At 31.1% G+C, this 60,201-nt stretch overlaps 2 protein-coding genes across 2 annotated transcripts; one reads left to right on the top strand and one right to left on the bottom strand.

Moving 5' to 3' along the window:
- The first annotated feature begins 604 nt into the window (after positions 1–604).
- LOC131844680 (uncharacterized) lies at positions 605–4,110 on the top strand. Its single transcript, XM_059193620.1, has 4 exons — positions 605–775; positions 869–1,112; positions 1,530–1,616; positions 2,749–4,110. Exons 2-4 carry the CDS (start codon positions 869–871, stop codon positions 3,975–3,977), a joined length of 1,560 nt encoding a protein of 519 aa, XP_059049603.1. The 5' UTR covers positions 605–775; the 3' UTR covers positions 3,978–4,110.
- Positions 4,111–5,730: 1,620 nt separating this feature from the next.
- On the bottom strand, positions 5,731–51,911 carry LOC131844664 (ATP-binding cassette subfamily G member 4). Its single transcript, XM_059193600.1, has 11 exons — positions 51,614–51,911; positions 24,015–24,185; positions 18,463–18,599; positions 12,040–12,185; positions 11,561–11,799; positions 11,035–11,285; positions 9,876–10,044; positions 8,864–8,964; positions 8,311–8,466; positions 7,412–7,617; positions 5,731–6,376 (listed from the first exon to the last, which is right to left on the bottom strand). Exons 1-11 carry the CDS (start codon positions 51,819–51,821, stop codon positions 6,235–6,237), a joined length of 1,926 nt encoding a protein of 641 aa, XP_059049583.1. The 5' UTR covers positions 51,822–51,911; the 3' UTR covers positions 5,731–6,234.
- Between the last annotated feature and the right edge of the window lie 8,290 nt (positions 51,912–60,201).

Below are 60,201 nucleotides of genomic sequence, written 5' to 3'. Positions count from 1 at the left end.
TAGCTATCCGCCATATTTTCTGATACAGCCATATCAATTTCTATTCTAAATAGGATTAACATCACAAACTGATTCTATATTGGACATGATACCTGCATGATTTATTAAACTAGGTAATCTAGGTAGAATTACTTTTGTGATACAAAAAATATCGATATTAGCACATAATGAGCGATTATAATTGACAAACAAGGATTTAAATATAATATCTACATTATTATTTAAGAAAAAAGAGTTTATTATTATTATATTCCGTTAGTAACAATTGTATTTCTAACGGAAGTTAGTAACAATTGTAAATTGTCACAAATTAAAATAATTTAAATAATTGACATGTGATCATGTGACAGTAAGAAAGATAGAAGCTAATTTGTACACTTTACAATTTAAATTATGAAATGATCCGTAAAAATTGTAGCAAGTCTATAATCTGTTTCAAACGAAAATTTTTAGTGACAACATTATTTATTTAAGCTTCAAATTTGAATTACAATTTATAACATATCGTATTTGCTTGATAAAGCTGCTAGATCGCCTACAGACCTTTATTATTGCTGTGGTCTGTGACGTAAATTCTATAAATACTCAGTTAGTGTTCTCTCGTCTTGGTTAAAGCGCGCGTATTGTTATATGAAATTCTGCTGCAAATTGTTATCAAAACAATGTATTTTGTAGGGTTATAACAAAATTGTTACAGTTCAGTTGAGTATCTATGATTTAATATTGCTACTAACAGTTCGTTTGGTTTGCCGAAACGTAAAAACTGGAATAAATAGTAAGATATTTTAAAAATATTGTTTTTGAGTTTTATTTATAATAACATTCTTGATTAGTGCCATATATACTTTGATTTGATTTAACATTTCAGATGACTCAAATGAACGAAAACATGTTTTATGTGATTGAGTTAGTAGATTTTCATCCGTTTATAAAATTCCATAAATATGTTTGCATACCAAGTTGCTGGATAATGCTGCGTGAAATATCAGACGATGCAGCCATCGTTAAATTTCCAACGGAAAAATGGTCCATTACGAAAAAACGTGTAAAGAAACAGGAAACATATTTAAGAGACTGGATGATTTTCAACGCCAATATTAAATACTGTACAGGTAGTTTTGTTTTGATTGTGGTACCTATAGGTTTAATTTTTATTATATTTATTAACTAACCATAAATTATTTTATAATTTTTTTACAAGTGACAATGAAAGATTTTCAGATTGAGAAAAAATTTAACACTGATCGCCAAGTGATCGAAATTCGAGCATAAATGATTTAACATTTAGTTCATTTAAGATTATAGACAAATAATATAAATTAATGTTATTCTCTATTTGACCACAAATTTAACAATAAACAAAAGAGTATGTAGGTATGCATAATCTAAAAGAATATTATTAGTATTCTGCACACCTTCTCTACGAGTATATAAACTGTAAGTGTGCGAAATATCATACTCATCCGTTCGCGCAATATTCGTAAAAGAGGTACAACATTTTTCTTCTAGTTTTGCAATTTGGTTTACAGATTCTTATAAAGATGCCAAAGAATACATCAAACTACTTAAAAAAATAACAATTCAAGAAAAAGGATATACTGAAAATACTGAAAAGGGTACGTAAAAAGAACTACGGTTTTTTAATATGTCATTTTCTAAGTGACTCTAACATACTCTCTTCTGTCTTTACATACTTTAAATACACTTTGTACAATAAAAAGCAATGTGTTCTAGAAAAAAAGGGCCTTGGGCGAAAGTTAGTACTAATCTTGACTATCTAAATGGTGTAGAAGTTTAGCACAATACCTCACTCTCCGATGATCGCAGTTCCCCCGTATAAAATAAGGCTGCGACACATGAAACATGTGCGTTTTATAAATTTACATACCATTTAAACGTTGTTATTATCAAATAACAGTTAAATGTTCCTTAGACCGAGGATTTTAAGGAACTTACTTGAGACACTTCGGTGTATGAACCGTACTTACCCTGAAGACGGCTTCTTAAGTAAACAGACTAAGTTCATCGAATTTCCGTTATATTTTATTGAAAATTTATTTAGATTTATTGAAATAATATTTAAAAATTAAGTTTGATTCAAGATTTTATATTTATATTTATATGACTTTAGAATTTATACCTACATGTTTTTGTTTCTAAGAAGAAAATTTTGTCATTTAAATTTAGATGAAAATAACTAATAAGAATGCCATAAAATTTGTGGAAAATCGTTTTAGGCTCGCTTAGGAAAAGAAAATACTAATAGAAAAGCTGAATAGAAAAAATATGTTTATTGCAAAAATTTCTAAATATCTAATTGACATAAAAAAATACGACATTTAAGACTCTCTTTTTAAAATATTGACATAAAAAAGAATTGTACATAAAACCTCAACAAAATTATACTCAAAAATTCAAAATTTATGATAATCTATGAATTATAGTCGCGTTACTTCCGATATCGCGGTTACGATTCCTCGCACGGTACAAACATTTATTTTCATCAGTATAACTGTATGTATTGGTCTGGTTCTTTTATATGTAAACTATAATATACATGTATTTATTTAAAAATAGTAGTAATAAAGAAAGGTTTCTAGGCACATTTAAGAAATATAAATATTTATTCCATTTAAAGCTACTTTAAGTTTCAAGGGATTTTTTTATACTACTATTGATGTTTACAATATTATCAATACATTCAGGCTTCTATTCCTAATTATATTAACTTAATTATGTCTTTTCCAGACTTAACATCTACACCTGACGAAGAACAAAAATCGCAATCTGATTCAGAAGATGATGAACTTATGGAATCTCTAACTGTGACACAAGATGGACCGATTCCAGCCGTTGTTAATTCACAAAATGAACAATATTTATTAAACAACAATAATAAGCAGTTACAAGAGATTGAGAGTTCTGATCAAGAACGCAATAAATATTTCACCAGGTATTCTGCACAACACTCTTCACTAGCAGCCAAAGTTAATTTAATGGAGCAAGCTGTACCGAAGATGGTGATAATGGTAAAAAAATTAAAAAATGGATTTGACGAGAGCATTAATGCTGATGATAACGAAAAAGAAAACATGTCATCATTGAATAATATTCCCAAGTTTCAGAATCAATTACAACCCTCGTTGATTTTACAAACACTATTTAGTAGTGAGTTTAGGCAATTATTAAACGACTTGTATTCTGAATGTGAAAAAAATAAATTCATGATTGAAGCCCTGTATCATGCGTATTCTAAGCACTGTATGGCGATAAAGACATTTCTTGACATGCTAGATAAATTTCAGAATATTATTAATACATCTGATGTTCCAGCAATAAAAAAAATAGAAGAGAATTCTGGTAACAGAATTGACAATAAAAATAAAGAATTGAACCAAAAAGAAGTCCATGGGCATAAAGAAAAATTAGATTCTCGTGATGCAAAGGAGGAAGGCAGAAATATGAATAAAAAAGACAAGACAGATGATAACAATACTGACCACGCTCCGAGCAAAATTGAACGTCGAGATCGATCATTCACATTGCCACCAGAGTATGACGAAAATGACTCGAAATGGACAATAAGGCATCGCAATAAAAAGAAGGGACTCGTTGAACTCATGCCTCATTCAGGTGTATACATCAATGCCATGAAACTAAACAATAGTAAAAGACATTCAAATGATACTAGGAGTTTTGCTCGAAAATTGTTACCGGAAATTTTTACTGAGAACGCATTGAGAACGTGTTCTTTAACTGGCAAAAAAGCCTGCGTATTTGATCCTGATGGCATACATGTAAGGCCTGGACTGGATAATCATGCAAGAATGGTCCTATTGGATTATGTACAAAAATATTCACGTAAAAGAAACTGGATTATACTGGACAGGCAGTTACTTCATACATGTCTTCGTAACAAAATTCATAATATTAGAAGCAAGTATAATAATACACAAGTTGGAAATAATTGCACTTAGTAATAACAGTACACATAGGAAAGAAGGAGTTTGCCACTTATTTTAATTATATGATTACATAATTATTAATTGATAGTAATTTTAAGAATGTACTTTTAATTCTTGCGGATTCCAAATATCATCGCTTCATCTATTCTCTGTCAATTGATTAAATTCTCACCAAATGATTATGTTACAATTTTTTGTCTTTCGTTAATTAAAATATTTTTATAAACAGAAATCTGTCTACTATAGCATCCAAAATATAAATTATCCTACTTTCGTGAAAATATCAAATAACAGGTAAAAATAACTATTTACCTATGATAACAAGGGGATTAATAACACCATGGCTAGCAATGTACCAAGTCAGGTTAACTTATACGTGGCTACCCATGGAAACGATTGTGATAAATTCTTGGTGAATATACCACTATAGATTAACTAACCTGAATTCATGCTCATTTTATCATCCTCCACTGATGCCCCACCAGCGTAAACCGTTAGTGCAGAAATCCACAAGACATCCACAAGAACAGCTTACCTATGTTTCTTATATTTTTATTTTGTGTCTAGTTAACTGGTGTTTCTTGCAATTGTTGTGGATGTTATATACTGTCCATGAATAATAATAAAAAATCTTACTATTTATCACCTCATAAAATTTTGGTCATAATCAGTTGTCGTTTTGTAAATAGTAATGAGAATAAATAATATAAGCATATCGGAAAAACTTTATTTATTTATTAAGTTACAAAACTTATTGTCACCAAAAGATACAATTTTATTTTAATTAAGTCTTACATTTTATTTCTTATTTATAAATTATGAAACTACCTAACTTAAACTTATAGTATAAAGATAAAGTCAGGTAATTGAATAAATAAGCATTTAGTAACAGCAAACTGTCAAAAATATGAGATTTCAATTCTCGTTTAAGTATCCACCTACAATTAATGAATGTCTAAATAGTAATTTACTTTATCTGTCCTTTGATGTTGAAAAATATTTATTGTTAATTTGCTATTACTAAACGTCTGCACAATTATTTATGTACATTTCCTACGTTGTATGTAGGTACCATTTTATGTAAACCATAATAATAAATAGAATTATATAGTAGTATATAATTATAAGTAAAAAAATTATGTGTTCATACGCCACATTAACAATTTTAACGTCTTTCAACGTCAGGAACTTAATTTTGAGCACTCCTAATATCTCATACAATAATCTTTAATAATTTCAAGAGAATCCTTATTTACCTACTAATTTTAGATTTAGCAATATTTGTTTTATTTTATATCAATAAATATTATTAAAATATACAAATGATTTCCTAATATTTATTACGTATATAAAAAACATTTGTAATAATAAATTTGTCATGTGTTAAATCATAAATAAAATAAATATTATTTCTGTATTTTGTCTATATATTTAATCAACAATGGTAATACAAAAATACGTATATATGTACAAACAACAATAACTACATATGTTTTTAACGTACTGCATATTTTGTTTGAACAGTGTATTATATCTACAGAAGTATTCCCTTGCTAAAATAAGCTACCTACAGATCAACTATAAAAAAATAAATCACACTATATCACACTGTTTTTAGAACTTATCCGCACTATAAATTTATAATCACTCATTTTTTCTAAATATTTATTTTGTTTCAGCATCTTGCAGTTTCGTAGTTTAGTTCTATTTTTTTAAATAGTTTTTGTATATAGTCGCGCATTTTTTATTTGTATATACAACAAATAAAAAATGCGCGATTAAAATTTGTAGTGCAGATTAATCTTATTCCTACATAAGTTGAATCTATATAGATTCCTCTCTTAATTATATGGAAATGTTTGACAATTCTGGGTGTACATTTATTAAAAACACTTTGTTCATTATTACTACATAAAAGTTTTGTTCCATAAAGAATGTAAATGCATCACACACCACCGTATATACAATTTTTCACATACTCAGGTAAATAATTATTTTAATGGAATTTAATATACTTATCACATTTTAATTCACATAAAGTACACTTTTAGATAATAGTTGCTTTAATTTATTATTATATATTTACCATCTAATTTCATTGAGCAACAATATGGTCCATATTTTTTTATAGCTAAGTAATAAGTCTCAATTGATCATTTTAAAAACATAATTACCTATTTATTATAACCAATCAGTACTTGTTCGATTAATTTCATATTAAATTAAAAATAAGAATGACAAAGGATGTTTGGTAGAGAGCAGGTGCTGTTTACCGGACAGCAGTGAGTTTCCATTTCAGAAGAATGAACGCAGCTGTCCGGAGCACGACGAGGAAGATCGTCAGCGCCATCACATCCCACCAGAACATGTTGGGGACCATTGCGATGTCTTTGAGGAACGTCTCAGGAAGTCTATAATAATAATTCATTTATTTGTTACAGTACAACAAAAGTAGTCATATATGAAAACATGGCCCTTACAAAATCTGCTTATATGAAGCGTACAAATATTTATCCCGTATTTTATTCAAATTAAATATATGTTATTGATCTATCGTATAATATCAGCCTTATTTGGTTGCCCACTCTCGAAAGGACTAACCTGGGAGAATTTTACATTTATTTTGTTTTCGAGCAGCATCTGCAGCATCAGCATCACGACTATTACTTCTCACTGTTATCATCATCTTCATTATTATATTGCAATATTTTTTAATTAAATTAATTTATTTAATTTAGCTTAATTTGATTATGGACAGATGCAGGACAATAAGATTTATATTAACAGTAATATTTATTATCCTATTATACTTATTTGTAAAATTACTTCTTCTATCTATTAAATAAAATTATCAGTGTTAGTTGCCATAATTTCCGAAACAGCTTAACCGATTTTGATGATATTTTATATGATCGTTTCATATACTCGATGAGTCGGAAAATAGGTTATCTATTTCTAAACCACTAAGTTAATAACCACTAAATAAACTTCCACTTTAACTGACCTTTAAAAATATTTTTTAGATTTGTACAATTCTTTTATGATGAGGCATTCAAAATACATACACTCCTATATTTTCGTCCTTCTACCGTCAACCTATATTTTTAAATAGCGATATTAATTTATATGGCAAAACAATGTTTTCTAGCTCAAGCTAGTTTTTTTTAAAGATACTAGCTAGATAGATAGCGGATCCGCACACCTTCGTCACTTATCATTATATTTCGTCCAATTTACATAATATCTTTTTAAATTATAGCTTATGTGTTATTCTGATGTTAGCTATATTACTGTATCATTAAAATTTCATTCAGTGCATTCATGCATGAAAGAGTAACAAACATTTATCCATCCATACACGTAACCTTAAATTTTTTTATAACTTAACATAACATTACAACAACATTAACATTAACTTACAATATTAGTAAAGTAAGATTACGTACCTGTAATGGCAATATAGTGCCTCTTCACATTCTAACTTTTCCCGGTCATTCCCATAGATAGCATCAATGAAGCCTTCAAGTCCGTACCTAAGGTACGACACGTAAGAGCCCCAATACAAATATGAAGGTAGATCTCGCAGCGTCACTCCGAAACCGGCAAACATCATCATCGGCACAGAGAAGGTAGGACCCAGGAATGTGCCATTCTGAAGACAATATATTTTTTAAAGTATAGGGGCAAGCGAGCTTGCGGCTCGCCTGATGGTAAGTGATTACCGCCATTAGTGAACACCCGCAATTGCAAGTACGTTGCCGGCCTTTTAAGAAGAAATAATCTCTTTTTTTAATATCGTATCGGTTTGGGAATACCATTGCTGGAAGGGAATTCACCAAACGTACTATTTTAAACTATACCGTGTAAAATTACGTCAAAATCCGTTTTTCATGAAAGAGTAACAAACATGCATGCATAATTACAAACTTTCGCATTTATTACTAGCAGTAATAAATGCGAAAATAGTTAAATTACTATAAAAAACTAGCTGTCCCGGCAAACGTTGTTTTGCCTTAAAATAAAATAAAAAAATAGGCGTGGACTACCCCTAACATTTAGGGTGATGAAAAATAGATGTTGGCCGATTCTCAGACCTACTCAATACGCTCACAAAATTTCATGAGAATCGGTCAAGCCGTTTCGGAGGAGTATGGGAACGAAAACTGTGACTCGAGAATTTTATATATAAGATATATCCTATATGTTATTCTGATGTATAAGGTATTTTACTGTAAAATTTCATCAAAATCCGTTTAGTAGTTTTTACGTGAAAGAGTAACAAACATCCATACTTACAAACTTTATAATATTATTAAGATAGTCAGATATAAAAGTGAGTACTTACAACAACATTGAAGGCCGCGCCGATCATAAGACCGAAGCTCTGTGCTACAAGTACTGTGTACAAAGATATGACGAAGAACATTAAGAACCGGTTCATGTCCAGTGGTTGTCCTGACATAGTGTACACTATCACACTAAATAGAGCACACGACACTACCTGGAATACATAATTAATTACATTTTTTACATAATGTCTCACGACAAGAGGGGAAGGGTATTATTAGTGATGTGGATTAATAACGCCTGTACTGTATTGTACTAAGTCAGATTGACCTTGTTTACAGGGGGACCCCTCCTGGAAACTATCGTGATAAATTGCTGCAGAATTTGTTACGATGGGCTAAGTGACTTGACCTCATGTTCATCTTATCATTCTCCACTGGTACCCCGCTAGCGTAAACCGTTAGCGTAGGCAGGTGCACCATTCCAATATCATCCATTTCAAAAAAATAATAGATATAAAAAATATATAATCATCAGGACAAAACGCAAAAGTATCCGATATTTGTTCAAAAATTAAAAAAAAAATCAATACACTGAATAAAAATACTCACAGAAATTGGCAGATCCACTATAGTTATAGATACATAATAAGACCCTAGCGAATACCATCTATTGAAATGTTCTTTGGATAATATAGACATCTCTGCAGGGACTGGAACATAAATAAATAATTAATATGATATTTCATCGTACATTTCTAAAATTAAATTACATTACAATAAATGCTGCACATTATTATATTTTATAGACATTATTTTTGCCACCCCTATTGTCTCAGACTACGGTAGCCAGTTACCATCAGGTCGGCCGTCTGCCTGTTTACCACCAATATAGTACAAAAAAAAAGAAAATATACAACAAATTTATTGAATATCTACAATATAAAAAAGAAACATGAAAGTTACAAAATAAAACATGCATTGACATTATATTAAAACAAGCGGTTGGGCTTCTAAATAAAGGACAAAATCAATATCGAGAGGTGTTAATTTGAATGCCAATACAAGGTGGAACACATATTTATTTAGGTATTTTGTTTTTTGAAACTGTAAGATGTACTTCAAGGATTAAGTGCAGGTTTATTAACAACGTTGTCAACAATAGTCCTAATTGGTACATGGTTTTATTAAAAAAATATGTACACTAATATTTCTTTAACTAAAAACTTCGAAATAAAACTATATGTAAAATTTGTAGCAGTAGTAAGTAAAAGAAATAAGAATTTAAATAAAATTAGTAATGCAAAGAAATAGTGGCACGTAGAAAAAACAAATACTTTGTCATTTGACTTAATCTATGACAAACACATACAATACTGTATACTACGTTGATTTAAAAAAATTACATAAGTTTGTGCTGTTAAGAAGTAAAAAAATGTTAGTTTAAAATTGGGGAAAAGAAGAATAAATTTATAAATAATTTCATTCATTAAGAAATATAAATACGAAAACGCAGTGAAATTATCGATTCAACAGTTCAAGATCAAGATCAAGTACTCAGTTGCCAATAATATTATTACCCGAAATTGTTACTTTAACCATTTTAAAAGTAGATAATACTTACATGTTAAAATAGTTAACATCATCGGAGACATCATGTGGTGCATTAATATGGCAAACAGCAGATTATAATTGTCGAGAACTCTGGAGCCTTCGTTACCAGCATTAATGAATAGCACTCCTAACATAAGACCCACTACTATGTTTACCATAACGCGGAGATGAGTCATAGTCTGAAATATAGAAAGTAACCTTTTATTATATTTTACTTAGTAATTGTAATTCAATTGGAACTGCTGGTGAAAATGACAATGAAGTCATTATAGTTGTTGCCCAGATATATTAATAAAATGTAGTGGTCCCCCAGTGGTCAAAATTCAGCCACAATTAATTTATATTACAAGTTTGAATATTATTAAGATTCTATTGTCAAAGATTATAGATAAATAATGTTAAATACAAACAATATTAATATATTCTCAATTAACCACACACTTTCAAAACAGCATATAAAGTATTACTTAAAAAAAAGTCTATCTAAACTATAACGATACTTGCGCTAACGGATGAGCATGATATTTCGCACATATCATACTCCTTCGTTAGCGCAATTTTCGCAAAAAGTGGTATAAATATTGGCTTCACGTATTATATACGTATATATTAATAATCCAGAAGAATTCACACTAATTATACTTAATGAGTTATTTATCTTAGTGAATGAGCGATCAACATGAAAACGTTAAGTTAAAAAGTTTTCTAAAATATCCCAATTTTCTGACTTTTTTTTCTTAAACTTTTCGTTCTGCAAGAACCTTCTATGAAGTATTCGAAATCATAATAATATGAGTAAATCAGTTTAGTCGGTCTGAACTTATTGCGTCATTAATTTATATTTACTATATATATTCATAGGATATTCTTCTTTGTTGGAAATATCAATCTATGCTTTCATGCTAAGTTACTTGGGGATTAAGTAGAGACTTTACTAAGTATTCCATTTGAAAATGAATACATTATAACAAAAATTAACTTTATTCAAATAAACATAATTTAACCACTTTTGAATAGACATATTTTTTTTTATTCTATCACTCAATCGAAACACAGATTCATCACAAAAAGAAAAACCAAGCAATGCAAGAACAATGAGCAAGTAAATAATGAATTAAGACATACTCAAAAATTTTTAATTATTAAAATGAGAATATGGCTTAACTTACCGAATCACGTTTCGCTTTCAGGAATCCTCGTCTGATAAGTACGGATCCTTGGTTCCATTGTGAGGTTTCTTCCACCGAAGAACCTGGGTCCAGGTTTCTGAGTTCACACAGAGGGTGTAGTTTCCTGAGGGCTTCCATACTCGGTATAGTGTCTGGTTCATCGAGCCATTCCAATGATCTACCATTGTCAGTCTTGGACTTTAGATATTTTATTTTGTCTTCACCATATTCGCCTGATGCCAGCTCGATTACTGCAAACAAACATTGTGTATGTGAGAAAGAGAAGGTAGTATTATGTCGTCTTTAGCTCACACTGCTGGAGTCATAAGGCCATTACAAACATGTGTATTTATGAGTATGATTGATTGTATCAGTCTGGGTATTTACTACGTATGTTATGTATTTATTTACAAAAAAGGGTCAATATTTATATCAGCTGTCTAGTAACCATAACATAAGTTCTGTTTACTTTGGAACTAAAAGGAATTATATGAATTGTATAAATATAAAAAACATAAAACTTTACCATAATCAGCAGGGTTGTGGTATATTGGGCAAGGTATCCGGGCATTCTCCAGGTAAGGTACCAATTTTTCTGTGGTGCCTTGATAGAGGCATTGGCCAGCTGCCAATACGTATACGTGGTCAAAAACTCTGAACAGTGAGGCGGATGGCTGGTGGACCGTACATACAATGGTGCGTCCCTGATGAGCTAGCTTCTGGCAAAGTTGTACCACTTGTGTACAAGATGAACTGTCAAGTCCACTGGAAATATAAAAAATAAATTTACTCGAAATACCGTATCCACAGATTATAATACAAGTAGTGTATGTTCCATCCTAGACTTTGGCAAAATTATTATAAAAAAAAATATTAGAAATATATTATGGTAACATTTTCGAAATCCGGAATGGCAATACATGTGTATATGTGGGTATTACGAGTGTCACGTGATTTATGATCACGTGATATCCGTGGTAATGTTTAAGTATATAGGTTACTTACGTGGTTGGTTCATCGAGGAACATTATGAGCGGATTGTTGATGAGCTCCAATGCAATGGACAGCCTCTTCTTCTGCCCTCCGGACAATTGAGAACCTCGTGTATTTATATGTTCATATAATCCAAGGTTCGATAATATGTTTTCAATCTGAAATAGTAATATTATTCTTCAAATACAATTATATCTACATATTTATACTTTTAACTGAAACGGTTGGGGGTAGTGGGATTGTTAGTAATGTGGACTGATGACCCCATAGCTAGCAATATACTATGTAAGGTTGACCTCCACGCGTCCACCAGGAAGCTATCGTCATAAATTCCTGGTATATTTGTCACGATATTTGAGCTATATGACTTGACCTCAAGGTCATCTTATCATCCACCTCTGGAGCCCCACCAGCATAAACCGTTAGCGCAGACGGGTGCACCATTCCCATCCAAAAAAAAAACTGAGATGGTTCCTTTGACCTGCTACAGGGTCATAAAATTTTCCCGTGTTTAATTATGATACAAAAATAAACTAACTATAAATATATATATAGTATAGAAATATTTTTTACTATTAATAAATTATTTAAAAAAATATATCAATAAAAGAAATAATAATTGTTTATTCGCTTCTATATACTCATATAAACATAAACATGACATTGAGACTAGTTAAAACTAGGACAAAAAATACGGTGTTCATGAATTGATTAACTTCTTGTAATACCTGTTGAGTAACTGATAAAAATGTAATACAACCGATTTTCATTAATTATTCATAGATTGAGATTAAAAGAACTGATTTATAGATTGTTATTGTTACAATTTTGGGTCTTTTTAGATATTTATATACGTAATAAAAAGGAAGAAAACATTTGAATAACGAACATCTACTAAAGTGTCAAGATGGAGAGAAAACAAAATTGTACACAACTGGACTCTATAAATTTGAGCTTAAACATAATTATTCAGAATCATTTCTATGAAAATGGATTGGTATTATTTAAAAGATATACTATTATCTCATAAAAAACAGACGAACTTTCGGATATTTTATAATTAATATATTATTAGAGAAGTACTTTAAAGTAATAAGGAGTAAAAATATAGACTTCTTTTGACAAAATAAAATTACAAAGTTACAAGTAATAGCTAGTACTAATATTATAAATAAGTGTATCTGTCTGTTTTTTACCGTACCTCATGAAATGGTTGAATAGGCTAAATTTGAGGCTGATAAAGTAGAGTGTATTATGAGAACGGAAATAAGCTATTATATCACAAAAAAGCAGGCAAATTTCTCGACGTTTTATAATTCCTTTATTGTTAAAGAAATAATAAGACATATTTTTTTTATTATACCACTCATTCGGAAAGCAGTCTCATCACAAGACGAATGAGAGCAAGAAACTTACTTGTTATTCAGATAGACAAATGTGATTCAGAATTACATTTTTAAGAATTTTGTATGAATACCAACTGCAAAATCGCAAGTTAATAGTTACTGAGGTAACAAAATAAATCAGTCATAGTTATCAGAGCAGAGCAGTCCCTACAAGGAGCACACATTCACGAGTAGGTGCCGATATAAGGCAATACAATTATAGGTAGGTAGCATTAGGCATGTTTGGACTTTGATAAATTAGTCACCAGCTGTTTTAATGAGAATATTAATATGTAGATAAACAATTACAAGCCCTAAGCGACTGTTTATCAATTTCAATATCATTAAATGACATTGTTGAGAAAATATTCCTTATTATCATTACTCTGTGATTGACATCGTTGTTAAAATGTGAACAGTTGATTAACAAAGTACTTACAGTAAAGTATCTATGGTACCTACAGCAATAGATAGTATAATTCAGTCACACTTGAGTGTCGTGTTAGTAATTTATATTGTATACCAGTATTATCCGCGATTTTATCTCATTTGTTAGTTAAAAAATCTCTAAGTATATAGATATCGATCCTGTGATATAATCTATCTTCCATCAAATTTCCTTAACATTCCTCCATTTAAATAGAATAGAATAGAATAGAAAATCATTTATTCAAATAAACTTACATTGAAGCACTTTTGAATAGTCATTACATTTTTTTTTAATCTACCGCTCGTTCGGAAAGCTGTCTCATCACAAGAAGAACGAGCAAGAAACTTGCGTGTTGCTCTTTTAAATAATTTTATTATTACTTTACATTTTTAAGTTTAAGTGTGTGAATACAAACCACCAATTAGCACTAATTCAATTAAATATTCAAAAAGAAAAAATATTGAATACATAACCAACTGGTTAAACAATTAATAAGAGGAAATCAGTCATAGTGATTAGAGCAGACCAGTCCCTACAAGCAGCACCCGTTCACGAGTATGACGGATGAGCCAGCCATCACTGCGCTCGACCATATTTTAGGGAGCCCAATGACCCGGCCCACCACGCCGCCACAAGTCTGGACATTTTAGTGAGCATGACTACTCAAAACACTAGACCACGTCAAAGCTACTCACAATTGCCATCTGATAGTTATAGTATTCACGTTTTACATAAGAATGCATGCGGCAATTAATACAAAAACCGCTACGCTTTCATATTTCTAAAATCAATCAATTAAATCAAGAAAGCAATGAGAAAATAAATTATAACGTTGTATGCTAATAAACTAATTATTTACTTGATATATTGTCATCTATGAATTCGTCTATCCTGTAATAGGCTTTCTTACATAAAAATTGTTTAATGTAAGATTTGAATTGCTTCTCTGTCAGATTTAATGCAGATTCTGGCAGTTTATTATAAAATCTTATGCAATTACCATAGAATGAATTACTGATTTTGTGCAGACGGCATTTAGGTAAAATAAGCTTATTTATATTGCGTAAGTTTCTACTTGTACAGTCTTTGAGTTTTTTAAAACTCTCTAAGTTTTTCCGTGTATACATAATATTTTCATAAATGTATTGTGAAGTAACTGTGAGGATATTTGAGTCTTTAAAGCACTGACGTAATGACTCTCTTGAACCCATACCATAAATAGAACGTATGGCTCTCTTTTGTAAAACAAATATAGTATTTATATCGGCTGCTTTACCCCACAGCAGTATGCCATAAGACATTATGCTATGGAAATAACTAAAATATACAAGTTTAGCCGTCGCCACGTCTGTTAATTGCCTAATTCTTCTAATTGCATATGCAGCAGAACTGAGTCTACTGGCCAATTTTGAAATATGGGGCCCCCATTGTAATTTCGAGTCTACTGTAATACCTAAAAAAACTGTATCATTAACAAAATTTACTATTTCGTCATTAAGCAATAACTGTGTATTTATTAGTCTTACATTAGGAAGTGTAAATTTTATACACTTCGTTTTGCTGGAATTTAATAATAGGTTATTACATGTAAACCAATTTAATATTGCAGACATAGCACAATTTACATCGTCTAATTGATTACTTTGGCGTCCAATTTTAAACACTAACGAAGTATCATCCGCAAACAGCACTATATCTGCAATTTTCTCTACCATAAAGGGAAGGTCATTTATGTAGATTAAAAAGAGAAAGGGGCCTAAGATTGACCCTTGTGGAACGCCCATCTTAATATTAGCTCCCTTAGATTTTACACCGTCAATATCTACAGTTTGGACCCTATCCTCTAAATAAGTTCTCATTAATTTTAGATCATTATCTCTTATACCATAATGTTCGAGCTTGTACAAAAGCGTTTTATGATCCACACAATCAAATGCCTTTGATAGGTCACAAAAAACTCCGAGTGCATCCTGTGACTTCTCCCAAGATTCGAAAATATGTGTCATTAGCGCAACACCTGCGTCAGTGGTAGACTTGCCGGCGGTGAAACCATATTGCTGACTGTGAAGCAGTCCGTTAACCCTGAAGTGTTGTAACATTTGATTTAACATTATCTTTTCAAACACCTTACTTAGAACTGGCAAAATAGATATAGGTCTATAGTTCCCTGGCTCAAATTTATCTCCTGATTTAAATAGTGGGATTAATTTACTAAATTTCATTAAATGTGGAAAAACGCCATTATCAATACATTTATTAAAAATAGTGGCTAGATATGGAGCAACAATATCTATGAAAGAACTAACTACTTTTACAGACATGCCCCAAAGGTCTTCCGTATTTTTTAAATTTAGCTGTTTGAATATTTTTATGATATGAAAGGGGCTAACATGTGAAAATTTAAATCTTAAAGAACAACAACCGATATTAGTCTCTAGTAATTTTTTTGCTCGAGATTGAGATGAGTCCAGAGAAGATGTAATATCAATCGGAATATTAACAAAAAAATCTTCAAAAATATTAACTACATCTTTTGTTGTTGTTATTAATTTATTATCATAATTTAATGTAAATTGATTACAGGCTATTTTAGATCTTCCAGTTTCTTTATTTATAATGCTCCAGATGGTTTTAATTTTGTCAGAAGACTGCTTAATTTGTTTATTAAAAAAATTAGACTTAGCCATAATACAAACTTTTTTAAAAATTTTAGAATAATTTTTCACATAAGTGGTGAATTTGTCATCAAATCGATATTTTTTTTGATCGTATAAATCAAACAAAATATTTCTACTTTTAAGTATTCCTACTGTTGCCCATTCCGTGAATTTAGATTTAACATGAACTTCTTTTTTCTTGAAAAATTGTTCATATTCTCCGGATAAAATATTAATTAGCTTGGTGTAAAGATAATCAGGATTATTACTAGATTGTAACAGCAAATCCAATTTATTTTTAATCGCGCTTTTGTATTTATTAATATTGTAAACATTTATTTGTCTTTTTGATTTTTTATTATTGTTGATTTTATTGATTTGACTGCTAAACTTAACAACTTGACCACAGTGATCTGAAGGAAGTTTATTTATTATGAATTTTTCTGTATACTCGCAGTTACAAAAAACATTGTCAAGACAAGTAGCAGACGTGGCAGTTACACGAGTGGGTTCATGAAAGACATGACATAAATCAAACGACTGAAATAAACTAATAAATTTTGTACATGTGGGTGTGTTACAAAGAATATCAACGTTAAAATCTCCACATACAATAACTTTTTTAATACTATTAAATACTTTTTTTAAAATATCCTCCATCACCCCTTCAAAAACATTGTAATCACTATTAGGAGGCCTGTACACACATATAAGGATATAATTTTCTAGTTCTATACAAGATAATTCTATACAACACTCAATAGAAAGTCTAACAATGTCAGCACGTTCCTTTACTTTAATATTATTTCTTGCAATTATCATAGACCCGCCTCTGTTAACTGACTTTCTATTGAAGCAGCTGACAACGTTATAATTATTTAAATTGAACATCATATTGCTCTCTTTAAGCCAATGTTCTGTGAAACAGACAATATCAATATTATACTTTTCTAAAAATAATTGTATAATTAACTCGCTGCCGGGAAAACTTTGTATGTTCTGATGAACAATTATTAATTCTGATTGCTTTCCCTTTGTCTTTGTGAGCAGTTTAAATCTGCAGTCATAGTACTTATGTCACAAATATTAATAGAATTATTTGTTATGTCAGTATTTTTATGTTTAAGTTTACCATGTAAACTGTTCATGTAGTCAATATTATAAGCCACTAAAGTGGCTATTTTATTTTTAGATGATTTAGAAAGATACATTGTATCTTTTGTCAAATAAAAATCACTAATAAAACTATTAGTATCAAAAAATGTAAAAATGTCACTATGACGACATGTCAATGTATGTAATAAGTTATTCAGGTAATGTACCTTACTGTTAATTTTTTTATGAAGATGTCTATTTGTGTAAGGAAAAGCGCACAATACAATCTTATACACATTTAATTGTAATAAATATTCAATTCCTTTAATTACATCCTGCCTATTTAATTGAATACTATTACCAAAAAATAACACAATTGTGGTCATATTGTTCATTTTCGTAGACTTAATTTTATTTATTATTTGTGTAAATGATGCTTCTGGCATGCAGTAGTTTAATAAATGTGAAAAGGTAATAACAAAAAGACGAACACACCTTTGAATTAATAATAAGTAACAAGTAACTTTCAATATCATATTTATTTATACTTAACAGCCTAAAAATAAGTTTTAAACAATTACGATATATCCTACACTCTTAATTTACAAGTACCTTGTCTTCCTTTTCAATCCCTATATTCAAATTAAAAAGTAGTCTATGTCCTTTCTCAGGATCTAGACTCTGTGTGCCGAATTTAATTTAAATCAGTAGTTTTGGCGCGAAAGCACGACAGACAGAATTGCTTTCGCATTTACAATATTAGTAAGTATAAGGATCAATATATTCGTAATATATAATTATTATATAATATTCTAATTTCGGCGAAGGACCGGGGCAGATGGTTTACTTTAGGGAATATTGTACTCACCACTTCTCCTTTGTCGTATACATCCATAGTGGTGGGTAGTTTGAGGTCGGCTGCCAGTGCCATGTTCTCACCCACTGTCAGCAAACCCTGTAGACGGTCATCTTGCTGGATGTAGCATGACATCTTTTTGAAGTTTTCTGTAAACACATTTTACATAATATTTATAGAGCTGTGTCGAATATCGAATATTATATGAAAGAGACTGCTTAATATTAAAATTAAAATTACATATACATGCAGTTTTGTGCGTCTGTTTTGTCACTTTTCATAAAGTATGGAAACGAGGATCCAGAGAAATGGTAACATCTAAGGAGTTCTTTTTTAAAATGTTTTTACTGCGAAGCTACTACTTTTGTCATGATAAAAAAACAATCAGTCTATGCATATATTCTTCATTTCTGTACAATAAATATGTAAAATCACAATTTGTCATAAGGTTTACTTAAGAGAACTGATGCGTAACATGAATTCCATCGACTTATATAAAGTAAACTATATTCCATTGCTAACTAATGTGTCAAGTAAACATTAGAATTTGGCGTCAAATTTGTCACGATTACTTTGAACGGTCTATGCACGATACTAACGTAAATATAAATCGGAGGCAATATGGGAAAGTGTTGGTGAAGGAAAATCAGATGGAGTGGATATACTCTATTTTTTTTAAATTACAATGTACAATACTAATGGTAAGAAGAAACCGTCGCCTATATACTTGAACAGCATTGTGGCATCACGTTATTAGGCGACACCATTCATTAGGTGAAGCCATTCATGCATTGCCATTCCAAAGGATTAAAATATAGCTTAAAATCCTGTAATTTTACTGCCTAATCTGCACCCTACAACCAAAAAACAACTTACAAAGTAAATTGCTTACTAGCTTAAATAGGTGAGACTTAGGTATAGAGTCTAACGTTTGGTCAAGGTTTCGCTACACGAAGTCATCTGCGAAACAAGAGTTGTGTGTAGAACAATTATATTCTGGTGTTGATTAACATCACTGTGACATACATATAGCTACATAATACATGTACTACCTAAGTATTAATCTATTCCTAAGCACAAACTCTTATAGATTAGGTAAAAAAAATTTTGTTGTGTTTTTTTACAAGAAATTGAGCTTTTCAAATTACATTTAATTAATCTTGTACACGGAAACCAAAATACAGATTCATATTTAAATTAAACTCCAGAGAATGTAGCGACCACCAGCACATGCTATTCCATTTTAGTCAAAAGGAAATCATTTAATCAGTAGCCATAAACGAACAGATGAGACCCCACAAGCAGTTCCCCCATTTAGATATTACCAAATGCTGATGGATGTATATCCGCGTGGTGACGAAGTATCAATATCATTTGTCACCATTTATTCTAATCACAAGGATATGTGATGACTCAGAGAACAAAGTGCAAATACTCGCTATAGTTGTACTTTGACCTGTTAATCGCCTCTGTATGTCAGAGAAGGAAGCCTCGCAAGTGTAGTATTGATAATTGAAAGTAATGCTATTCATCAATGTACCCGTAGATGTACGTAGACTTTTATTTTGGAATATACATATCCTTAGTTACGGAGTATATATATATATACATATATTTACTCCATATTTAAGGATTTCTACTAGATTACTCTTTTCTCTCTGTCAGGTAAACACACAGACATACTATCGCATTTTCCATATTAGTATGGACTAGTATGGTTGTTATGTAATTTTACATTCATAAATTCGATACAATGCTTTAACAACTGTCCCTGCAAAAATCTCAAGGCTTGTCTCAGAAATCTATCTACATATAAAAAAATGTAACTAATCTCTGTCAATACATAAAAGACATATGAGAAAGTAATTGTTAGGGGACCTTCTTAACATAATAAAAACACAAACTACAAATTTCAAACGGCTTAACATATTAGGGTGCAATTTTCAGTAATATATTGTGGTAAACTTCAATTGAAATTTGGTGGTTAGTTTATTCCAATGGGTTTGAAAACATAAGAGCTATGTTCAGCTAGTTAATTTATATAAATAATATTTTACATACTTATCAATCTTTATCTTTATAGATATACCTAATCAACACAGTTGGCCTTTACCTAATCCTAAAAATAAGTACACTAATAAATTTTTGATTAAACTCGAATAATGTAATATAATTTATTTATACTGTTCCCATACAGAAATTAGTCATTTATATGTCCTGTTAAATATAGATAATTTATATTAACAACTACATCACGTTTCGTCATATACAATTTTAATGTCAGCTACGTATATGAAGATTATTCATATATAATTATTATAAATAAGTGTGACTATTATCAAAGATAATAAAGATACAGCATTGAAAACAATAAATTTAGATAATATGATCTGTTTTTAAGAATTGCATTACGTGTCACATCATTTAAATATAATATACTGCATTTGAAGATTCTCTATTAAAAAATAATTGTCAAATTATTGTATAGCCACTATTTTACTTATGTGTGGAATAGGATAACCTTTTATTCTATATGTTTATTCTAATTCGATATTTAAATTTCAAACTGGTTATAGAAGGTATAGTAAAAAAAGTAAAAATCTATTTTTCTGAGTGACACTGAGTAAGTAACCACTACGTTTTACTAAATAATACAATGGTATAGTTAAGTAAGTAGTATTACAATAGTAGAGTTAAGTAGAGTACCACATGAATTTCAGCAAAGTGTGCAAGTTTTGAATTTTCTTATTAAGAAACTTCCAATTTTCAAATATTGTTATAAACCAAATAAATTAATGAAAAACTACTTTCGTTTTAATGTAAAGTTAAAACAACCTACATATTATTAAAATATATGAGGTTAGGTATTACCTATTTACCTACTTTTCTACCCTTCAGAGAATAACGTGACATTGTTAAAGTCCGGGACCTTAAACGATATTATTATCATTTTAATGTGACGGCATATATTACATACTCGACGTTAATTACATTAATGATGTACTTCAGTATAAATAGAAGTGCGAAAGTAGGTATTATAGATATTCATTTATTTTGTCTAATAGCCTCGGTATGAGAAAGTCTACATTCTTGCATATAAAACTTAATTCTATACTTCAGATATTAACATTGATAATAATCAATCTCTCCTATAAATGTAAAGTTTCACCAATTAAAGTTACACCGAGGCTATTAGATAAAACAAAATAATATCTGTAAAACCTATTTTCCATTAGTATACAGCATACCCAGTAATAGCAGCATACCCATAGTAATTTTCTTTTTATAGATTCCTATAAAAAGAAAATTACTATGGGTAACTTTTTTGTATGATTATGAGATAGGATAGTGCACTCGCAGGCGCTAACGGTATACACTCGCGGGGTACTAATAGAATATGAAGAGATGAATCATCTTCAGGAGCCAGGACAGTTATCTCATTTATAGTGGATAAAATAAGGATAATTTTCAGTGAATTCGTGAATTCTGACCTGTCTCCATCCACATTCTATCATCTTATATTAGTGCCCCTATGACATATGAATAAAGTTAGCGCAGGGGGTGCATTTTGCATAGGTATTTATTAAAAATATATCCTTTATAGCTTAGTGGTTTAACACCCAGACTATAAGATCTCACTTCTGAGTTTGAATTTGATCGACACCAAACAATATGAGTAATAATTTAAATGTCTAACGATAACAAATTAATCTAAGACTTGGCGGTACAAACTATGAACGTACCGTGCTTATCAAATTATATTGTGTGTGAATTTAGAACATAGATAGCTATCTATATTTATTTCTATATCTATATACATATACGGAACTACATTCTTGCAAAAATCTAATCAACTGTATCAGATAAATTGATCCTTGAACTGTGTCCGGGTGAGGATTTCCTCATTAGTTACTAATAATAATAATAAATGCTTATTATTGACACCGATATGATGTGGAATCTACTCCACTTGGATTTCAATCTACTCTGTGTAAACACGATGTAGCAAAATAACCGTGCATCAAATAATTCATTCAGAAAAACAATATGCTAGGGTTTAGGCCACTATCTTCTATTAAAGTAATTTAGTTTCAAACCTATTACTTTTAACCTTATTCTAATATTTTACCACGTGTTTTCGAAAGGATTAATTTATACTAAATTAATAATTATACTAAATTCAACTAAAATTTTAGTGTACGAAGCAATATCTTTATAAATTCTACATATTGTCTTTTTGGAATATAACTGGCTTTAAGTAAGTAGATATGTGGTTTTGCGAATTAGAATGGTTTTGAAAATTATAATTCTGTATATCGAGAATTCTATTCTTGTATGGTATAATACCAGCATTTATTAGTAGGTATGATGAAAAGTAACATAAATATGTTACTTTTAATGTATTTACAAGAAAAACCTATTTACATCAGTAATTACAAACAATATCTACTCAATTAAAGAGTTTTCTGAGTGAATAATGGGGTTTGCCAGTAGTGGTGGCACACGTTCACATATCGTTTCAAATGCAATCTGTTGTTTGTTGTAAAACAAAGTATACTTGACACTGATTAATTATTGCACCGAATGTAATGTTTATCAGCAGATGGCCTTAAGTTCAATAACTGAGGGCAGTGGCGTGCCTAAGACGCGAAAACAAGTCTAGGCCGACACATGTATCAAGTACTCTATCATAGAGTCAAAAAATACAATTATACTAATTGACATACACATACGGTTGAAAATACACCAAACACACATTTATTTTTATTTTTATTATGACGGAATGATTCATAGGATCTCCAATTACTTATGCAATTCGATATTCAATAAAAATATTTACGCAATAAACTTTTAATATCTAGGTACTTATAATATAACAGTTATTCTCAGGTTATCGTTATTGTAACTTACAGCTATAATTATATTGCAATGTACAAATTATTATGGCAATTAAATATAAAACAAAACGATTTTAAGAATACTAGTTGATGCCCGCCACTTCGTCTACATAGAATTAATAATTCGAGAGTTATATTTTTAAGATATGTTATATATCCCTTCGTCTGTTATTGTTTTCCTAGTATTGTAGTAACTGCTACCGATTAATCTATTCATAGTTATCCATTAAACTAAACAGTTTAAATATCTAATTTACTTGAAAAAGAGAAAAACATACGAGTGGTGTAAGAGAGTCATTTTCTTCTTTACACTCGTGCAAAGCCGGGGCGGGCTGGTTATTTAATAAAGGGAATGTATTATGTCATTAAATTTAAAACAATTAGTTTATATTGGTCATAACAACATTTTAAATAGTATATACATATATTAGTTACTAGTGGCCTTATTCGCCTGGAATGTCATATTTTTATGAGTTTTCTGTGTATTAACATAATATGTATATCATAATATGTAACTCATGGGCGGCAATAATCACTTAATATCATGTGAGCCACAAACTCGTTTGGGGACAATGCCTACCCTAAAAAGTGATTCTAAAAATTAGTTTCATCACAATAAAATCCATTCTTTCTTTCTCTATCTTTATAATATTACTATAGACTTACTCATAATTCGTCCTCTGCCGTTTATGTACACAGCACCGCCGACGCCGCTGATGCGGTACCCTGAGAGGACGTCCAGCAGGGTAGACTTGCCGGCGCCTGAGGGTCCCATGATGGCGATCAGCTTGCGCGGTCGAAAACGTCCATTCACACTGTGCAGGATTTGTTTCGACCCTGTAAAGTAATTTTATTTATGATATAACTTCAATTTTTATATTATTTTATACATAGGTACATTGTAGTTTTAATTTTTTTGCAAGATAAACTGAGTACGGAGGCATGATCTTAGTCTTTCAAGAAATGGTAAGGCATGTGGGATACCACAGGCTTCACTTAAACGCGATATCTTAGTAATATAAATTCATAATAGGCGACACGACGGTTGCCAGTTACCATCAGGTAGGTTATTAGTTTGTTTGTTAGTTATTAAAAATTAGGTATTTACTTTTTCTTTTTATAGTGGCTATTGTTGTAGTAGATGTTTTCAGGGTTCAAGGTAATTTTATTTTTAAATTACTTATAATAATTACTGTTTTGTTGATCCAACAGCAAAGACATACGAAATGTGCTCATACTGAAATGTAGTTATGTCTGTTGATGTTTTTTGTATTTTTCAGTTCATTATATGTTTGTCTGTGATAATCTGAGTTATATTTATTATTTATATTATTATATGCCATGACAATGACTGTATTCCGCGGAATGCTAGACTCTATCACGTGTATTCTGCAGAAGCCGATCGATCATGTCAGACGCGTGTTACTTAGAACTTGAGAAATATTTTTACATGAAACTGTGCACTTTCGAATTTCAAATTACAAACTGGTATTTGTATATCCGATCCTTTCTAGGTATCTATATCTCATTGGCATCTTTATAAGTAAAAATATGATAAATATATATTGTTAAGATGGTATTTTAATCTGTAGATAATGATTCAGTTATTGTTGTTAGGTCGGACGCAGTTTGCCGACGGATGCTAGCGCATCCTCTCTAACGCGCTGTTAAGCGACCGGTTTTGATGTATTATCTTCAGGTGCAATTATAAAAATTGCAAGCGGTTATGTTATAAACAACACAAAGATAAACGTTAAATAGTAATAATAAACGTATATAAGTGTGCAGTTGGAAATACCGCGTATACATTGTATAAAATAAAGTCGTTGTCGCTGTCTGTCCATGTATGCTTAAATCTTTAAAACTACGTGACTCGAGGAAGGTTCATATATATATTACATGTACACTCAGGAAAAGCGGGGTCAGTAGATAGTTAAATAATATAAGAATAAGGTAAACATCTCTGTTTAGGAATTATGATTACTGAATTGAACAATGTTAATATAACTTCACGACTGTTATCCCATATGGGGTAATAAGACGCATCAAATTAAATTGTAAACTGCCAATATAGTGGTCCATTTGTCATGTCTACAATTCGCTGGGTATATTTTTTTATCGTTTCTCAGTTGAAATGTGAGCCTGATTCGAACTCACGACATTACAATCGGGTACTAAATCATACCACTACTACTCTAACCTTGTAAGGATATATGCACTCGTTTGTTACTCTTTCACAAAAAACTATTGTTGTACAATTACGATATAATTCCTTAATTAACATATAGAATATCTCTATCTATCTACTATGTCCGCGGTATACTATATGTTTACTTTGCAATATTTCTAAATGATTACTTAAAAACTCATATTACAAGAGCCGAGTATCATAACCGGTTAATTGAGTCCAATCAGGAACATTCAAGGTTCGAAACATTCAAAATATGATATTAAGAAACCTAACCAAAGATGGTTGGATAGTTATTTCTCAATAACGCTTAATAATCGAATTAATCTAAACCAGGTAGTCAAAAGCATTGTCAACTATCGATGTTGAAGCATACGATACTTACAAGCGCCACAAACAATTTAGATCTGTATGTTTGAACCCAAGATGTTCTGAACATACATACTCCCGGATATATTTCAACCCAAATACATACTCTTTATTGCATTTACATATATGATAAAATATACCTAACATAATTATAAAAAATGTGAATAAGAGTGGGCTATAACGGGTAAGGTAAGTGCAGTACAAGAGTTCTAAATACATAAATAGGATATTATAGTGATAGTTAAATAAAAAATAAAACATATCCATCTTACAATTAATATATATATAAAGAAAAAATAATATAATAATATTCATAATGAGCGCGTTCCGATGTTGATTGCAAGGAGTGTCTTTAATAGAAACAAAAAATGCAATATAAAATTATTTGCTAACTATTTAAATAATAACTGAAACTTTAAATGCATTTCAAAAATGTGTGATTCATTATTACAGCTTAAATAATTGTAGATTAAAAAAATATATGATTATTCAAAATTTTCAAATTCAAATAATTATTCAATAACTTTGCAAAGTTTTAAGTAAGGTACATCAGTTTCACTTACTATAGCCGCCGTGTACCTTGCTTTTTAGGCTATTGTTTTGATTGAAGGAAGAATAAGGTATTAAAATTTTTAAATTACTGGATAATTAGCACGCATTTTAGTCCTCCGTTATCTTGTTTTTCTTTCTAATTACATACAAAAATAGTATTACAATGTCTAATAATTTAAATTGCAATAATTCACGTGTTTACGCGCGAATTAGATCCATGTGGACGAGTTTCCGCGATCCGGCCGACCTGTGATAACCTCACGGACGTCAGAGAATATATCATTGAGCAGTCACTCTAGAATGTTATGCACACATTATAGGTAAACATAACAATTTTACGGATTTTTTTACGTAATTGGAATAGCAAACATGCTGACAGCCTACCTGCTGATAAGTGGCAACGGTCGCCTATATACATGAATGGCGTTACGGATATCACACTGTCATGTGCCGCTGGCGATGCCGCCTATACAATGCTATTCCGTGGGGATAAGATATAATTTTTTTTCGGACTGCCCTAATGCTGTTGGTCACAGCTGGCCTTTACGGACGATAGGGGGCGAGTGCAGAAGGGTCTTATGGAGTGGCTAAACGCCAACCTGCCTGCTTATCGGATACGACTTTAGTCTAAGGGCACCGCTAGAGGTTCGAACCTCGGCTCAGGCCGTCGTAATTTCGATCCCCGTATGAATTGGATGAGATATCGATCAGTGGGGTAAGATGTCATGCTTTATTCGCTGCATTTTCTCACCCTAAAGACGAAACGCAACTAACAAAGTAAGCCGTTTAGCGTTTAAATTTGTGTGACCGAGGTACCTATGTAGATAACTTTTTATAAAGTAACTTTCATAAAAACTGCTCGAACAATTTGATGCTTGTGAAAAATTATCTTCATCACTTCGAATTTCACTGAAATCGTACTGCACCATTCATTTTAGTTTTCAGTAAATTACAGATACTATGGCTCTTCATTAGTGAATGGTTTTAATTTTGCGAAAATTAATGCACAGTTTTACTATATAACTATAGATATATATTTAACTATATAGTCGTAGTGTCTACTTAGAATTCGCATACCTAATACACTAATTGGCGGGAAAACATAAGTTACATTCCCGGGTTAATTACTGTGGGTGAGTGATTTCACAGTATTTCTATGACAGCATCTCATATAAAAGAAGAATAAACTTTTAACGTTTATTATAAAGCTAATTATGCACTGATATTATTCATAATACCTCAATGCACAACACATGGTAAAAGACTGTAACTCATTTCTGAATGGTGATAACATCGAATAGATTTGACGGACTCGGTGGTCTAGCGGTTAAGCCGCTTTACTTCCGATGGTCGCGGGTTGGAATTCTCGCACGGTGCAAATATTTGTAATCATGATTATGATTGTTTTGTATCAGCCTGCGTTTTTCTATGTATATTGTGTATGTATTTACAAAACTCAAAATCTCATATTTATATGAGTCGTCTAGGACTCATCGTCATAACACAAGTTCTGCTTACCGTGGACGACGGCGCTTACTAGATGGCGCTGTGTTAATTGTCCAAGAATATTTATTTATTTATAGAAGCCTACGCTTGTTGTTCTATACATACTTAACATGACTAATGACATTATTCTGAAGCATAAATAGTGAGGATATAAAAATTTCAAAATTAATAATCTTCTCTGTAATAATACGAGTATATCGAGTCATATCGCAAACAATTTCCACCATGACACACTTAGATTGTAAAATGAACTGAACCTGTCGAGGTTTTCTCTAGGGACTACAGCAATGAGTTTTTAAAGGGTTAGCAACGCACACGTGTTGTTACAGTAATTCATAGCTATCACAATCGTTTCAAAAAGGTATGTCGCTATAAATGGGCGTCATAAATTATCCAGTTTCCACGAAAGCGTAGTACAAAGAAAACTTCCCCGTAGATAATTAGATAAAAATCTATTAATACAGCATATTGATCGCTACCGCACCCGCTTTATAGAACGAGACAACAATGTCCGATATTTCAGTCTTTCTTAGGAGTACTTCGTGCAGTACGTAGGTACATGTTAAGACAATAAAGTAATGAGTATTGGAACTATTTTAAATATAACATAGAATCTAATAAATGTTACTATAAAACGGATTGCATCAATAAGCAATTTCAACTGTATATGGAATTGTAAATAGAGTGTATGAACTTAAACTATTATGGCGTTTATATTGATTCTAATTAAGTATAATCAGCCTTGGTTTTCTTTTAATAAATAAATAAAAACAAATAAATTATATTTTTAACAATGAAAACAACCAAGAACTTACAACCACATTTCAATTAATAATAATAAGAAACAAAAGGAGACTCTCATGAAAAACTATATAAACATATTTTTATGTGCCAGTGTCAAAAAAGCTTTACGTTATACGCCATCACTAAGTGTATTATATAGAAACAGAAACAAAAGAAATATAATGCGAAGGAACGTATACAAAAACTACTATTACTGTACAACAATGCTTAAGTGGGTCATACAAAATAATTATACAATTCTCATGAATTTCAAATATATCATATATGTAGAAATTGGTTTATCAAGTAAAAACTAGAACAAATTCATTAAGATATACAAAGTTTATCTATATATTTAATTACATTATTAGTGAGATATTTTAATGTTTGCACTACCACTTCGGATTATATTTTGTTAGAACCAATATTTTGGGTTATATTTAAATTTGGTAACTAGGCAGGTGCAAGCACGTCCTTAATAAAAATTATATGTGTTTAAGTTCCTTCCCTGGAATTATATACGATCATTAAGTAGTATTAAGCTTACTAACAATTTTCGTGTGTGTTTGTTTCTACTTCCACTACTTCATGTAACCGATTTTGATTTAAAATGAGATAGGTGAATAATATTGATAAATATTTATTTTGTGTACACATACAATTAGCTAAGTATTTGATCTTAATCTGTTGCAATTATGATAAGTGCTTTTGAAAATGATGTTTCGTTTAATAAGTAATATATATTACTACGTGTCTTCAAAACTAATTATTTTTTCTAATGGGAAGTATATAAAAATACATTAAGTTTTCAATATTGCGGACTAAAAAACCAACTACTAGAAACAATTTTTGCCCATTAAAAGGGTGGTCGAATCCCCCAAATTCAGTGGTGAAACCAGTAAAGTGGCAACCCCAATTTGGCAGTAATAAATAATAATATGTGCATAAGATTACATGTGCATATAAACAGCATTGGCGCCGTAATATCATTAGGCATTTGCCTATAAATAATTAGTCACTAACAAATAAACAGCAACAAAGCTGTTATCAATTAAAATATAACTTGACATAACCACACAGCTTTAATATTATAATCTACTAATCGCGAATACTCAGTTGTCATTGCCACCAGTCGGTCAAAGTCTGCTTGCTGCTGTTATTATGTATATTACAATAAATAATAATATATAATTATTAGACGAGTAACGGTTGATTCGTATTTCTTCCCGAAGAATTCGAAAATGCACATATACAGAAATCCTGGCACTGCGTTATAAGAAACCAGATTTTATCCTAATATAACATACAGTATCCTGCAGTCTTCGTTTGGCATAGGTAGAAAATACAACATAAATTCTTTTTAATTTAAATAATGGAAATGTAGGTCTTGTTGTTTACGTTTGTACATTTACAGAAATATATAAACAAACAAAAGGGGTTAACAAAACAATGAACATTGTTCACAAAGGGGTTAAAAAAAGTTAAAGGTCCTGAATCCTTGGTAAATAATATGGATACAAGGGGAGAGATGAGGATGATCGAAAAAGAGACTGTGCTAAAGATGATATGCATAAAAGGACGTAAGAAGGTACGTATATTCTTCTTATAGATATGATGGCAGACTAAAATAATGCACTAAAAACGAAATAATGACCGACACGTTACTAATAATAAATAAGTCAACTGAATTAAATTAAAGATTAATAAAATTAATTACTTCAATTATTTGCAATTAGTCATACATAATTAATTTTTATATTTCCTCTAAAAATGCAATCGGCTTTGCTTAGATAAACTCGTCATTTCGATCTCGCGTTGGATTTAAACAGCTTAGCATTAACGGAAAACAAATTAAAATTGTGATAAATATTCAGGGAACTAAGATTAAAATATATTCAATATTAATTATTTCTTTGTTATTGTAGAATCTTCGAATATTGTCGATTTGGGAATGTTCATCAATATATTATGTGAAAACGACATTAAAAACATTTAAATGAATTAAAAAACAATACAAGATAAATAAATATTTTTTTAAAGCCAAAATGTTTTCATAACTATGTTAAATAGCAGAAATAGCATATTTTCTCATTTAAATTAATAATAAAATAAAACTAAACTATACTACCAAGTTAGTTCTCCGTTCACTAAACTTATCCCTATAAAAAGTGACTACTGACATTTTACTGATGTGGTTACGGTCTAAATAATTATAATCAGTGCAATCTTTATTAACATACGTCGTCTAACATTTTATTTCTCAAGATTGCATACATTGGCTACAGTTATTTTTACATATCTGAACTAAATTCTGTACATAAGTACCAATAATTATAAGTGCTCATAACTTGGTTAGTTTTGTATAGGTATATTAACATTAATACATATACTGCCTACGACACTCTGGAATGTACCTTTCAGACTGTGAAAGAAAACGTTTGAATAGATGTACAACTTATAACTTATCGAATTAGGTGTTATTTTGAGGAAGTCCATTTTACTACTCAATGGATTTATGTTATTTTGTTTAACTCCGCTACAATTAGCATGTGTGAGATCACAAATATACAGTGCGGAAACTTAAACTAACATTACGACCTTCTCTAATAGTGATCAAATTCCGAAGGCAATAGAGTCTACACCCATATTGCAACACGTGTTTCACCTCTGAACGAGGCATCGTCAGGTATTGAATAAAGTTCGGATACAGCTTGGAAGCCTAGTCATGACTATTCGGTGACCAAACCGCGACAACTTATCATGTGTTAATACATATATATACAACAAATATAATATAGAAAATGATAATTATATACAAACACTCATAGTTTCAATGAACTCATCACTCAGCATGAGAGGTAATGAGATTTTAATAGATTTTTAAATGTAGTGCGTTGTTATGCAGATGTAAGACAGTATAGTTTTTTTTTATGGATGATAATGGAATGATGCACCCGCTTGCGTTAGCAGCATAAGCTGGTACCAGTGGAGAACTATAGGCAGAATATGTAGTCAGGTCAGTTAGTGCATTGTAATGAATTTATGTATTAATATAATTTATTTATGACACTGAGAACAATATTTTCTTGAAGGAGCCTGGAAGTCGACCTGACATGATTCATTGGGTAGACTATTTAATATCAATGCTATAAAATGGATGGCAATAAATTTTTGATCAACAATCTGTTTGTCGGGTAATAGTTATATTTCGTTAAACCAAAACCCAAGACTGAAATCGAACCCACAAAGTGTGTCTAATAACGTCTACCTTACATGAATCATTATAACTTTTGCTTTGTAGAACTCGCCAAGTTTAATACCCCTCGCGCCGATAGCGTAATTTTATCGGACGTATTTTAATTGACACTTTATGAGTTAACAGAATTTTTTGTTACACGTTAAAGGAGGCGAGATTTGAAGTGTTGAGATGTGGAACTACATTGCTTGAAGTTACATTTCAAAATCTGGGTTTAATAACTTGACGAAAACGAAAAATTATTTCCACATTTCATTGTACCAGAACACATCAGCGAGCGAAAAACTCATATTATTTTCCGTTTTCTTCTGACATGAAAAATATGTTACGATTTAAACTAGCGTTTATTTGTTATTATGAAATATGTCAAATCATAAAAAGAAATAAATCTATATAAAAAGTATAGTATCGGCAACAACAAGCACGGTCCCTCCGTGCTTGTTATTGCCGAAGTGTCAAAAATCATGAATTTTGTCTGACATAATTTATCGATAGCTCCTTAGGTATATCCTACTATGGATGGAGCAAATCCTATTACGTTTCGTGTAGTGCCTTTGTAGACACCTAGGTGACTTACTGTCGAACGCAATAGGGTTTAAACTAAATTAAATTTGACGTAGTAGTCGAAGGTGCAACAGCTATTAGACAGTGAATAAATAAACTCAGTTTAAAACATGAATAATCGCCTATTTTGAGTTATTTCACGTTTTAGTTTTTAACGAATTAATAGTTATGCCTGTATGCGCTATTAGGCATGTAAATGGTATTCATTTGGGAAACTAATTGACCTACTTTGATATCAGCTGTGTGTACGTCACGAGGTCACTGGCCTCACATCACCAAGTTCGCACTCTATCTGGCGGTTTGCTAGCGATGTGCTAATGCAAGTAAATGCGAGTCGATACTTTTGTTTCGACACTCAGTACTGGCATCGACTCAAATAATTGGTATATAACCGAAACATATTTAAACCCAAATTTGAATTTAAAAATGAACCTGCATTGTTTTAAACATGTACAACATTTATTTGAAAAGAATACAATCTGAGTTTATTGTCAGTTCTTCTCACCTGGAAATCATTCCGAACCGGCGGTAGATTTGACATACTATAAGAGTCTGTAATAGACCTACATGAATAAAGATGTTTTGAATTTGAAAACAGATATATACTTTGGGGACAGTCTATTCCTAGAACTCGATACCTGAAGTCATTAGAAAAGTTGACTCAAGTTCGATTTCTCGCACGGTGCAAACATTTATATTAATGAGTATGATTGTTTGAATTGGTCTGGGTGTTTTTTATGTATATTATGTATATATTTACAAAAAAAAAACTAAGTATGTATTTATATCAGTTGTTTAGTACCTATAACACAAGCTCTGCTTACCGTGGGACTAAATGGCGATGTGTTATTTGTGCAAGATTATTTATTTATTATTTATTACAAACACAAAATAAGATAAAATCAGATACGACTTTATATTTCATTACCCAAAAGAGAAGGTCAATCGAAATTCATATAGTTCATATGAGGCAGTATTGATACTTTGGGGTTAGTCGTATGACGAATTATTATCGACATATGATTTGAGTACTACTTAAATAAATAGTTATCGATATCATGTAGGCATTGGTACATCCCTACGGTTCGCCGGTCCACAACACACGTGCGCGGGCAGCCATTCTTTGTTTCGCGGCAAAACTTGACACGCAGACTTCAACTCGCAATCAGGGATGCCAACTGTAAGAAGGACCTCGTCGAAGTACAAAATTTTTAATCTTCAATACGAGGACAATTTTATTCTGGTACAAGTTTCAAATTTTGCGATAAATCGACTATCAAAAATCGGTCAAAATACGATGCTGTTCTAAATTACAGAGCCAAATTGAGCTGATATACGAGTATTTATCACATTGATTATTTTTTGTTTCGATGGTAAATATTTTAATATTGGCACCCCTGCTCGCAATACCACTTCAAGACTTCACAACTCAATTTGCAATAGCAATTTACGCTTCGCTTTCCTTTGTTTTCCATAATAATCGTAAGAAACAGAGCAATAAACAAGTACCTACGTAAATACATATGTATCTATGTATGTATAAATATATGTAATATGTCATTGGAAGTCTTTCGAATTTTATGACTGTATTTTCAAGTCTATGTTAGTCAATATTAGGGGGATTTTACTTTGTAATAGTTATTTAGTGTAGGTAGTTAGGTAGATATTCTCAGCAATATCTACATATAATTAAGCACCTATAATTATGTTATCTGAAAAATGGGGCTATAATGTATTGAATTAATGATTTTAAACCTTCATAGGTATTTCAAAACTAAGAATTAAGTTGTTTGTCATTTGTCAGACATTACTAATGGCTGACCGAGTTGTCAACTTACGTGACTCTACCACGAGTGATAGTAGGTAAATTAACACAAATTATGTCGAACAGACAACATTAACATATATAATAGCAAGAACATATGTCTATACTATCATACAGAGAAAAGATTTGTTTGTTTATAATAGCAATGTTTGTAATAAATAACGTTTTCATTCAATCATAAAGCACATTATTCCAGAGTGACAGACTACATTTAACATGAAAAAACATGTCATCACGACTGTTATCCCGAATAGGGCAGTTAGAAATTTTAGATTTTTGTTTTTGGTAATTACTTCTCCGGTCAGTCACAAAAAAATTTATTTCAAACAGATTTCAACTCACGACGACGATGTATTATAAATCATTGTAACCGAGTGAAACAGGGCGCACTAACTAGTCTGATATACTTTGTAAAGTATTTATACAAATAGTATACCGATAATAAACAACAGATAAGTAGGTATATTAATTTGTAATCTTTAAATTGTATTTCATGTACAATATACCAAACAACAGTATCTAATCATTTTGTAAATATTTGTACTCGGAACATAGTATATTATAATAATAATTACTTTGTTACAATATGAATCCTATTAACCCGTTTATATTTAACATACGATAAGGGCTTTCTAATGTAAAATACATTATTAACCCTTTCCACTCGTAATTATGCTTTAGAAAGTTAGCAAATAACTCGGAATTAGCGTAATGGTTAAAACGGATGCCCCTTGTATGGGGGGGCACACGAGCGCTACGATAAAACGACTGATGTCCCCTGTACGGGGACATACGAGCACTACAATAAAACGAATGATGCCCCCGTATGGGGACATACGAGCACTACAATAAAACGAATAATGTTCCTCGTACGGGGAACTACGGTGCAGCAGTAAAACGACTCAGAATTGATGACCCTGTATAGTCTTTATCGAATTCTGTAGGTAAATGATGATTATCGTCACCGATCAACAATATTTTAATCATAGCCGTATCGTGTCAAGTCATCAATGTCATCTTATCTGATGATGACGATTGATATTACCTTCTACAAAAATATACATATATATAATCTATTTCTGAATATTTGTAAGCGCAGAATATAATTTGATTAATGCTGTTTACCATGAAAAGAAGAATAAAATCAATAACCAAAAATAGTCTTTCTCCGCACCACTCATAGTTGACTAGTAGATAACGCAGAAAGGTGACACAAGTACCTAAGCTTTATTTTTGTGCATTGAAGTTAAATAAACTAAAATATTTTAATGATACGAAAAAACAAATAAAATCTAGAAGCAAAAATTTATAATCATTTTCTTTATTAGTAGAGCCGAAGCCAGTGCTATAAACTAGTATATAGTGGAATTTACTAGAATGGTGGGTTGTGTCGAACTTGGAACTGTTACTGATGTTCAGAAAGTGTATAATTAGGTTTACTACATGCAACAAAAGAGGATGCGTTACATACATACTGTTCTATAAAGTTCATTATGATAACAATAGACTATTAAAACTACCTACACAATAAGTGGTAAGCGATTAAAATAGAGGACGTATGTCGAAACAATCATTTGAGGACGAGCATTCGGTCTCGCGGAAAAGTTAGTAATATTTCAATTAGCTAACACGAGTATTCCTCGCTTTTACCTGAGACCGGCTAATCGTCTTGCAAAATAAAAAAAAACTTCTAGAAATATACAACAGAAAAAAAAACATGTTTGATATTTGTATTGTACAATTATATTTTTTTTATTTCGTCAGCTTAAATTCATGTACAACAAAACTCACTGATGTACGTACAACAATAATTCATGTACATATTCTACATGTTCTTGTTTTTTATTTTACCTGAATGGCAGTAAATGTACGCAGGTATTATGATATTTACTAAAATTAATCTGCAAAGAATTTTAATCTTGTTTAAATATTATTCTTGCACACAATTATCACTTAGTCTCATATCTTTACACTGGATTAAATATATTACGAATTTATGAGATGTCTAGACTCTAGATATAGATAAATAAACGTATGGCTACATTCATACAGGATTCGATATTTCACTATGGTTTAAAAAAAGAATTTGGCTATATTTCACAGAATATATTTCAAAATGTCAATTTAACATAATGAAATGTACTTACTCTGCGATTAGAATGGCGGGAAAGAAATAATTTGTATTTCAATTCAAAATTTAAGTAATTAAATATAGGTGCAATATGAGTTTTGTTAGTTTTCTATGGTCCTGCATACATTTAAACGAAGAAGTATATCAAGGTGGTTTCTACACATTTCTATGAAATATGCATTAATGTAATAGCATACTATGACAAACTTGTAATTTTTATTTATATTTAATGTACTGAGAGAATAATAACAGTATATATTTGTGTGACGCAGGATCGTCTATGTATACACAAATAAGTTGTTTATGTGTTGGAAAATGATAACCGTTGCCTATGCCTATATAATGTTCAAATCTATTCAATTATTACACTCTCACGCTCGTGATATCTTTCATACGTTACCATTAATGAATTCTAAGATGTAGTATATCTGTAATCAATTAATTTAAGGATATATATCATAATTCGAATCTAAATATAACTATAACAATACAATATAATCTCAGGACAATTTACACAACGCCAAGCTCTAACTATCTTAACTTGGGACTTCCAAGTTAAGCTAGTTAGAGTGTGTGTTATTGGCTAGACAACTAATACAAATACATAGTTTTTTTTTCGTACATACATACATATTATACATAGAAAACACACAGACTGATACAAACAATCATACACATCAATACAAATGTTTGGTCCGTGCGAGGAATGGAACCCGCGACCAACGGAAGTAAGGCGGTGTGCTAAACCGCTAGACCACCGAGGTCGTCATCAACTGCCAAAATATAGCATAAATAAATCAAATTTATAAGCTCTGTACAATATCTGTACAAAATCTTTCTCTATTTACACGATAAGTGTGAGACAATCATATGACGTAAAATGTAACAATATTTTTTTTCGTATATATTAAAATCATAATATTATATTAAATACCATAGACTATGCTCTCGTGGGGTGTCAATTGATAAATTATTCATAATCAATGTGTAAAGTCCACGCCGGATGAACCTAACACCAATGTGAAACAATAGTATGTGATACATAGTGTGTTGTTGAATATCATGTTTTCTGAACTTTGTCTCCTTTGATGGCAATTAATGACGCTTAATTATTTGGAACGAAGGAGGTACACTATTTTAACCGACTACGGCCTTCCTAATAATTCTTGTAAACTATAAATATTAGTTAAAAATCTCCATAGTTCAAGTTCGTTCATCACTGATTTTATCCTTACCAATATTTAGGCGCAAATGTAGCAAGTGGTTGCTGCAAGAACAATTCCTCGTTTCGTAGTATCGTAATTTACTAAGTTATGTCGATATATGTGTGTACACGCAAGTCTGCGTCTGATGGTATATATGATAAAATAACCCTGAATAATTCTTAGATTTTATTTAATGTTGTAACTAATCCTGAATAATGTTTAGATTATATATATTTAAGTTTGTTATTGTCAATTTTTATTTTTACTTTGTTAGTTGTAGTTTAAAACTTAATATGCTATCGTCGTCGTCGATCTCACATTGTATTTTACTGATAAAGGCTATAACAGAATAGCAGAGAGGGTGGATTCACTGCCCTCACTGAGTTATAGACCGTTTTGTCTCATTAATTAGTTTTTAAATTATATTATTCTATGGGCAATAGTTGTATTGTGTAAAAAGTTTCTGTTTGAGACAAATAAAGATTATTATTATTATTATTATATAGTAAAACAATATTAACAAAAATGTAATTTTGCTTCATACATGGTCGTACTGTATAGAAAATATTCGACCTTCTTTCCTATATAACAGATATATTACCTAGGCTTTATAAATAAAAATGCATGTTTGAATATTTGTCCTCCATTCGTTCCTAATCTATTACTCTAATTTCATTGAAATTAAAGGTTCTCAAAAATGCGTTTATGCATTCCTATATCATTTATAAGACCTTACTAATATTATAAACGCGAAAGTTTGTGATTATAGATGTTTGTTGCTGTTTCACGTAAAAACTACTGAACGTATTTTGAAGAAATTTTACAATAGCTATATTTACAAAAGATATACATCAGAATAACAGATAGGCTATAAATTTCACGCGAGTGAAGCTGCGGGCACCGCTAGTTGCACATATAAAAACACTGCAATTAATTATTCTGTCAGAGAAAGGCTAGTTAGTTATTGTTCTTAGTGTTATATGTAAACGACATTTGCTATTCAGTGACAAGTCCCATAGACAGCTCATAACCACCGTTTGTAGCGTTCAAGTAAACATGTCACAGCTGACAGCTGATAGGAGGTCATGACCTGCAATTATTTTTAGACGCTAACCATTAAATACTATACCACAAAATAATTTACCATATGAGATGATCTGTGAAGTCATAATCTCATGCAGGGCCAATAGTAAGCGGATAACTAGAGACAATTTCACGAAACTGAAGAAATTTCCCCAAAGAATCAAAGTTGATTATTATTAAATCTACGGTAATGGGAACATGATAAATTTAGTGTAATTTTATAAAAATACCATAGGTCTTATGTCATTGCTAAAAACAGAGGAATATTTTTTCTAGCAAGATAAAGTCATAAGAAAATTATATACATGAGTAAATTGCAACCGATAACCCTTTTTGCAATACCATGTATTCAAAACTGATATATATATATATATAATATATATAACGGAGATTGTATAAGTACATATGCATGTATAATAAGCTTAAAAAACAATTTCCGGAAGATATTTTGGAAATATATAATAGTGAAAATTATCATTATATAGTTTAGAAGGACAAACAGCGAGATTACGTACACTATTTTTTTACAGACAAATAATTCATAAAAAAATGCAGATTTGCGGTAACGTGAAAATAAATTATGGCTTATAATAATAATTATTTAAAATAACATATGACCATGAACAGATGCGAAATAGTAATCAAAAATACAGTAGATATAAGCAATGTTACTGAAATATAAATAAATTTAAATAAATACAGATTTCTTAAATATACTTTGATAACGCTACAAAATAGAAAATACAATCGACCTTAACATTTAATTTATTCAATATATCTGAATATCATCTGAAGATGTATGTGGTTAAATTTTGAGATGTTTATGAGTTGTCATATATGTGTATATGGATAGTATGCCATCTCTTCTTTTATTCAGAATATGTTCAAAGCTTAAGAAGCGAAGTCAACAATGGTAGGTTAGTATCTATTTATGGGATAAACTTTAGGTTCTTGTATGGTCTTGTATGATTATACACTATTGATGGATAAAAAACGCATGAATAACCATTACTTTTCGAGATCTAATGACAAGACAAAGCCTCATTTTTTGTAGTATCTATAGATGAATACACGTAATTAAAAAATTGCAGAGATTAAACTTTTTTTAAGTATCTAAGAGACTACGAAAAAGTGCCCAAAGCTTGGGCACTTTTTTACAATTTTTAAGCCATGTTTTTGACCAATCTTTCACATGCGATCAAGTTTTATATATCTGTGTCTACCTGCTACCTGCAACAGTTGTGATATGGTAAAACAAGATTTACTTGTGGTGGGTGTAGCTGTACGCCGACCGCAATCCTTGACCTGCAAGGCTTAGCGTTTATTCTTAATTAATGGCAACTCTGCTGCATATAAGCACACTTTTAACCACACAATGTTTTGTAATAGCTATACAATGTTTAACACTGCAGAGTGTAGTGTATCTAGTATAGACTGACCCAGATTTTATAAAGAAATGAATGGTATTGTCTTCGATGAGAAAATAATTGAACAAATTTTTGATGATGATTACAAAAATCTGTTCAATTATTTTCTCAAAGACCATTGCCAATGCTTTGTTCACTTTACAAGGAATTTACTTAACGTATGGTTGAAGAAAATGGTAGTGTATATACGTACTAAGCTAGAATTAAGCTATTATTATGTATGATTATGATATCTGTGCTATTTCACATATATAGGTAATTTAAAAAAGGCTTTACAAAATTAATGGCATAGGACAATAGAATAATACTAAAAAAAATATCGTATCACAACCATCGACAGAATATATTTATAATATTAATTATAAATATAATATTTAATAATAATAACTCAAGACAATTTACACAGCTCCATCTAGTCCCAAGCCAAGTAGAGCTAAATACACACATAGTATACATACAAAACTCTGAAACCAATACAAACTATCATACTCATGAATACAAATATTTGTACCGTGCTAGGAGCGAACCTGCGACCATCGAAAGTAAAGCGGTATGCTAAATCACTAGACCACCGAGGCCGTCAAAATAATAACCATATAATGTACGTATATCTACTTAAATAGCCTTTATTACAACCTGTATCGCATTTATGTTAACCAAACTTGCATGCAATACTGGTTTTTATCCCTCCCATAAATGCATATGTTACGTGAGGCTTCCATATTCATGACTGCAAGAGAATATTGTGGTTTTTATTACGTACCTACCTATATAAATAATAGTATCTCAATGCAGATATAAATAAGAATTAATTATGTTTACAATCGTTATAATATGATGACGTCTATTTAAAAATAAATCTCAAGAAATACGTAAAATTATAACAAACAAGATGGCTGTAGATATCAAATATTGTTCTCTGTTTTCTTATTTAAGTTATCAACTCGTAAACGTCTATTATAAATAAATAAAGTTTGTGAATTTGCATATTTGGGCTAATCTCCGACACTAATAGTCTGATTTTGAAAATTTATTGTTAGATACCCCATATATCAAGGCTTTAAGCCAGGTTGCAACCAATAAGACCGGCACTGCAATGTCAAATATTCCAAAAACGGGAAATTGTGACGCAGATGTAGTTGTGTGCGTTGACCAAGATATAGAGTATGACACTAACTGATTTTTTTAAATTAGTTCAATAGATCTAGTGATTACCCCTTACAAACTCACAAACTTTACCTCTTTATAATATTTGTTATTGTTATTAAATTTATTTTGTGATGTCGCTGCATGCATTGTCATTTCTGAGAACTAAGATGTCATAGGTCTTATCCTGCTTTATCTCACCTTTCAACCGTATTATATCTTACAATGCTTGGCGCCTGAAATATGTCTGACTAACCAGTTAGATAGACAAACAAAGACAGATCCTTAATGTGGACCTAGGATGGGAAGCAGAAGCGTAGGCAGACCAACTGCCAGATGGTCCGATGATATCAGGAAGACGGCAGGACCGACCTGGACAAGACACGCCACAGACAGACTGAAGTGGAAAATTATGCAAGAGGCATACGTCCAGCAGTGGACAAATATATGCTGAAAGAAAGAAGAAGAAGAAGAAGAACCAGTTAGACGATTTTTATGAAAGTCTACTTTATAAATACTCGGCTGAAGGTGGCCGGTTACAATAATAATAATCTCAGGACAATTTGCACAGCGTCATGTAGTCCCAAGTTAAGTTAAGTTAAGTTACCTGACGCTTGTGGTATGGGTCCTGTATAACTTATAAAGACATACACATATTTTTTTTTACAGAAAACACCCTGACCAATACAAACAATCGTACTCAGGAATACAAATGTTTGTGCCGAGCGAGGAAACGAACCTGCGACCATCATAAGATGTGCTAAACCGCTAAACTACCGAAGCCGTCAATAAAATAAAACTACTACTATTACTTACTGTTTAATATATCTAATATAGCACGTTGCACCGGATGATGAATGATGACACATGTCATTTGAGATCAAAGCAAACGGATACAGACGGTTGTTTGTATGTATTCATGTTTTCAATAAGGTATTCAATAAGACATTTACTGCTTTATACTAATCTACAATATTATTTCTTATAAGTATATTTAATAATAATAATTCCATAATTATTTCATTTTTTTAACATGTAGCTATTAAACTTTTCTGTTGCCTTACTGAATGGATTTCTGCAAAATAACACCTAACTCGATAAAACATGTTTATTGCTGTTTAACATATTGTACTTTGTTTGTTTGTATAAGTGTGTTTATTCTAGATATGAATAAAATAATACAATTATCGTTTCATATTTAATTATAGATGCTAACAGTTCGTGAAAAGTTTGATCTTAAGTACCAGTACATTTGTATAAGTTTATATAACATTTACTTGCGAAAATAAGTCAAAATATAAGGCACGAATCTAGAGAGACTTTAACAAATATTTTTGTTCTTCATACGAGGCAAAATATTTTAAAGTTGGCAGCCCTGGATTTTATATAATGTATGCCGTCAAATGACGATTAAGGCAATTTCGACAACGTTGCATCTCGTGGCACAGAATATTTATTGACTGCTACTGGTGGCCCCAAATCATACACTTCCTGAATAAAGGAACCATTTACACACCCGTTCCTTCCTGTATTTATTTAATATCCATTGTTTATACTTATGCTTTGTTTCCTTTGTTATGTTTTAATACTTTTTCTATTCGAATACCTTTGTCAGACAGAAAAAAGGTACAGCTGTCATAGATAATCTGATTATTAATATTATAAATGCGAAGGTTTGTAACTATGGATGTTTGTTACTTTTTTACGCAAAAACTACTGAACGGAATTTGATGAAACTTTACAGTAATATAGTTTATTCATCAGATTAACACATAAGCTGTATTTTTAATTGAAACTTAACTCGGATAAAACCGCGGGCACAGCTATTAGAAAATATAATATGTACCTGTTTCTTTTTTTACGATCTTACGTGCAGTGAAACTGAACGTCAAATTAATAAATTAATGCGAGAAAACAAAATGTCATTGTTTTTCTTTTCATACCAAATATGACAGTTGATAAAATTGATTAAAATAAAATTGCTAATTATAGATATGTGGACAGCTGTTTACTTACAAGACAATCGATACAATATACCGCGATTTTGTTTTTCTGCTATATTATAATGGGTTGAGTGAACTTGGCAAAGTGCGCACAATCAAAACTACTTACCTGATAATCTTGTCAGCACTTATACCTATGAGTGACAGCATAGTCTTCGATTAAGTTGCAAGATATAGATAACAAGATATCCGGAATGTAAGGGCAATTAAAACATACAAACGTACACAGATCGGACTGGAATAAACAGACCATTAATTAATTATACACATTATATAAACGGGATATTTATAATGATGATATTGTACCCGTGACCAGGATGTTCGTAACAATGTCGAAATATCGGGAGCTCAGCCTTAGCTCATTGCTAGCGATACACTAATAAAGGTGTGACTTTCACGCGATTCCCCCTGAAAACCTTGCCAGGTTTGCCACGATGGACTAACTGACCTGACACCATGATCATATCATCATTCTTCACTAGTACCCCGCCAGCATAAACAGTTAGCGAAGGAAAGTCTGCTATTCCTTTATTATCTATTAATATATATATACAGAAACAAATATATAAAAAAGATTAATTGAATTGATTGAATTTATTAATTAAATCCAAGTTGACTATCAAGGTAAGTTCAATTTCAAGGTAGTAACCAGATCATGCATTCAAATTGTTATCATCAGCAAAAAAAACAGGTCGTATCAATGTCAGTTGTAAAATTGAAGTAATAGTGACATAACTATGGTTACATTAACCTTCACAGATATTTTGTGCGAGAAAAAAACTCGCTATTCTTTAAAGACAAGCTAGGTCGATTATTTTATCATACTTCTTTCAGCAAAGTTTCATGAAAATTTGATAATAGATCGACGAACCCATTGTTTTATCGGGGGTTTGGGTTATTGTCATTGTGCCTGTAGCACTGCGACCTATGTACATAGATCTAATGTGCTTGTCCTCTTTCAGAGGTCACTAAAACCTAAGCCTGCAACCTAAACCTGTGAGGGACAAGAACTGAAGGATATTCTTAGGAGCGATGGTTTTTATCGCCTCAGGATAGAGTGTAAACATTTTATGGTCAGCATAGTTGCCTTCTACGAACGCATAATCATCTTACTATTAATATTATAAACACAAAAGTTTGTGAATATAGATGGATGGATGGACGGATGTTTGTTATTCTTTCACGCAAAAACTATTGAAAGTATTCTGATGAAATTTTATAATAGGTAACATGGCTTATACATCAGAATAACACATAGGCTATAATTTAAAAAGATGTTACGTAAATTGGGCGGAATATTATATTAAATGTCAAGTAAGTGTGATGCAAACGAAGTTGGGCGAGTCAGCTAATCTATACATATATATAAAATTGGAGTGTCTGTTTGTAATATTGAAATAACCGTTTTCTACTACATGCATATGAATATAAATACATACACCAAAATAACATTTTTTACAATTTTTGCTGTCTGTTAGTTCCGGCTAATCTCTAAAATGGCTAACCGATTTTGACGAGACTTTTAGAAAAATAAAGTTAAGTTCCAAGTGAACAAAGTTGCGGGTATAGCTAGATATACATAAAATTTATCATTTTTATTTATAGTGTTACGTCGTTATTATTTATAAAGTGCTATGAATTCCTATATAGTTAATAATAGATATTTTGAGCCTAACTACAACAAGTATGTTCTGTATATCTAAGTAAAATACTTTGTAATCTAATTACCTAATAGGATACAAAGGCGACCTTAGATGTTAATTCTGTTTCGCAATAATTTATACTGTACAGTTTATCAGTCGTATTATAATTCAGTTATATCGTTGGATTATGTATTTATTTCTTATCTACGGATCAGTTATCTTACTACTTACAATGTATAAATTTGTTTAAATAATATTTGAAGTATTTTTCATGAGAAAGTAGAAGTAGCCTATGTCCTTAAGAAAGAGCTTACTTTATAATGCGAAAACAAGGGTTGTAATCTGATGAATAGATAGAATAAATGAGATGAAAGGTTGTATAGAAGTATATATAGAAGTATTTATAATTGACGATACGATTAACGATAATTATTTTTTAGGCTGTTGATTGAATATAAATATGACATTCAAAGTTTGTAAACATTTTACTCTTAACGTGCAAAAATAAAATGGGAGATGAAAGTTTCTATGAAAATTAGTCATTTTTAGAGTCTAACTCTACGATGACACTTTTTTCTTTGCTTTTTATAATTAGCCTAAACAATTAAAAATGCTATATTTATACAGCTAGTATATACAAAAATAAACCATAGATAAACTAATACATACTGAACAGCAATAACAAGTTGATATCAACCCTCTGGTCGAGAAAACAAGAACTCAATTATTATGTTTATATCCTTTGTTGACTTGTCTCAGTAAATGACGCACGAATCTTAGTTTTGAGAACAAAAGACATTATGTACAGATACTGCTTTTTGTTGATGAGATTTCATTACCTATATGTACCTACTTATAAGTAAATCATCACTTTGTTTCGATATCGGTCATAAGCGAGACTTCGTACTCTGTCCCATCTAATAGTGCTCCTACTGGTAACTGAAATATAGGTTTATATATCTACCTAGGTAGTTTAGGAATCAGGAAATAATGTATAATTTGCAAGTAATCAGAAAAATAAAGATTACTATTATTAATATTTTAATTCTGTTGCTAAATATAATCGGAACCTATATTTATAGGTTACTAGCTACTCGCTCTGGCTTTGCACGGGTGTACATGTATTAAACATATACACCGTCCTCTTGAATCACTCTATTTAAAAAAACCACTTCAAAATCCGTTGCGTAGTTTTAAAGATCTAAGAATACATAGGGACGAACGGACAGCGACAGCGACTTTGTTTTATACTATGTAATTAATATATGATTTCGATTAGGTCGTGTTCTACAGACAGCTTTCTGCATTGAATAGAAATGTAAGTGGTATCATCCATAGAGTTTGATGATTACATATAAATAATATGTAGAGTGATATATGATGATTACATATAAAGAATATATTTGAAATCAACGTAGAATCGGGGAGCCAACTCCCGTCTATTAGATTAATTCGGTATTTAATAGTATTTTAATTACCGGACAATCAGTCACAAATATAAATTGACACATAGTTCTTGTGGTCGTATGTTGTCCAAATTCGAACTCACTACCTTTGCACGCAACCTAGTGGTTACTATGCCGACTCGTGAGTCAGGATAGTAACCACTAGGTTACGTGACTCTTACATTGTAATAGGAAAATATTGAAAACTGTGTGCACTCAAAATAGAAACAAGATGAGTACTAGTTGTCCTCGACTAGGCATCAACATCATTAGTGTTTAAAGATAACGGACTAATTACCCTTTGACCATGATAAGGAAATGTTAATCATAACAGGATAAATTTGCTACATTCTAAACAATAGAGAAGGCTCTTCTAGTTTACGAAAGAATTTTTAGTACTTATAAACTTATCTTGTCTATGTAAGTAATAAGAAAAAAAGAAAGAGATAAAATAAATTTATTGTTAATTAATAATATGAAATTATAAAATTATATTAAAAAGACTATAATAAATTTCTATCTAGTAGTTATTAATTAAAAGTGTACACAGATATATATTGAAAATATATTTCTTCCCTTATTATCGCGGAAAGAACTCCGAAACCATGTAAACAATTTTCAGACAGAAATAGGAAAGAGAAAGTGGGATTTACCGACCGATCTAATTTGATGATGAGTTAAAGACCTTGGCCTCGGAGTTAAAGACAAAGGGTGAATCTTTGTCTTTAACTCTGATTCCACACTCCGCCAACAGTGTGATTTATTATTATTATTCTTTATTTTTTCTCAGCTATTGCTGGTTTTCTCCACACTTACGGGCCGAAACCAAGTAAGTGCAGAGTGTGTGTATGTGTGTGTGCGTGTGTTATTATTATTATTATATTTTGTTATTATTATTATGATTTACAATTAGAACGCCTCAGTTAGTTAGTACCTGAGTTCGATATTGCTCATATTTTAAGTAAAATACTAGACCGAAGGCAATGGCTGTATGGGCTGAGTCCCTGTGCCTTTCATAGAGATGGGAAAAACCGAAACATAAAAAAGTTAAATTCTAAAATATATGTGACAATTCACAGATTCTAACGAAGACTAAGATTGTAAATTTTTTTTATATAATCGATATCACTCGACCTTATAGCTGACACCGGTTGGCGGGAAAATTTGAATTTGGAAATGCTAGGATATGAGGATTAGGAAAGGAAATCAGAACATTCATATTTCTTTTTTTTGTTTATATATCATAAATTTCCAAGAGAAAATTCTTTTTAGAAATTAAAAATGTAATTTAGAAATTCTAACATTACGATTTTTATGATTTATGGTATACTTTTATGTCACTTCGCTTCGTGGTCATTATATGCGGATACTACTGTATTTACCAAACCAAATGTATAAATTAAGGTAATACTATAACACTGTACTAATTTACGATCTCCTTAAACACGATTTACGAGTTATTAGTCCGCAAACAAATTACAGAGAGGTATTTACAACTGATTACGATATGATAGGGTATTATTTGATTTGGATAATTCTATCGTACTACAAATTGTACTATGTACTTATTAGTAATAATATGTATATTTTATTCATATATTGTGTTGCTAACAGGGCTATCGCCAATTTATCTCTAAAACACAATTATTTATATAGAAATATAGATGCGTAATAAGAACCTTATTACCTTACGGAATTATCACCTGGTCAACCATTGGACCAACAGAGATGTAGATAGGCGGTGCGTTTTCGAATATAATAAAATAAACATTGTTAATCTATGCATCATGTTGAAAATATATACATATATAAAATTTTATGGGTCTACACTTATGCTTATATGTAGGTATATTACGTAAGAATGAAGAGATTTTTTAAAGAAAATGTTATATATTAATCTAGTTATAAGGGCAGAGGAAGGCCGAAAAAGAGATGGATGGACTGTGCGAAAAATTATATGACAAGAAAGGGAGCGAATAATGAGATGACAACGAACAGAGATGATTCGAAGAGAGAAATATCTAACACAGATCCTAAATTATATAGGACGAAAAAATTAAAAAAATGATGAATACATAAATGTAATAAATAAATACATACAAATTAATAGTAAATGCTCAAGTATTTACTTGAGATAACATAGAGTATTAGAAGTATTTAAATTTGTTTTTTTTTAAATAGAAGTATTACTGACGAAAAACGCTTATGTAATTTAAATTTAAAGGTGAATTTGAATATATTTGAATAATGTATTAAGTAATTACTAAACTAACCATTATAAACCATTGCAAAATTTGAATGGACTTCGAAATGCTTTGACATGTTTTGCTACGGTTATTGTTTAATAAAATACCTGTATGTATTATTTAATGTACATAGTCTCTCGCAAGTACATAGAGCAAACCGCGAAAGACAGAGTAGAAATGAAGTCAACATATTACTGTCTATAATCTTTAAAAAATATATATGAAATTATTGTCAACATCTGTGACATGTATGTTACATTCATATATATATATATATATGAACACATTGTATGCATACATCTTACTGACTTCTGAAACACAGACATTTTCTATACCGACCTTAGAAGTCAGGCTCTTCATAAATGATTTGTACAAATTATGTGTAAATGAAATTATTATTATTATGCATGCATATATTATATCTGTATTGATACAATGTTATGCTGAAATTATTCAAAACAAAATAAAGAAATAAGCTAAATATTTTATTTAATGAAAAGCTATGATTTTTTTATTTTATTTAGAAGGGTTATAGTATACGTTTATAAGAATAATTTTGAATTTTGAACTGGCTGATACTCATTGTGAAGAAATAGTAATGATAATATCGTTCGAAACTTGAAATTAATTAAACAGTAATAAAATAAAGACGTAGGTACATAGAGTTTGTTTAAAATTGGAATATATTCGAATATATATGAATATATTTAGAAAATAAATTCGGTAGCTAGAGATAGAATAAGAGAAATAGATAAATTGCAAATGAATCATGATGTTTGACATTACTGTTTACCTATTCTCTTTTGCCGGCTGTCAATTGTCATTTATCAAACAAAATAATCATGTAAAATAAATCTCTACATTTATTTATACTGAACATGAATGGTTCTAAGTTATAATATCCTCATAACTTACAAAGGTTAAGCCTTTCTAATGATTTAGCAAGCGATCTCATCAATTGCAAAAGCACTTTATTACTTGCTATGGCCGTATATTACAGCTTTTAACTAGATATAAAAGACCTATGTCACATACACACTATGTTAAATATTATACTATATGTATTTGTAAATTTATAATGACTGCTAGTCGTTAAGGCACCCTGAAGTAAGTCAACTGCAACCACTATATCCATTCATTAAAAAAATGTGTTGCAGTTTTTTACATTACAAACTTATTTTTTTATATGTTGAGTTTCTTTTTTTTTAACTACTTTAATGCTGTTGGTTGCAGATGGTCTTTACAGCTTCACCGGACGATAGGAGGTGAGTACAGATGGCACTACAATCTCGCAGGACTTATGGAGAGGCTGAAAGTATTGGGAGATATAAATCTGATCACTACACTAAAAAGGGTAGCAAATATGTTACGTTACTTGTTATAATTACATTCAATAACAGTTAGTTATAAAATGTTGTACCTACAATGTAAAATGTGTCTATATTATCATCAACGCCACTAATACTTATTGCCGGGTACCTACATGTCTACTCTTTTACGTGTTCACTAAATTATCACGTGTGATAGTTCAAGTGTTTTAATGTCAAATGGTCAATATACGATAATAAATTAACAATTAATTATTTTGATTTCAATTCCTAGTTGAAAACATATTAATTGCGAGTTGTATTGAATTCCTTATTTCGCCACCTCCAAATTATTATTAAGAAGTCATTATTTTATTCTAGTCATTTCCCCGGATATTAGACAAATTGTGTATTGACGAAAATTGTAATAAAATCCATGTAATTCTCAAACATCACACAGAGTCATAAGAACAATATTCAAAGACATATCATAACAAATAAGTTCTACAGGTACAAAGTGTAGTATGTACAGATACATATAGAAAGAACACAATATTCAACAGAAATCTCGGATATATGTTTAACACTAAACAGTTGAAGTTTTATTACATTAAATATACATGTATTACATAAAGATCGAAACGAAAACAATAGGGTTATTTATTGTTAGTATAAAATCTTGCGCTCTATTTACCTTTTTTTGTTCTATGGGGAAATCCTAATGGGTTCCTGTTTGTCATGTTATTAACCATACCGTCCCGACCTTTATAGTTATACTCATGAAACTGAAAAATATTACGTGATCACGTGACCACACTGCTCGTGTTATGTGAATTTCTATTTGTAATTTTTTACCTGTTATATATCCTCATAATTTATACACGTAACTTCATTGATATTTACAGAGATGTATTCATTAACATGTTATATATACAAAAGTTTATATTATTTCTAAACACTGTGTAATTGATAGAGTCGGGGTTGGAAGAGATTACTGGTGACCTCATTACTATACTAAAGGTCCCCTAGTAAACTATAATGTTAATTCCTGTTCAATTCGCCAGAAAGAGCTAACTTCATGTTTATCCTAATATAGTCCACTGATGCCCCGCCAGCATGCCCTAGAGCAAGCGAGTAGATACACGATTCCTTATTCGACCATAAAAATTTTGTACAGTATTTTTCTCACAAACATGTAAAAAACAATAACACTTTCGCGGTTATAATATTCAGATGTCTACTTGCGATAATCTAGAGATAATTAGAATGAGAATTTAATTACGGCTCTATGCAAGGAATTTATCATTGAATTGTACTGTTTATAAATTACACAATAGACTTAGATGTTGTACAGTATAATGTTTTTATAAGGGAAGGTAAACATAAGATCGAGTATTTAGAATTGTAGTCGAAGAATATAATTGTGCCTATTAGTTTACCTTTTCAGGACTAAACGACTGAATAGATATTAGAAAGTTTAACTTAAAGATAGATTCTACCACGTGCACAAACATTGGTAATATTTCTTTAAAAAAATCAGGCAACTCACAGATAGTACCTTATAAAACATATAATAAAATTATTACCTTTATTGAATCCCAAGCTGACAGTGCAAGTTATGTTCGTGAAGGAGATGTCGACGGGCTGGCTTTTAGACATTGTGCTGAAGCTCTGCGTGGTCTGACTTTGATTTGATGACCCTTGGGCCGGCTGTGCAGCCTCGAAGGCAATACTGGCATTGTCCTTCGTATAGGTCACACTACTTTCTTCAACAATCTGCGCGCCGGCGAGCATGATTGTTTATATCACTTTTATTATATATATATGTATAAGGCGCGTGCGCGTCAGTTTGCGTCGCGCGGTTGAATGCGCAAGCGCCTTGTGTTCGCGTAAGTGAAGCGAACTATCGGCTCCTTTGTCCAGCGCGCTAATAATTGCACCCGTTTGTTCAACTACAAGACGATTTGTAATTGCGATCTTATCATTACGCCTGCCTGGGAAGTGGGAACAATACGCGTTGTATGATTTAGCTGTGACCCGGGACTTTGTCCGCTTTTTTTCGAATATGCTTACGCTGGCCGCAGCTGGCCTACGGCGTCACTGGACGGAAATGGGGGCGAGCTCAGAGGGCACTCCAAACTTTCGGAAGAACTTTTCAGCTGTAGGGAGATTCCTGACCGACGGACACGATTTCATTCTGAGAGCACTGTCAAGATATTACCTATTTCTAAATAGGTATTATAGGTATTTTATAGGTAGAAATTTCTATATGTCTTTCAAAATATGTTCCATTTGAGTACCGAGCAGAGTGCATTGAGTAACAAACTTTCACATTATGTTGTCATAACCAATTTTATTATTGAGTAACCCTCTCTGTTATCCCCAGGTTATGAAAAGAACATTAGAAGTCAACTTACAGTATAAAGTTCCTTTACAGACAACTAACACTCATCCAGAGATTTAAATAAAAACACAGTTGTGGACATTCCTCATTTTGAACAGATTGAAATATAAGTACTTTCGAGTTTGGTCAGTCATGGTCCATTATATAATTGTAATGGCAAAGAATTGTGAATCATAGAACTTAGTGTGTAACTGCAATTCATAAATGTTTTATACATAATCGCAAACCGCTTGACTGTAATATATTACAAATGAGAATTGTCAGCAACATGAAATTACAGCTTTTCTTCTAGTTTTATATCAATGTAGTTTCAAGGTATATAGATCATGAAGCTGATAATGGTCATGTTTCAGATGCAACATTTCAAAAATATATTTTACTTTTTATTCGGGGCCTGTAGGAATATGTTTGAATCTACTGGTAGAGATGGCTCTACCTAAAAAGCACTTATTTTTATACTTTATTTTGTTTGTGAAAAATCATATCTTTGCATAAACGTAATACAAACAGACAGAGTCACTTACAAATAATATATATTATTGATAACATATATCTAATCTTCGATTATGCAATTAGTTATCTGTAACGCAGATCTATATCCTGGTGATATTTTTTATACTAATTTACTCTACGATTTCTTCGATATATGACTACATGGTTTTTATGTAATCAGATCCCACTCATACGTTGCTATTGTAGAGGACTAAGATACCATACGTCTCAATATTCACTGTCTAATTCGCGATTTCTCATAGTGTATTCTAACCACGACTGTTCTAATATTGTCCCTGATTTTGTGAACTGTGTGTGTACAACAATGTAGGAATTATTAATTAAACTGTTTCCCTTATTTTAGTACCGTTTGTAGAGATCACAAACGGTACTAAAATCAGGGACAAATTTTAATATATTTTACTCTGCTTGTTATTATAATAAGTTTTATTAATAATTACTACGACAGTTATTATCTTTTTAAATATTATTAACTATATTAATATTATAAAGGGAAACGATTGGTGTGTTTGTGAAGAATATGCACCAAAACTTCTAAAATTCTTTTACTATCGGAATGATAGTATATCCAGTGTGTTACATTTATGACTACTAAAAAATTTGAAATCCTTCCTCCCATGCGCAGCCGGGACGGGGCTCTGGTACTTTAAATATAGTACAAATAATTGAAATGATAAAGCCCACAGTAGGAACTGGCCAGAGGGCCTTATATAGTGTAGTAGGTAGGTACTTACATAATTAGATTATGACAGTAAGGCATACATAATACCACGAATACGAAATCTATGTTATCTTACGAATTTCTTCCGGGCTACAAACCACATTATAACCAAAGACACTACCAAAAGCAGGAGAGACAATTGAATTGTATTTTTTGGATCAAAACCAAAACTTATTCATGTACACCATTTTAGCCGCTTGTGAACGGTTTTTTTAATATTTTTTCCCTGCCGTCCAGTTCAATGTACAGATCAACAGAGAAGAACTGACAAGAAACTCAACTGAATTTCTAAATACCTACCCTCTAATAGAAATAAAATTCTTAGTTTTAGATGCAGTACCGGTACTACAAAACCTGTAAAATTAGTATTATCGCTCTAATATATATTGTTAATTAAAGCTGCACAATGTCACCAATTAATAACATCGCAATGAAACAACAATAATGTTGTGTTTTATTTCCCGACCTTTGATCTGCAGTAGGAAGATGTAATAATTATCATTGCAGCGACATCTGGTAACATAATACGGTAATAAATGAAATTATTATTTCAATACATAGTTCTAAAAAGTAATAATAGATGGCACTGTTACAAAAATGTCTCAATAATGATTTTGTATTGACAATTCCCAATATTATCAGCAGATGGAGCTCGTGTTATGAAATTTTTCACAACGTACGTACAAGAACTATGTAATTGGTATATAAATAAATTATTTATATAATTTTGTATTTATTAACAATTTTAATATTTTAACGTATAACAATTATTAAAACAAACAAATTAATTTCATAAAATCAACTCACATTGCTAACTTCTACATTTATAGTAGATAAATAATATATAAATTGAAAAGACCACTTTCCAGATTACACCGCACATAATTATAATAATCATAATAACTTGGAACAATTTTTTAACAAAATAGTCTTATGTAGACTTTTTTGATTGAATACTAGCTACTCGCCCCGGCTTCGCACGGGTGTAGGTACATGTATTATGTATATACCTTCCTCTAGAATCAATCTACCTATTAAAAAAACGGATGCCAAATTCGTTGCGTAGTTTTAAAGATTTAAGCATACATAGGGACAAACAGCGACAGCGACTTTATTTTATATAATTTAAATGAGATATAAGTAGCTAGAATTATAAAATTTAGTCTTAACATTGGTGTTAAATAAGAAAAATCGTTTCACAGGTGCAAAAAACGAAAAATATATAAATTTGTTTATTTATTTATAAAATTTCAAAGCACAAATAATAAAGTACATGTGGTACTTAACACCTTAAGAGAATTATTAATTAATTTTGGAATTTAATTAATTAATTTACTTCTTCATATATAAAAATATTTCAGGCGGTGCTGATAACTAATGGTTCCTGGCATGCTGACTATCATCCTCCACTGGTGCAGCGAAAGTGTACGCCGCTACCTCAGACAGATACACAATTGTATAATAATTCATTGAAAATAATTATATTTATCTAGTAACGGAAACTTAACTCACTCGCTTGGATCATATTGAGTTCCTTATTAAAATACAACAAACATCTTGTCAATCAACTCATGTGAAAAGCCAAACGACAGAAATATGAAATGTATATTGTCAAGAATAGAATACTAATTACCATTATTCAAATATAATTAATATAAACATGTACAACCTTTTAACATGCGTACTTTTTCAATAGCTCATTCATTTCATTTGCTCTTCAGTTATTGAGTTACTAAGAATAAATGGGTCAACATTGTAAAGGCAGTTATAAATGGTGGCTGAAGGAAGAATTCTTAAAAAAAGAAGAACATCTTTGGAAAACTCCTTTTTCAGAAAATACCTGTAACCATTAACTGATTGTCCTAATAATTTATGTGACAAAATTTTTAAAAGCATACTGTATTTTTTAAAGGATGATAACGGAATGTTCCACCCGCCTACTCTAACGGTTTACGCTGGCTGGTCAGTTAGCCTATCTTGACAAATTCTCCAAGAATTTGTCATTAAGTCATGCTTTAGTTTCCAGGGGGAACAGTGTGGAGTTAAACCTGATGTATGTATGTATCATACATTGTTAGCAATGGCGTCAACAGTCCACGTTACTAACAACAGCATACTGTTATCCCAGATGCTATAGTCACTACTTTCTTTTAATAATCTAATGTTGATCTTTACAACTTCACCGAATGAAAAAGTCCAGAGTAGATGGTACTGCCACTGCGGGAAAGGGTTTATAGTGCAGCTAGTTGATATTAAACTCATTATACCTACAACTTCTATTCGTGATAGAGTTCGGCCCAAGTTGTAGTAATTGCGAATCCTATTCATTTTTAGGGGATTGGCATCTTAAAACAAAGACTATAGCATTATATTTTTTATGTGAATAAGTAGGTCAATAAAAAAAATATTCTTTTAGGAACAAACAAATAATACTTTTCGATTCTTTTTACATTGTACTGAAGTCCTTATTGAATACATTAAACCCTAAAAACAAATTATGTATCCGTTGTATTCATTTTAAATGTCATGAGTCGTCAGTTGTCATCCGGTGGAACGTTATATACCTATCATCCGGTCCCACATTATATATTTAACAATACGTAGTAACAGTAATTAGTAGTTTAATAGGTACATACCTGTGCCGACATCACCAAGGAATAGAATATAAATAATCTTTAATCAAATAAACTTAGTATAAACATTTTTGAAAAGTCATATATTTTTTATTCTACAACTAATTCAAAACGCAGGCACATTGCGGGAAGAATGAGCAAGAAACTGGCGTGCTCTATTACATAAATGTTATTTAAGAAGAAGGAAGCATGCGATAATCCACATAGAAACCGCTATGTACTCATAGACATATAAAAATATCCCATATCATTTATCACTCTTAAGTTTTATAATAAGCCTATAAAAGGTCTTTTATAATTCCTTTAAATCATTTTTTAGGTAGGATTAAGATACACTCTGGCAGTTTGTTGTAAAACCTTACACAATTCCCATAAAACCAAATACTAACTTAACAAGTACTCATATCTTTGTGAATTTTATATATTAGTCAAATATTTGTGTATCCTATATCCCTCTAATACTAACTATACTACTATACTATTATATTAACTATACTATTATACTACTATACTAATAATATAATAAAGATAATACTGTGCCAACATAAATATTAATGTTTGTATATAGCACACAAGCTGACGACCCACCATAGCAAATGTTCACCAAAGCCCACTTACATGAACAGCATCACGTTATTACGTGCCAGTCGCAATTTTTTTTATTTTATTAATTTAATTCAGGCCCGTATTATAAATATCTTATAGACTAATATACATGAGAATTAATAGTAAAATATAGGTCCAAATTGTCTCTATAGTCACGGTACTGAGGACGGCAATACTACGGCCTATACTAGTCCTTCATGAAAGTGGGCAGCATGTTGTTCCTGGGCCACGAACGCTTTGAAGCTCGCATCGTGATTTGATTCCAGCTGCGTCACCCTCAATATCAGGTTACTTTTGGTCCGGATATAGCCACAATGTCCTGTTCCGCAATACTAGGTACATGCTATGATAAGACATATTTGATCTCCGAAATAACAACTATTTCGGAGATCAAATATGTCTTATCATGAAATTTCACTGCCTAGCCTCAGACTACAACTGTTAAGAAAGCTTACAGCTGCTGAATATCTGAAATATATGAGAGTGATACGCAGACTATTTCTTACAACGACCACCACTGTAAAACTCGAAATCAACTATCGAAAAGTAAAGCAGTGTGTTATATCGCTACATCACCAAGGTCATACAAAATGCTACATGCATCTGTGGTTTAACCTTACAAAACCTATCTAGTAAACCTACCTAACTAATAAGTAGTTGTAGTAACTTGCCTTGTAAATACAAATGTGAAAACCGCATGCAATTCCATGTTATTTTAATTTACATACACAAACATACATTATATATACAGATTATAGAAACATTTTTACATTCTAACTCCCTGTTCGAATAAACATTCTGTGCATAAGAGAATGAAACCGAAATTACCTCTATACAATATTGAAACGTAATTCTAAAACAGTTTTTCATAAAGAAAAATTAGGTTCGAAGTTAAATACTAACTTCTAACCTAATTTTTATTTATAAGAAACCTTTAAAATGAAAACAGCAAATCCCTTATAAAATATGCAATACCTACTTAAAAAAAGTGGGCCTAAAACTGCAGATTTTGACTTATTTAAACTTTAAATAATAAATGAGCTGTACATATTTTTTTCGTCGTGTTTTTAGTGCACATATACCATTCAATTGCATTTATTATTATTGCATTGCATTTATAAGTGAAAATCGTATTCTATCTCCGAGTATGATTTGTATGCATTTATCTTCGGTTCGAGTTTATCTTAATGGAAACATTTTCTGGGTCACATTATAAGTTCAAGAGATTCTTAAACGTATAGTACATTGAAAACATTAGTTGAAAATCGTAATAGATCTTAGAACCTAACTTGAAGTTACAGTGTAGGTAAAATTTCCTTCTATGGAAATTAACGTCTGTATTGATTTTATTTATGATATACTTGAAAGGCCTTGGTTTTCCTTTAACAAAAAATAATTAATTAACGGTATATTTCTTATATGTATTCGCCTCATAATCAGGAGGTATGCAATTTACAATTTTTTTTACACACAAAATATAAACCGAATATTAAATGTTATATCATTTCACGTAGAGTTGTTACTCTACAATACGTAGGGTATTCATTGTTTTCCAAACTATTATACCTGTCAGCCGTAGCTACCCGTTACGGCTTCACTACACGAACATGGAGGCAAGTGCTGAGTGCACTCCAAACCCGCGGAAGTACTTATGGAGCGGCTGAAGGCCAACTCCTTACAGATACAACCTTATTAAGAACACCACTAGGGGCTCGTTCGTTAATAATGATTGCCATTCGAATAGGATAGAGATTCGAGGTAAAATGGTCAAAGTGAAATGAAGTGATCATCATCAACAACATCTGTTATATTTTGTAAAGGAAACTAAAATAGTCATTTACAGTTGATAAAAGTTTACACAAGCATTCTAATTCCTTTTAGCTCCGTCCTACTTTATGTCGGGGATCGGGTCTCCTAATTTTTCCGCAGCGATAAGCTTGCTCATGCTGGTCCACCAGGTGTCTGGAGAACGTTCAGGTATTCTTAAGGCTTAAGTATACCTGTACGCAAGCATTAAAGATGGAAAACAAAATGTGTAATTAGTACTGCTTACAAAAACTGTTCCCTAAGAAACTTAATTATATTACATTTATTTATATTTATCAACAATCCTAATTAAACTAAGAAATTCCAATCTAGATTAATACAAGTAATTATATATTATGAGTTATTATGGTATCTAAATAAAAAAAGATAACTACATTGTAAGTCCTTCAATTAATTTTCTATCACACACAACTTTAACATACATATCATAATTTTCCTGTTATTAACATAAATAGTTTATCGGGAGTTAACACGTGTCACTTTATGAGCTTCGGAATCTCGGCCCATCATTCTCTGCTGCGATGCTGCGTTTAAAGTAAATAATAATAAAGAAATAACCGTGGACAATTAATACAATGCCATCTAGTCTAGTCTAGAGTTTGTGTTATGGATTTAGATTTTTTTTGTAAATACATACATAATATACATAGAAAACACCCTAATCGATACAAACAATCATATTCATAAATATCAAAATTTGCACCGGTGAAGAATCGAACTCGCGACCATCGAAAGTAAAGCGGTGTGTTAACTGCTAGACCATCGAGGTCGTCGTCGCTTATTGCAACCTACTATTCTTTTATAACTAAGAAGCTGGTAAAAAAGCCTATATACACACATGAGCTGCGAACATCACGTTACCATGACACCCGTGATGACTCATGCGTAACCATTATAGAGGATTAAAACGTCATGCTTTCTATGCTGTATTTGCCCTTGCCCTTATCTCTTCAACCGAAACATAAAGCAAGCTACTTGTAGGCTTAAATATATGAGACTGAGGTAGTCTTATGGTTGTTAGCCAAAGTTGCCATGAATTTATCACGATGGTTTCCAGGGAGAACCACCTGGTCAACCTGACATGGTACATCGCTATCAATGAAGTTATCAGTCCATATTACTCACAATCCTCTTTCTTCCAGACTGAGGTAATCACGCAGACCACTTTCTACAATGTCCACTAAACAATTCCTCTCAGTCACTCAATGTTTGACTGGAAGAAATCCCTCTTTTGAGATAAGTCCGCCATTGTACTCATTTATTCGATAAGCCAATTTTACTACAAAAGTATTACAAACAAACAAACTTTTTCCATAGTCTACTAATATTCTATCTACATTTATTATTCAGGATAAATTTAAATATTTCTAGAAAAGAAATCGTATAATAGTGTACCTTGAAAAAACGATGATTTTTTTATGTTATCTATTTTATTTATATGCAAAAATTCCTTAAAGTTTTATATTATTT

This window comes from Achroia grisella, unplaced genomic scaffold (genome assembly GCF_030625045.1).
Source record: "Achroia grisella isolate CSIRO2021 unplaced genomic scaffold, CSIRO_AGI_Agris_v1 utg4116, whole genome shotgun sequence".
NCBI classification, from domain to species: Eukaryota; Metazoa; Arthropoda; class Insecta; order Lepidoptera; family Pyralidae; genus Achroia; species Achroia grisella.
This window is presented reverse-complemented; position numbering and strand designations above follow the sequence as displayed.

What these genes read in the sequence shown, in the direction of transcription:
- LOC131844680 (XM_059193620.1), top strand. Translation starts at nt 869, where the DNA reads ATGACTCAAATGAACGAAAACATGTTTTATGTGATTGAGTTAGTAGAT. An exon ending in CAATATTAAATACTGTACAG is followed by an intron (nt 1,113 to 1,529) that starts GTAGTTTTGTTT and finishes TTTGGTTTACAG; the next exon opens with ATTCTTATAAAGATGCCAAA. An exon ending in TACTGAAAATACTGAAAAGG is followed by an intron (nt 1,617 to 2,748) that starts GTACGTAAAAAG and finishes TGTCTTTTCCAG; the next exon opens with ACTTAACATCTACACCTGAC.
- LOC131844664 (XM_059193600.1), bottom strand. Translation starts at nt 51,821, where the DNA reads ATGCTCGCCGGCGCGCAGATTGTTGAAGAAAGTAGTGTGACCTATACG. An exon ending in TATACGACAAAGGAGAAGTG is followed by an intron (nt 12,186 to 18,462) that starts GTGAGTACAATA and finishes TTACTATTTCAG; the next exon opens with ATTGAAAACATATTATCGAA. An exon ending in GCACTATATTGCCATTACAG is followed by an intron (nt 6,377 to 7,411) that starts GTACGTAATCTT and finishes TTATTATTATAG; the next exon opens with ACTTCCTGAGACGTTCCTCA.